The following is a 72,089-nucleotide window of genomic DNA, read 5'->3' as shown; positions in this document are numbered from 1 at the left end:
GCAATGCAGCGTCACTTCGAGGCGCTGCATCGTCTAGTTTTCCGGCTGGGGAGTGGCGTCCGAAGGGAGTCGGCGAATAGGGGCGACGGGGCTAGGGAGAGTGAGATTGTCGTCGTTGGGGCGAAAGCGAACGGGAATAGGGGCGGTTCGGCGCAGGAGAATCAGTGGCGCCATTATCGGAGCGCGTGGCATAGGGACGAGAAGGGCCATTTGGGGAGCGAGAGTAGGTAGTATAGGTAGACCGGGTCGGGGAACTCCAGCGACTGCGACAGTGCCGAGAAATGTGCCCGATTCGACGGCAGTGAAAACAAATGGGCTTGTCGTCAGCAGTGCGCCGTTCAGATGGGTTGCGGAAACGTTGTGGGTAAAACATGCGGGACAGGGCGAAATCGAAGAAGCCGGGTGGGTATCACGGCGATGGGCCGAGCTGATGGTGTGAAGACAACTGCCTGGATCAGGGAAACCGTCACTGCAGGTGCGTTGGAGGAGCTCGAGTTGAAGGCAGACGGATAGGCAGCCTCGATCTCACACCGGACGATCCTGGTAACATCGCCAGTGTTGTTCGGACGAGGAGCTTCGGCACAGGAAGATGTCACTGGGGTGCTTGGGCAGACGGGAAAACTGCTGGTCGATAAGTCGGCTTTTAGAGAGTTTCAGGCGGCGGCACTCTTTTATACCTGCATCCAGCGTTGCCACGTTGTTAAAAACGACCAAGTTGAAGGCGTCATCGGCAGTTCCTTTGAGGAGGTGGGATTTTGCGTCAACTTTGCGGCACAGAGCCAAGACGTCCTGAATGTACGTGACGTAGGGCTCTGTTGACGTCTGAACACAGCCGGATAACGCCTTCTGCGTAGCAAGTTGGTGACCGTTGGGGTTGCGGAACAAATCTCGGAGCTTTTGCTTAAACGAATCCCAACTGGTGAGCTCATCTTCGTGCGTCCGAAACCAAACTCGAGGTGTGCCACCGAGGTAAAAGACTACGTTCGCGTGCATTATAGTAAGGTCCCGCCGGTTCGGCGGCTGACGTGTTCGTACAGGCTGATCCAGTCCTCGACGTCTTCCCGATCTTTGCCCGAGAATACGGCAGGATCACGGGGATAGCGATGTAGGTCGTCGAAGTGGCAGCAGGTGTCGGAGCCGGTTTAGTCGAGTTGTCGTCGCTGGGAACCACGAAGGAAGGCTCGACGTACCGACCACTGCAAAGCTCAGTGACGAGGTACAGGGATGTCTACCTCCACCAGATATGTTACGTAGGAAGACGCAGACGAAAAGCTATATACAAGTATATTGACAAGGATATACGCCGCACTTGGCCAAGACGCAACAGCCCGCGCTAGCCTCCAATCGTCGTCCTCGTTTTCTCAATGCTCGCCTCTTCGTCATCGCAAACACTGTTCCGTAGCAATATTTTTTCCATGTCGTATCCTTGAGGTAAAGACAATCTTGAAAACCCTGCCGTCATTCATGGAAGCATGTTTACGGATGAAACCATTGGCGTTGTTGGATTTTAGTGGTGGCAGCGCCGCTCGGCTGCTGGTTATATATATAGGGGAAATGTATCTTTGCTTACTAAATTTCGTTCCGATGAGGCTTTGTTTTCCGCGTTGATTTCCTTGCCTCAAGTATAGGAAAAGTTGCAGGTCGCTTTGCTAGCAGGACAGTGGTCTTCAGGTACAGTTCTATGCTGCGCTTGCCGTCTGCATTGATTGTCTAAGGGCTGTTGCTGCCAGCTTAAGCAATACAATCAGCAGAGCTTTGCTAAATGTTTCATGCTCTGCAGGATTCCTGGCGAGATGCCTTGAGGTTCAAGGCAAAGTATGAGCGCAGAAGAATGAGGCAAGAGGCTTAGAAGCTACAGAAATGACTGCTGTGGTAGCCAAGAGGCCACGCAAGCCTAGTGTTCCTGAATATGTCTTGAGATATATAGTTGCAAGACCTTCTGTAGCATGAATATAGGCACCACATGAGCTTATGCTAGGTGCATTTGCTTGTGCAGTACCTAAAAATGTGTTTCTTTTCGTTTTCTCAGGCTGGTGATTTCTGTGAAGCAGTCGAAGAAGAGAGTTTTGCAGCACATATATCCGGCATGCAGAAATAGTTCAGGAAGGTGAGCTCAGAGAACTCTTACATCAATGATAGCATGTCCAGGCCGTTTTCAGCGTGAAGTGCTTGGGTTTCAAAGGAAATACCGCGCTTGGAGCAGATCACAGACAAGTACCCCGCAAAGATGCTGGTAACTTTGGTAAATATTACTATAAGGGCCGCTGTGGCTACAAATTCTTGTTTTAATTTTTTGACCTAGGAGTATGCAGGTTTGGCTCTCTGTAGAAATTATGATGCTCATTTGAGATATGTAACTACATTTAATGTGATGAGCAAAACGTGAACAAGGTGAATGCAGGAGCCAACGTTTCGACAAGTGGACTTGTCTTGAAGAAGACAAGTCCACTTGTCGAAACGTTGGCTCCTGCATTCACCTTGTTCACGTTTTGCTCATCGCCTTGAATTGCCATCTCCCGGATTCCCCGTCCTTTCTCTACATCTAATGTGAGTCTTATAGCTGCTGTGTTCTAGTATCTACAAGAATAAAATTCAGTGAAAGCTCTTTAATACATACGCGGTGACAACGTAACATCACGCGCTAAGCAGTACGCATTTAGTGGCATGTACAAATTACACTCTTGTGAGGGGTATCGCCGCTACCATCAAAGGCATAAATGCAATGCCACAGCTCAGATTACCTAGGATATGAATTTCTTCTTGCAAAGCACGGAAAGAATTGGCTTTCTCGAATGATCGCGCAATGACGAGGAGAGAGGATATGCCACGATGTTGATACCAAAACGCATTTCGACGCCTTCACAGAGAAAGCACCTGCAGACTGGGCTGGCACAAGGGATGAGTCGTCCTGCTTTGTCTGATGCGTGTGCACGTGTTCGTACGAAGATAGGATGTTTGGCTAATGCTGGTGATGCTTCACTGAAATATGATACCACGTGGTGCCCTTTCATCATCATCATCATCAGCCTGGTTACGCCCACTGCAGGGCAAAGGCTTCTGCCGTGATTCTCCAGCAACCCCGGCCATGTACTAATTGTGGCCATGTCGTCCCTGCAAACGTCTTAATGTCATCCGCCCACCTAACTTTCTGCCGCCCCCTGCTACGCTTCCCCTCCCTTGGAATCCAGTCCGTAACCCTTAATGACCATCGGTTATCTTCGCTCCTCATTACATGTCATGTCCATGCCCATTTCTTTTTCTTGATTTCAACTAAGATGTCATTAACTCTCGTTGGTTCCCTCACCCAATCTGCTCTTTTCTTGTCCCTTAACGTTACATCCATCATTCTTCTTTCCATAGCTCGCTGCGTCGTCCTCAATTTAAGTAGAACCCTTTTCGTAATCCTCCAGGTTCCTGCCCCGTAGGTGAGTACTGGTAAGACACAGCTATTATACAATTTTCTCTTGAGGGATAATGGCAACCGGCTGTTCATAATCTGAGAATGCCTACCAAACGCACCCCAGCCCATTCTTATTCTTCTGATTAATTGCGTCTCATGATCTGGATCCGCCGTCACTACCTGCCCTAAGTAGATGTATTCCCTTACCACTTCCTGTGCCTCGCTATCTATTGTAAATTGCTGTTCTCTTCCGAGACTGTTAAACATTACTTCTGGTTAGTCTCTCCAGGTCAGTGAGCATGTATTGCAATTGGTCCCCTGAGTTACTACTTGGTGCCATTTATTCAGAGCAATTTGTCTGCAAAGTGTCACCTGCTAGCTCACGCCATCTTATGCCGGCAGACCTGCACCAGTGTTTCCTGGCGGTAACCATTTATTGGGACTCTGGGACCAGCTATGTAGTGAGGTATTTCGGTGTGCGCGCCAGTTCTAGCTGATCTTGCTGACCTAGCTGACCTTGTTGTTTTGACAATGTGGCGATGGTAAGCTGTTTTCCTTGGTACAGGCAGTGTCACTTCAACCGGTCTCCCAGAAAGAGGTGGCAGAGAACGGCGGCAAGTTTAGTTGTAACCTTGAAAAAGTATGCAGTACGCGTTTAGCGGTGCTATACTCTATGTCACATGCACTTTCGATTCACCAACGCTCAATTCCATTCTCAGAGGATGCTGTTTCTAGTTCACTAATGTCATGAGGAAACATTTCCTGGCGGAGCTGTGCAGCATCACAAAGGGAGTGTTCTATTCATGGTAGAAACACTGGATTCATAGGATCAACTCGGAAGGAGACTACTATGAATACGACGCGGACAACTAGCTTGCTCGGGAGTACAAGTAGTTCCTTTGTACGAAGGTCGCAAGCTTTCTGGTCAGAGATCGCATATTGAAAATTTGAAACTCCATGAGTAGTGTAGTGGATGAATATTTGCTTTCTAATTTCCTGTAGCCAATTTTTTCCGTGGTATGACTACATATTTTTTAATGATTCTGGTATAGCGTAAGGGTGGCTTCCTAATATTCTGCTGGAACCACCCATTGTTCTAACTGGTCCTATGCAATTGAAAAAATGAAATCATTTCATTAAATTGTTTTAATAATTTAGCATAGAGACATGCATATGTATAGGTTACTTTTGGAAAACTAAAATTGTATTGCAACATCGAGAAATTTTGAAAACCAAAAGTTACTTGCTTTTAAAGCTATTTACTTCAGCAGTTCTGGGTAGTACATTTGAAGTAAGGTTTTGTTGATGTTTTTCTTTTTTACCCTGTAGTAAATGTTCATAGTGAATTTCATTCGAACACAGGAGTTTCTTTGCTGGGAAGAGTGCGCGATATGCTGTCCACAACTTCCACAAAAATTCATGAGGTTTCCAAGAAGAAGCGCTACCTGAAGCCTTCTCTGGCTCTCTTGATGAGGCGATGAGTGCCGCACAGCCTACCCGCGAATATATTTTCGTTGGATGGGCTGTGAGCATTTTTAGCGGCGAATTAGTGCATCACTGTTCTTCAATTTACATTATTAGAGTACCAGTGTAATGTGTAGTGTAGCACATGTACTGTGACACTTTTGAAGATTTCATATACATTCAGTGCATGTGTTGTCAGGAAAATGTACCCATGACTGACAGGGTGGTATAGCTGACTGGGAACTCCACTTCTGCGCGCTTACTGAATGAATTAATAAGCGTGGAACTTATTTCTAGTTTTGCAAGGAAGCGTTGCTGTAGGTCCTGGAAGTGCACTCTTATTGATGTCATGACAAAAATATAGCACAATAAGTGAAGCGGACATGGAGGCAGCTCATCGCAAAATCTCTAAACCAAAGGTTCAATGGAAATTTCTGCTGCTGCTCTTATGGACATGCGTTTCCAAATCCACTTTTTTTTCGCACATCCGATTCTACGTTGGAGAAGAAAGAATAAGAAACATCATTGCACACTTGTGTAAAGAAAACAATTAATAGCCTCAGACCAGCCAATGTGGTGCTTCAAAGCTTGTACCAGGCTTTTGTATTTAAGTTTGTGGCTTAGTGGTTAAAAAAACTGCAATGTTCAAAGTTCAGGTTTACCCTGCATGCAATTGCACACTGAGCAATCGACTTGTCATAATTAGCTTAGTTAGTTGCCCAGAGAAATTCTAAATATTATTACCATTGTACGATAGCTTGTGCCTCAGCTCCAATTAAGCTGCGAGTCTTTTCTAAGCCAATCACATTCCTTCGTATCACAAAGCACAGATAGTGCTCTTCGTTACTCATTTCTCGTGATGTTATGAAATGTCATCAAGTATGCATTCAAAGTTGCAAACGAAAGAATTGTGCATGGCTGAATTTAATACTCTGAATTCAAATTTTCCCAGTTTTTGTTGTATATTGGTCGCCAACCTGAATTACACTTCAAAGAGAGAAAAATTTGTCCTGGTCAGAGGTTCGAACCTTGGGCCACAGACTTATCACGACTGTCTCTCTACCAACGAAGCTATCCATAATGCTAGCTGTTTAGAGCTAAAGAGCAAATTAATCAACTCGAAGGCGACTCACTAATGAATAGTTGACTTATAAGTGTTTGTAAAATGTGTCTCAATGTTTCAGTTCTTTTATGGGCTTTCGCAGTGAGTGGTTAGGGTGTTCATGCTTAATGTGTGTAAACTTTTCGTTTCAGACCTGCAGCTCCCAGCTTCAGTTTGTGTGCTGTGAAGCGTCGTAAACGAGAATACGGACGCTTTTATTTCCGCCTACGTAAGATTATCTGCAACTTGCATGCTGATAATACACTTGCTGCATGGAACACTTATCTAGGGCGTGCCTAATAATCATATATTGCTTTGGAAGGTGCAACCCACTTTTTCTTTTTGCAACACCCGGATGCTTCACATGATGTGCCTACAGTGACATACGAGGGCACAGGCCTGCTGGAAGCAACAGCCTATGTATAGCTTGAATCGTTTAAACTCGATGAAGGTGGCCTCGTGTATGCCCTCACAAAGCAATTTACTTTATATTGGAAATGTGGCATTATTTTTTCACTGAATACACAAAGTAATATGCCGCATGGTTGGTGTTCACCGCGGTGGGCGGCCAACTGCGTTTGTGGGTGTGGCGGACACGTTATATATTAATTATATAAAATGTTGCGCTGTTTAAATTTAGTCCATATTTTATGTTACAACTACCCTAGCAACTCTGGTTCTAAATCGGGCGTCTCAAAAGCGTGTTTGAGACAGAAAATTTATTCCCAATCCAAAAAGCTTTGCTCAGGTGTTGAGTCTCTGAAAATGATGTTCGCGACAAAAATCTAACTGCGGAAGGAGTAACTGCAGACATGACAGGACAGAGCGGTTCATCCCCTGCGGAGCAACGGGAAGGATGAGCACTTGGTCCTCAGAGAGTAACTGCTAAGGCCAAGAGTTGGCCTTTCAGAGTAACTGCAAACACCAAAAGTTAGTCCTCATGAAGCAACTGGTGGGATTAACACTTAATTTTTGGGCAACAACTGGCGAGAGTAAAATTTAATCCTGAAGAGAGTAACTGCAAGAACTAAAGCCCATCTCCAACAGAGTAATTGCTAGAATACTAACAGTTCGTCTCATTGCCATTAGTGCCTAAAGGGAGTCATCGTTGTGGCAACGCAGTTTGTCCATCAAAGGACTGACTCTTACACCCCCCTTAGTCTCTTTTGGCTCGGAGTGTATCTATGTATGTACCTATATGTTATTATCGCGCCATCTTCCCGCCTACCTCGATCATTGGGTAGTTCGTGTTCGAATGGGCTGCACATTGGGATGCTGTGCAAAGATAATAGGCTTCCAAAGCAAACATCGCACGAAGTTTGGCCCCTGAGAACGTGGCTGCTTGCACATACGTGTCGATCTTCACTGAACGTCTTTCACGCGGACATGGGGCACTGTGCATCGGGACTGGGCAGATACCGTTCGTCGAAAAACCTGATGTCGACTAGAGGCACTGGGTATGCGCCAAGCTTCGCTAATCTCCAAATGAAACTATTTAACCCGCCTCGGTCATCGCGCCGACATGTGTCCCACTTCCGGTGGCGCTCTTTGCCGTGGCTGTGGTGCCCCTAGTCCCGATGAACAACATGAGTGTACTCCCAAGTGTAAACTCTGTAGTGGCCAGCATCTCACGGCTAATAAGGACTGTGCTCAAAGGTTCAAGATACCATGCATAGTGCGTCGTCGTCGTAGTGAGCGCGCCAAGATGGTGGGTGCCGTGTCACCATCCCCTCATTGGCGCTCCGACACGGCGGAACTCGTCCAGGCTCCATCCAGTCCGGGTGCTCAGCACAGAGGACGCTCCCGTTCCAGGGGTCGCTCGAGAGTCCTCCAGGGCACGTTCCTGCTCCCCCCGTTGGTCCAGAGGACGGGCCTGTTCCAGGGGACGCTCCGGTTTTCGGCATCGCTCCAGCTCCAGGCCGGGGCGCGACACGTAGAGGGGGACCAGGTCCCGTTTCCACGCGCCCACCGGCCTTAGAAGCAAGAAGTTCACGCTATCCTGGGCCGACAAGGTTCGAGGGGACGTCCAAGAGGTGACGACTGGCATGGCGATTCGCACCATGCCAACGAGCTCGAGGAGTTGCGAAGAGTTAACGAGCAGTTGAGGAAAGAAAACGCGCAGGTTAAGCAAGAAATGAGCAGGCTAGCTGCGGAGATGGCGTAGATTAGGATGTTCGCGCTTTCACCCAGCTCGCCGCAACCCGCCTTGGCCCCTGTCGCCATGAATACGTCCGAGACATCCCACTGGTCTCGTGCGCCCAAGCGTCGAGCGGTTGAGAACAGACAGGAAGAAGAGACTATGAAATGCTCAAGGAACTCTAGAATGCCTTCGCCAGCATGCAGGCTAGCTTAGCAAAGGTCCAGGTAGCTATAGCGCACCGAACAATGGGCTTAGGTGCACTCAGCGAACGCATAAGCAAATTAGAGGAGGCCGATGCCAGCAGAGAACCTAGCCCCACTCCTTCGCAGGTCGCAGCACGGCGTCATGTACTAGCACCACCGACGGAGGCCGCGATTCTCAGGGTCGTTGAACCCTCCTTTAAGCCTAGCCAGAATAGTGAGGACGAGAACATTAGTATCTGGCAATGGGAATGCGGAGGGTGTCCCAACACGAAGCCGCTTCTGCAGCAATATTTAATAAATCTCACAGCTGAGCCCCAAATCATCGCTATTCATGAAGTTGCAACTAGTACCCATATCAAACACGCGGGTTATCTGGTAGTATCATCAAATTCAGGAGGTAGGGGAGTTTCTACCTCTGTCAACAAAAGGTACAGTTGCCTCTCTTGCGACCTCGGCGCAGTTGGTGATGGCATCGAGTATGTCACGACTGAAATCCTCATGAACCGACCCAGAAAGGGACTCGGAAGAAACAGCCTCTTTATCCTCAACGTATACTGTAGGCCCAGCAATCGCAGGGCAAGGGCGAACTCTCTCCTCAAGAGGGCCGTCAGCCTGGCTGGTGGGCACCCCCTTGTCGTCGTCGGGGATTTCAACACCCCACAAAGGGTGTGGGGGTACACCCATGACACGCCCGAGGGACGCGAACTGTGGCAGACTGCGATGGAAGTCGACTTCACCTTTATCACCGATAATGATTTCTCCACTAGGAGAGGCAACTCCACATGCCGGGACACTACACCAGTTCTCTCTTTTGTGAAGAACGTAGTGGAGGTCAAGTGGGTCAACACGGCTCTAGACCTCGGCAGTCACCACTATATCATCAAAGTCTCCCTCGCTATTGCCCGCTATAGGACGAGGAAATTCAAGTTGATCGACTGGGACGTTTTCCGCAAGATCAGAGCAGAGCGCGCACCGACGGCCGAGGCAGATTTTGAAGGTTAGTGGAGTGGGATCAGGGATGACGCTGCGGCGGCAACCTCGACGTTGAAAAGATGGATACCAGGTTGGCGCACCTACTGGAAGCTAAGCAAGCGCTCCTCACGAGATGGAAGGGACAGAAGCCTAGCAGGAGACTCCGCAAGAAGGTTTCCGAGGTTAACAGGGAGGTCGAACAGCACTGCAAGAACCTGTGCAAACAACAATGGGAGGAGCTCTGGGAATCCGTCGAGGGTCAGCTCAGATCAGGCAAGATCTGGGGTCTGCTCAAACACCTTCTCGATGAGGACAGCACCAGATCCAGCCAGAGACGATCCCTCGCGCGAGCCATCTACATCGCTACGGACTCTACCCCGGACGAGTTGATTGTCGACAGGCTCATAGGCAAGTACCTGCCAGTCGCGGATAGCTCTGCCACTACCCAGTTCCCGGACTACGCAGGGTGTGTGGTGCCGGCGCTGGACCAGGGCTTTACTACGGCCGAGATCCGAGATGTCCTCTTTTGCCTCAACTTCAAATCTGCCGCTGGCCGGGATGCTAGGAATCTCGATGATGAGTCGATCGTTTTTCTAACCGAAAGGATTAATGAAGTCTGGCGCAGTGGACAGGTCCCTACACAATAGAAGACGCCCTGCACGGTACTCATCCCCAAATCAGGTAAACCGCCAGGAATCAACAATCTAAGACCAATTTCGCTGACGTGCTTTGTCGGTAAGGTCGTAGAGCATGCACTGCTCAAGGTGCACATCGAGGCCAATGACATGTACACACACAATATCATTGGTTCCAGAGCCGGCCTCTCTACACAGGACGCCATGAAGCTGATAAGGCATCAGATCATCGACCGGAGCACGGGATATACCAGAGCCATCCTTGCATTAGACCTGCAGAAGGGCTTCGACAATATCTCACACGAATTCATTGTCCAGTCTATTGCCGGCCTCGGGAAGAGGGCCTACGACTTCGTCCGATCCTTCCTTAGCCAGAGGACTGCCAAGCTCAACTTCGAAGGATACCTCTCGCAAGAGATAACCCTCGGTTCACGCGGCCGACCTCAGAGCTCAGTCTTCTCGCCAACATTATTCAACATCGCAATGATCGGGCTTTCCAAGGAGCTCGCGAAGTTTCAAGGAATCAACCATACCATCTACGCAGATGACATCACCACATGGTGCGTCGGCGGGAGCGACGTCCAAAAAAGACCCAAAGGCAGCGGCCATCCTGATTGGAAACCGGCGTCCGGAAGCGAAATACGGCTTTTCACTGGTGACGGGTCCCCGGTGCCCGGAGTGGACTCGCTCCAAATATTGGGGATGTATATCGAGTCTAACGGAGCCAATGGTACCGCACGCAGAAAGATCACCGCCAAGCCGGAGCGTGCTCTCGGCCTCATCTGGAGGATTGCCAACAGGCACCGGGGAATCAAGAAAGACAATCTGATCCGCATTATACATGTTTTTGTTCTCTGCCATCTTTCATACTCGGCGGCCATGCATAATTGGCATGTTGCAGAGAGGAACAAGCTCAATTCTCTCATCAGAAAGGTCTTTAAGCTTGCCCTCGGCTTACCTGTCAGCACCCACACCGAAAACCTGCTCAAGCTCGGAGTCCACAATACGCTCGAAGAAATAATCTAGGCACAAGAGCGCTCACAGCTGCCCAGACTATCCAGCACTGTTATGTACTGGGAATTACTTTATTCCGCACATAGTACACTCAAAGAACGTAGCCTTGTCGCAGAGATGGCGACCACACTACATCACTTGGCGCGAACACACTGTCCACGTGATTGTCCCACACCAGGGCTTGCCAGGGATGTGGCTCCACCCATCGGCACAGTGGGGAATGTTCACACACAGTTCCGGACACTCCCACTACGCGGCTGCACCCATCCGCATCCGAGGACCGAAACCCGAACTAATCACGGACACAACACTTTTCCCCCCTTAGAAGGATGCCTTGTACCAAGTAGGCTGCCGTCTGATCCGTGCTGGTCGTTTCGGTATGCTCGATTCGGATTCGAGTGGACGTGAAGATGGCATAGCTGGTGTGCTTCCCGCTGGATTACTGTCCATGCCCCACGTGAGCGTTGCTGAGGCTTGTCTGTCCAGCCTAACTTCGCCAGTGCGCTTCCTGAGCTGGTTTAGATGGCGTCTAACAATTCTTCCTGCGCATTTCACAAGCCAGGATCTGTGGCCCATCCTTTTAACCAGAGTTCCTTCTGCCCAGTCTGGCCCCTTGCCGAATTGTTTTACCCATACGGCTTCTCCTTGCATGAGTTGACAACTCTTGGTTAGGTCAGGTTGTGCAGCCTCCTGTCCTTCCGATGCAATGATGAGGTCCAACTGGTTTGGCAGCTCCCGCCCGAACATGGCTTTAGCCGGTGTTAGCCCGGTTGACTGATGCACAGTGGTATGCTGCCGAAACAGGAAACGTGACAAGCGAACACTGAGCGAACCGGATGGTTCTCTGGCCAGTGCCCTCTTCAGTTCTCCAACATAACGTTCTGCTTGCCCGTTTGTAGCAGGATGGTAAGGGGCTGACGTTACGCTTCGAATGCCATTTCTCTGATAGAAGTCTTGTATCTCGGAAGACACAAATGCAGACCCATTGTCCGACACAACCTTGCGTGGTATGCCAAATGTGGCAAAGAAAGAGCGCAGCACACTAATGACTGCTGTTGATGCTGGGCTGTTCACCAATCGCACCTCCACCCACTTGGTGAAAGCGTCGACAACAACCAAAAAGGTATGTCCTTCTACCGGACCTGCAAAGTCCACGTGCAATGTGTGCCATGGTGTCGTTGGCTGCGTCCAATTTGGAACTGGAGCCTTTTTTGGATCGCTCTGGGTGCGCTGGCACTTGTCGCATGACTTGACAGTTGTTTCGATCTCGGCGTCTAAGCCAGGCCACCAAAGATAACTACGCGCACAAGCTTTCATGGCTACAATTCCACGATGGCCTGCGTGAACTAATGAAATGGCCTGTTCTCGTGCTCCTGCCGGTATGACAATTCTTGAGCCCCAGCTGATGCATCCTCGATGGATAGCAAGTTCAGTGGCTCTTCTGCGGTATGGGGTGAAACTGTCTCCCTGCAGACGCTGCACGGTGCCATTCTGTACTGCTGAAAATACCTCTGCTAGGATTGGATCCTCTTGCGTTAGTGTGGCCACAACCTCAGCTGTCAACGGCGGTCGTGGTAACGCCTCGAACATGAGCACGTCTCCAGGTGGGTTAGGCTCTTCAATGCGGTCTGGCAGAGGCAGTCTACTCAGCGCATCTGCATTCTGATGACGACTACCGGCACGATACTGGAGGTTGTAGTTGTATGCTGACAGTTTAAGGCACCATCTTTTCATTCGGGGCGAAAGCATTTCTGGTACCGGCTTCCGTGGTCCGAGAATCCCCAGTAACGGCTGGTGGTCAGTCACGAACGTGACTTCTCGACCCACAATGTACTTGTGGAAGTGTGTGGCTGCAAAGACTACAGCAAGACCTTCACGGTCAAGTTGTGCATAGTTACGTTCAGCAGCACCCAATGTCCGGGATGCAATCGCAATCGGTGCCTCTCTGCCTTGGCTGTCCAGCTGAGCAAGCACGGCACCTACACCATAAGGTGAAGCATCACACGAAATCAAGAGGGGCTTGGTTTCGTCATAGTGTGACAAGACAGTCCTCGACAACAAGCAACGTTTGAGCTCATCAAACGCCCTTTGATGCCTTTGCTCCCATTTCCAAGTCTTGTCCTTAGCGAGAAGTTCATACAGGGTTGCTGCAACTGTAGCACGACGCTCTAGAAATCGATCATAGAAGGCCAACATGCCTAAAAATGACTGCAGTGTCTGCTTACTTGTGGGCGCTGGTGCCTTCACGATAGCTTCCACTTTTTCCTCAGATGTGTGAATCCCTGCTGCATCAATCCTGTGACCCAGGAATTTAACCTCTGCCACACCAAACTGACACTTGGATTTGCACAATCGTAGGTTTGCCTGAGCCAGCCGCTGGAAAACTGACGCTAGGCGGTCCTTGTGCTCTTGCGCGGTTGCTCCAGTCACGATGATATCGTCCAGGTAAACACAAACTCCCGGCAAGCCGCTCAAAGTGGTCTCCATAAACCGCTGGAAAATTGCTGGGGCTGCTGAAACACCAAAAGGAAGCCTGTTTACCTTGTACAGCCCTTTTGTAGTGTTTACTGTGAGAATCTGTGCTGTCGCTGGAGTCACATGAAGTTGAGTGTAAGCTTGAGCCAAGTCCAAGGTGCTAAACACCCGGCCACCTTTCAAAGTGCTAAACACTTCCTCTGTTGTGGGCAGGGGGTATGAAGCCTTTTTCGCAGCTTCATTCACTGTACAGCGGTAGTCAGCGCAGGCGCGCAAGCTTCCATCTTTTTTGCGCACCCATACTAGCGGTGTAGCCCAGTCTGCGTGTTGGACTGGCTCCCAAATACCGTCTTCTACGTACTTGTCAATCTGTGCCTCAGTTGATGCGCGCATGGCAAAGGGCACTAGCCGTGCCTTCAAAAACTTGGGGCTTGCCCCTTCCTTCAGTTCCAGATTCACTGGCGCACCCGTGTGTCCTGTGGTGTCTTCACGAAAAATGGCTTCATGCTTCTGTAGCAACTCGGTCAAACTGCCTTCCTCCGTTGTCTGGTGAATGCCGTGAAGCTCGATGCCCAGCTTGTCAAACCAATTGCGTCCCAACAAGCTGCATCCAGTGCCCTCGACAACGAGAAGTGGTAGCTTGCAAGCTGTGTTCTTGTGACGAACCGTTACTGTTGCCGTTCCGACAACCTGCAGTTGCTGACCTGACCAGGTGCGCAGATGTATGTCGTCCTGCCTCAGAGAGGGTGGGTGTGCATGCCATACGGTTTGAAATGTGTCTCTGCTAACCATGGTACACGCTGCACCGGAGTCGACCTCAAAAGTCACAGGTCTGCCGTGCACTGTAAGCGTCAGAGTAAACTTCGGGGTGCTGAATCCGTCTGCCACTGCACAGAGGTCATGCAACGTTGAAACCTCATGTTTGGTTTCGTTAGTCACTTCCGCAGTCCGTGAAGTTTCTAAGGAGATGCTACGCTGGTATGTCTTTTTCTCAGCCTTCTTCCTAGAAATACAAGCCTTGGCAATGTGCCCTTGTTTCCGGCAGTAATTGCAAATAGTTGTGCTGAACTTACACGTCTTGGGACTGTGCGAGCCGTCGCAACGCCAGCAGCGTTGCGCTTGGTGAGAATGCGTCTTGGACGTCGAAGTGCTGTCGCCGGCGCGCGTAGCCGCCTTGTTGACTTCCGCATGATCCGCTTTTATCTGTCGTTGCTGCTGGACGGCGCTTTCCGCTCGAATAGCGAAATCATAAGCCTTGCAAAAAGTCAGATCCTTCTCTGCAAACAGTCGCTGTTGAAGATTCTGGTCCCGGAGACCACACACGAAGCGATCGCTCAACATCACATCTAACGGCAGAAGCATTGGATTGCAGCCCGTAGCTCCCTGCTGTGTTGCTGATGCCGTTCCCTCAGCTGGCGTCGCCGTAGCTGTTGTTGCCGTCGGCAGCGTGCCGAAATTGCAGCTCGTAGCCAACTTGCGTAGAGCGGCCACGTAGTCGTTTACCGACTCGCCTGGAAGCTGGTCTCGCCTTTGGAACATCGCACGACTGTAGACTTCGGAAGGTCGAGGGTCGTAGTGTGCCTGAAGTGCGGCCACGATCTCTGCATAGCTCACTTGGTCGGGCGTCTTCGGTTGAAGCAGCGCACAAACCACGTCGTAAATTTGAGCACCGCACAGTGTAAGCAAGTGTGCTCGTTGCTTGACAGGGTGAGTCACATCGTTGAATGAATTGAATTATGGGGTTTTACGTGCCAAAACCACTTTCTGATTATGAGGCACGCCGTAGTGGGGGACTCCGGAAATTCCGACCACCTGGGGTTCTTTAACGTGCACCTAAATCTAAGCACACGGGTGTTTTCGCATTTCGCGCCCATCGAAATGCGGCCACCGTGGCCGGGATTCGATCCCGCGACCTCATGCTCAGCAGCCTAACACCATAGCCACTGAGCAACCACGGCGGGTAGTCACATCGTTGGCCTCGAAGAAAAATTGTAGTCGGCCGAACCACGATGCCCAGTTGGAGCCAGTAAACTCCTCCAAACGTGCAGAAAAATCATGATGGCGCTCAGCCATGACTTACTGGATGCTCCACGATGCCCTAGGGCTTCCCTGCCACGGGTTATCCGCCTCGTCGCCAATGTTATGTACTGGGAATTACTTTATTCCGCACATAGTACACTCAAAGAACGTAGCCTTGTCGCAGAGATGGCGACCACACTACATCACTTGGCCAGGCCCCGCACACTCTCAAGTTCAACAAATGGCCACAGAGGGCGAAAAATCAATCGAGGCGCGTTTCAGCGTAAGCGCGCAAGTGGAGCTACTGTAATTTGGTCGAATACATTAATTTGTACTTTCTCTGCCAGGGGCGCTGAACATTCTGAATTTTTTAATTTACACAAACCATTGACATGAACAATCGAGGTGTCTAAGGATGCTTTTTTACCTCAGGCAAATAGGCAGTTGATTTTTTTTTTATTTGATTGTTGAAGCTGCTTTTTAGTCATAGCGTCAAGGTTTTTGTGCTCGATTAACCACCGACAGCCGACGGCCTATTGGTATCGATGTGTTTCCTGGCCGTTGGCGTTCGAATACTACGGCGGTAAAACATTTTCGAAAGCATGCTGGTTTCGTCTGCGAGTCATTACATAGACTTGCTGTAAAAAGGTCGACGCTTGGCAAAGAATAGTGCCTTATTTTGTTTAGGCGTTGAATATCATAATGAATGCGGCGGAGGTTGAGGGAGTACGCTTGAAGGTACGTTTTTATGCCGTTGATCTCCATAACACCGTAAGTACGCAAACCGATGTCACAGAACACCCGATGCATCATTGTGTGTTCTCCGTCGTCGCTTGTTTGCTGTATGCCTACGAATTCTTCATTTCTTCAAGTGTTGTATCCTCCTTTTGTCCTTGTTCTCTTGTGCTTCACTTACAGTATGTCGTTCCGTCAGCTGTAATGCGCATTTGCAAAACCAATACGTTTGATAAGACGCAGTGGTTATCATAATTTCACTACACGTGTATTAAGCTGGCACATATGGTTCAGATACAGATACCTGTATGCGAACTTGCACGACGTTGATGCGGAGATTAGATAATTATGACACCCGTAAGGAAGAGGCAGCTGACGGCCGTATAAGCTGTTGCATTCTTTCCGCCAAACTACCCGGCCTGGTAGTGCTGTAAAGATGCTGTATAAAAGTGACGCGCGGTGACAGGGAAATTATTATACATAGCAGCCGACCGTACGTTTTGTAGCTTAGGTCTTCTTTCTTGTGCGTTTGTGCTACCCTTATTAATGAGCCATTTCTTGACTATGTTCTTGACTATGTAACCGCGTTTGTGTGGATGCGTAGACGTGTGCTTTTTGTTGTACTTGTAAAATGCAAATAAAATATTTTCAGGCTTACTCATTCTTTGGTGTCGTGTGCGTTTATTCCAGTCGAGGCCATCGTGCCACCTGGAAACCGCATTCTGTCAGTAGCCCTACACGAAATGCAACAGCTGGAGCGCGGCGGCACAATTTAACTCAGGGTAACGGCGGCGTAATAAACGAAAAACCACTCGGGATGCCCTTAAAAGTCAGTTCAGAGTGTGCCTTAACTCGATATGACTCAGCGCTAGATGTATTCTGCTGCGCCTCGATCATGCTCCCGCCAGTTTGGTTGCTGTGTGGCAAACGTAGCGCCTACATAAATATGTAGGCGCTACGTTTGCTACACAGCAACTAAACTGGCGGGAGCACGATCGAGGCGCAGCAGCCAGAAACCCAGTAAAGGCACAAAACACCTGGTAAAGCGTGTGCAAAACCCCGTTTCCGTTTCCTGTTGTACAGCGCCACCTGTGGTCACATACTTTAGTTCACGACGCCACCGCTACGCTTATTTCCGTAGCACTGTGGAAGGTACAGTTTCCCTTCTCTAAATTTGTATAGGTGTTCTGTGACTTGGCGCGAACACACTGTCCACGTGATTGTCCCACACCAGGGCTTGCCAGGGATGTGGCTCCACCCATCGGCACAAAGGGGAATGTTCACACACAGTTCCGGACACTCCCACTACGCGGCTGCACCCATCCGCATCCGAGGACCGAAACCCGAACTAATCACGGACACAACAAGCACCCACCCCGGTGGGCCACAAGATACTCGGGGAGATGGGCCTCAACCCTGTCGACGAGTGCCCCGACGCCATACGGATTCCAAGCGACATCAAATCTCAATTGCACATCGCGCCCATTCCCCGCAGTATCCACCCCACAAACAACGTCGGAAGACGTCAGGCCAGAGGTATAGCTCTACTGTCTGTCCATGACGTGTGTCCATCAAGAGGCATTTGCCGTCTCCATCGTCGACTCCAATTCCAGACTCATTTGCTGCGCCACTGCACGCACTTGGAGGCCCGTGGTAGCCGAACAGGTTGCAATGGCGCTGGCTGTGTTCGATGGTCGCAGAGAGGCAATATATAGTGATTCCAAGGCAGCCATTAAGGCCTACCAAACTGGGATGGTCCCCCTCAGGCCTTCCGCATTCTCCAAAGCGCCAAAAGTATCTCTCCGCATTCTATCATTTGGTTTCTCGCTCACTTCGGGTCGACTGAGGGCTCTCCTTCTAACCCTAATGAGGGCGCGTAGGAGGCCACGCGAGGACTCACTGACCGTGCCGCCTCGGAAGTCCCCCTGCCCCGCGGGGAGCCTTGCTGACGTTCCATGATTTTACCAAACACTACTATCTGTCAAGACGGGAATTCGCCCTCCCGCACCCCGCCTTATGCAGGGCGCGAGTGGTGACCCTTCGCATTTTACATGCCCGTGCGTATCCTAACCTTGCGGTTCTTCATGCAATATACCCTGAAAGGCATCTCAGTGCGCACTGCCCTGCCTGTGGACTAACGACGACAATGGACCATGTGTTCTGAGAATGCGAAACCATCGGCTCCTCCTTCAGCGAGGATAGGTGGGCTGCGCTCTTGGGCAGCCCCGAACTCAGCGACGAAACCCTGGCCGTTGAGAGTGCCCGCGATCGGGCCGTCAAGCTCGGCTTGGCGGTGCCTACGTGGGACTAGCCGGGTGGCGCAGGGTCTCCCCTGCGCCTTCTCTGGACCTATTAAAGTTATTTCACTCACTCCCTCACCCCAACTTGAGTCACTGGATATGTACCAGTACACGTGTGCCACTCTTTAATGGACGTCTTTAAAGCTAATTGGGAAATTAGGTATATGCCACTGGCAATGGCCGTTTTACAAAGAAGAAAGAGATGGCTTAAATTTCTACAATGAAGAGCGAAATCGAATAAGCGTCAGAAGAGTTCCTCAATGACAGCAACCTGACGCAACATAAGGCTGCGCCACAAATGCACGGGGTATGTTCCGCTTTTCAACGAACACCTTTCATGCCAGTACTTTAGCTAGTTTCGTCATCAATTCACTATGTATGGGCCATTCTTCAAGGACCTCTCGCTCACATTGGGCACTGGGAAGGTACCACGGAGTGTGCAACAAACTTGAGGGAACAGTTCTCATGGTTAGCAAGCACCAGAGCGCCAGACTTCTGCTCTCGGATGCCACGCGCGGACATACGCTGAGTGCCACTGTATGGCACATCGTTTCCAGAAAGTAGTATGAAAGGCGCCCGGTTACCGCATAACGCCTTTCCCGGGGTAAGGACGCACTGGCGGGCCATTTATTTTAGAGGCCACGCGCAGGCTTCGCTGTGGCGGCGCTATATGGCACCGAGTGTCCTCACGGACGCGCGGAAGAGTAGCCCCGCAGAAGTACACGCCTCATACATAACTCGTTTCCCCGGCGGCAACAAGATGCGTCGTAATATTGATTCAATGCTAACATATCACCGCCGACAGTCAGCGTGAGATGAGTTTCGCCGTATTTTTTTTTTTCGATATGTCGGGAGAAAGACTTAGATAAATTGTATGATTAAATTTGTAACTATCAAAATTGCTTATCTCTGCTTGTCGACCGATACTGAAATATGGTACAGTGTTCTTAAGCAAGAAGTGTTGGCTGAACATCGAAAATTTTCCTCAAGGCTAGAGTAAAAGGTTCGGGCTAATTATGGCACAAAAGCCACACACACATAAAATGAGCATGGCAGGTGTTGTCTTCGAAAAGAACTACACGTACCCTGTAAGATTTCATGGCTGCAGTGAAGTTGAAGTTGTACTTGTCAACCCATCCCTGTAAAAGACACAAATTTGCAACTACTTAGAGACTCGAATGGCACATTCTATAACGGAACTTCAAACAACACCCGAGTTATTCTTTCGTTATGCCGGAAATGCACGCTTAATAGATATTCATAAGGATGGTCAACTGGGTGCCTTGAATGTCCAGGATAGCAGCACGCACTAAGCAAACTCAGTAAGAGAAAAAATACAGTACATTAAATGTCATTCGAAAGTGCATTGAGAACAAGTGCGCATATTTTTCCATAAAAATATAATTCCTGGACAACGCTTAGCGGTGGTCCCGTCTTTCAGTGTCATTCACTGCGTGATGCTGAAACGGGCTTAATCGAGTCTAACCGAGTGAATGCGGATAAAGTCAGAGCAAGCAGACTACTACACGAAATTCGCAATTATTCTTCATTACGTGCTACGTTATATAGGTTAAATGCCAAGCATCGATGGCGATAGCAAATTGCCGGACAGCTGTACGAAATACGGATAGCAGTTTTGTTGGCCGTATAAACTTGTAAACGCAGTCACACTGACTAAATTACCGAGCATGGTATGACGCGCTCACAAGCAGAGATGAACACAGCTCACTGGTTGTCCGCGGAAGATGGCTGTCAAAATGTTGGAGTGAGGAAGCGTGGCAGGAGCAGCGAGGAAACAAACATTGCTGCTGCGTCTCGTAGCAACGCGAACTAAGGCGGGAAACAGCGTTCGCCGGACTGTATCCCCGTCGCGGATGGCTTTCAAGATAACAAGGGCCCGGACGCATCTTTACAACTGCTAGTAAGTAAAACGGGGCGTGGCATTTCCGGACCCCGACATTGTGTGCAGGTGCGACTAAGAACAGGTACGAGAGTGAAAATGGGGGGGGGGGGGGGTTCTGCTCCTTGAACATCTTACTTTTACTAGGTACTATGGATAAAGTTTTCTTGCTCGTTTTGTATGCGCTTGTCTCTAGCTGTGCCGCAAATGCCGCGTGATGTCGCGCGCTGGCCATGCCCATGCGCGAGTTTCTTTATGTCCTGGCCCTGGTTGCCGGTGCGGTAAACCAGGTGAAGCAGTACGCACCGACGCCCCGTTTGGTGATCTCTGTGCGTAAAGTACATCAAACAGAGTTGTTCGCGCCTGCGCCGCTCATGCTGAGTCATTCATGGCGGATTATACATTTCTCGCGGCTTCTGGCGCTCTGCCTTCGAAATAACATCACTGATTTTCCCGCGGAAGCAGTAGGGAACGTAGTAGAGGCCGCGCCTGCTCTGCCGGAGCAGTATCGTCGCTAGCACCAGGCTAAAGATACGTTGGACGTATCTGCTTTGCTTCCGTTTCGGTAGCTCTGCGGCCCTTCCGCCTACCGATTTTCCCACATATTTCTGCGCGAATACGTTTATATTACTCAAAGGGTGCCATTGAAAGATGCTCAGTAAAAGTCACGAACCCCAGCATATACAAAAAACCTGGCATGAGCGAAGATACTGCTCCAAAAGTGCATGGCCCGGCCTCTACTTCGGCTTGTACTGCTTCCCCAGAAAAATCAGTGATGTTTTTATGAAGGCAGAGCTCCGTAACGCTCGAGAAAGTTATAATGCGGCCTTACTGACTCAGTACGAGCGGCGCAGGCGCGGGAGAGTCTGTCATACCTACTTTTAGCGTTTGGCATTCGCCTGCATCTAACATACCTTTAGACACAGCGATCACCAAATGGGGCGTCATTGCCCACTGCTTCACCTGATTCACCGCGCCGGCAGCCTGTGTCGGAGCGCGAACTCGACCGCACTTCGCGATGCCGGCACATTTAGGTAGAAACGCACAGAACACGAGCAAGGAAACTCTTCCTCCTCAGTACCTACGCAAAGTCAGATGTTCGAGGAGAAAAATCCCCCAGATTTTCTCTCTGGTACCAGCTCTAACTCGCGTATGCGCACAAACTTGGGGCACCTACGGAAATGCCACGCACCGCTGCACTTACTAGCAATGTAAAGTCGCGGCTCGTGCTGGTGACGAGGCGTTCATTTGAGGGATCGCCAGCCGTTTGTTTGCACGCGCCAGTAAGATCGGGCGTTAGAAAGAAAATCTGGGGGCTTTCGCTCCTTGAAGATGCGACTCTGCCTAGGCACTACGTAGGAGGTTTCTTTGCCCGTGTTGTATGCGTTTGTCCCCTAAACATGCCGGCATTGCGGAGTGCGGTCGAGCTTGTTTATGCTCCGCCACTGGCTGCCCTCGCGATGAAGCAATGGGCACGGAGGCCCCATTTGGTGATCGCTCTGTCTGAAGGGGCATGGTTGTGACTGGTGCTGTGCAATTCGTGGGTAGCTTGTTTTGTCGGGACGATAGATTGGATTTTTTACAAGCACTGCTCCAGCAGGACACATATAATAGGCAAACGGAGGTCTCAGGAAAGCACCCCAAGTTATAATAAAGCAGGCGGCGCAGGATCTCCAGGACACCCAAGGGGTAGCGGGGGGATCAAAGCTGGATGCAGGGCCGCCCGTGGGTTGGGGCGGCGGAGGCCGAAACGTGCCAGGGGGTCTTCGCATAAAAAAAATGGCTGTCCGCTATCGCGGACAGTCGATATTCTACACCGCTCGCATGCGCAGGTATCGGCGAGCACCAACCCACGGACCAGTCCGCGTTCTAGCCTTGGTGTCCCTGTTGCCGCTTTCGTGTCGTGGAGGCGCGGCCTATAATTCGAAATGATGACACGTTGTTACGATTAGTAACAAAAGCGATTGAGTATATATTTATAAATATAATTACTTCCAGTCGCCTACTTCTGTCGCTATGTTCATCACTACCGGGTCCCGCGGCTTCCGCAACACCAGTCAGAACTTTGCCTCTAAAGGTACCTCGGATAGACTTTCTCGCGGCTGCGGCGCTGGTGCTGAGAGAGTCATCGTCGCCGCCAGCCTGTCAGGCACTTGGATTCAACCGCGGTTGCTAAGGCGCTTTGCCTTACAGATATTCAATATATGCGGCCCGGGCTCTAGTACGGTTGCTACTGCTCCCGCAGAAACATGTATATTTACAAGTAGAAGGATCGACATTTGGGCGAGTTGGTACTGGTTGAACATCTTGAAGGGGCAGCGCAAAAAGAGGATGACAGAAGGCAGGAACACACAGGACAGCGCTGATTTACACGGTACATCGCTGTAAGGCGCCAGATAGCTATGATCCACCACGACTGACTTCGCACGAGCGCCGCCGGTTCAAGACAGTCTGTCCGACAAAGCCTTCACTAACTCGGGCGTCAGTGCTCGCTGCTTCACCTATTTTACTGCGCCGGCAGCAAGCGTCCGAGCGTAAACAAACTCGACCCCAATCCGTAATGCCGGCACGCCTAGGGACAAACGCCTACAACACGCGCTAAGAAACCTCCTCCCTAGTGCCAAGGCTGAGTCATATATTCAAGGAGCCAAAGGCCCGAGATTTTCCCATTCTCGCCCGCTTTTACTCGCGCCGGCGCACAAACACCTGGCGATCCCTCAAATGAACGTCTCGTGGGCTCGTGCGGCTGCGCACGCCGCCCCTAGCGGAACGCGCCTCCCTTCCTACTCTTCACACGGAGTCTTGCGTGCGATGGAAGACGGCGTGCTTCCTCCCCGCTTTCCTTCCTTTCGTCTGCGAGATTCACCTGTGATCGCCGATCACCCTCGCACACTTTAACACGCCCATACAACATACTGCACGCGACGACGGTTTAATGGTCCTCCTACTTTATACGCAAACTCACGGCGACGCCGATGGCAGAAAGACGCTTGTACGGTCCGCATGATAATGTATATATAATGTATGGTATATATAATATTACTATCGCAATAAAACGTAATGCAAAGTGGATAGGCATCAGCGAGGGGGAATACATTTTTTTTAATTCTTCGCTGTTTTAGTTATACAGCAAAGACGTTGAGAGCACGTTCACACTAATGAAGGCTATAAAACAGCTTTTCTTTATGCATGCAGCTTTTGTCATCGTTTAGCAAATAGTGTAACATCAAAGGGAATGCTATTGAATTAGAAGACGCTGTAATATGGTGTTGTTAAACCGCTTATTATATGCCGGTGTTGTGGAATGCTTCTGTAATTGTACTTACCTCTTCAAATCACTCTTGTGACTCTCTACTAGACAGGGTATTTAGGTAGCGCTTGAAGAGCCCAAAGCAAGTAGACGTCAATAAGTATTAGTGTGCTCATTTAAACAAGGATAAAATGACACTATAGCCACGCAACGGAGTGGTCACCTATATAGTAGTTATTTACTTATTTTACCCTCAAAGCTCATTTGTACATTACAGATAGGAGGGGCAAGATTATGACATAGAGCTAGATTGATAGGCGTGTTATAAATCCACAAGAAATGTGACACGGAAACATAAAAATCTTTATCAAGCTAAGTACTGGCCGGTGCACAGAAAATACAGGAGAATTCACAAGTTTTAACATATAGTCATATAAAAAAAACACTATACATTGCCTCATGTTAAGAACAACTCAGTAATATTGAGTCAGTAGCGCATCTTTAAAATAAATGGGCTCGCTAATGGTGGTTACAGATACTGCTAGCTGTCACCAGTCTTTAGCAGTAATGGGGAAATACGCAAGTTAGTATGCATACATATTAGTTCTCGGTATTCCGGCCTTCTGAGAATGATCAAGATGGTTAGAAATAAAGAGCAGGACGAATCTACAGTGAAGACCGATATGTGTTGTTATAGCCAATTTTGTCGCAAAGGCATATACGAGAATGTTCCTGCGACTGGTGAGTGAGAGAAGCTGAAGTAATGGTTTGATGGTAGTTACGCTCCATTTACGATGATAGGTAAATAAAACTAAGCGGAGTGCACGCGTTTGCACGGCGTCGCAGTTTTGGGTTAATATAGCTTGATGCGGGTCTCATATCGACTTGGCACACTCAAGTTGCGGACAGATAAATGCAGTGTATAGGAGCAGTTTTAAAGATGATGGCAGCATATAAATGTTTCGGCTCAGGTACCCGAAGGTGAGATTATCTTTCAAAGTAACGTGATCGCTTCGTGTTTTGCAAGACAAGTTGTTGGTTAAATAGACTCCCAGGTAACGGTGTTGTTCCTAATTCTAGCGGCTCACTAGTTATGCGATACGTAGACTGGAGCACATTAGTCTGCAAAATTCGCATGGCCTCGCAACTACCGGTGTTCAATTCCATGTGCCCTGTACGGCACCACTTATGCACTGTGTACAGGTCTCTGTGAAGAAGTGTCCAGTCAGAAGTATTCGTTTTCTGACGAGGTGTCGCGCAGTCGCCCGCAGATGAAAACATTTGCGACAAAATGTTATTAGGCAAGTGATCTGTACAAGCAACAGTAAACGGTCCGAGGACCGGTCAGTACGACAAGGCAGATGGATCATCTGTCGGGGGTGACGTTGTGTTATTACTAACGACAAACTGAGCACAGGTCCATGGGATGGATGCGATGGATCGCTGAAGCAATCTGAAACCTAAGCAATGCGGCAAAGCGTGGGCAACTAGCGCATTGGTACATTTACTGCTTACTTTTGCATAAATGATTATAATTAGGTTACGGAGAGGATCTAGCTTGTTATATATACGTTGTGAAGCCTTTACTCTTCTTGTTTTTCCAAACTCTTCCTCGCAAACACTCTTGCGCACAAGCTATCAAAGAAAGTGGTTGCTACCACAGATCATCCTATCGATACACAGTGGAAGTCGTCCTCCACAGGGATTTTGAAATGTCAATATGACGTAGTCTCTGCAGTAAGCGCATGCATATAAGCGAACTGTTTTCTGAATAAAGTGTTATTTCGGCTTCATAACAACATATTTGTTGTTTTTAGATGTACAGATAACTTCATTGGTTATCGCTTTATATGTAGGACGATGTGATCTTGAAAGGAACCCTTATCGCGATAGAGCATGCAAGGAAAGAATTATGTTTCTCCTGGGGCCAGTAAGTTATATCCTATAAAGACTATAGCATTTACTATGCCTTTCCTTACGGCTAATCTTAAATTTAATGAAGCTTTAGTATTAAGAATGTCTCGCGCAAGTAATGCTTGCTTCCTTGAACAGTCCAGCTCAAGAAATAGACTAAGGTTATTTGCGACATGCTATATTAAGCTTTCATAAAACTTCAAAATTATCACACCGTAGATCACATAAAAAGAATGACATTAACCATTAATACAATAACAGCACAGGCGGCAATTTAAGTCGGAGGTATGGCGCCAAGACAAGAAACACTTAAGCTATTCCAAGTAACTAAGGACCTAATAAATAAAAGAAGACGCATAAAAGTGTCTTCCTTATGGCATCAGATCGAATTCGCTGAACTGCCAAAGCTGAACGTAGGCGATATTCTAAATGATGACTTTACAAACTGGGAATATTGGAAATTTTGGGATAATGTAATTGTGGAGAAAGAAACTGGGCATATGAAATAGAGGCAAAGCCATCAGCAATTTTGATGACATAGTAAAGACTGTAGGTGTATTCCGTACTGAACTGTAGAGTGCCCTAAGCAGCCGCATAACCTTGACTGGAAATAGTGACGAACAGGGTCCAGAAGTTCCATGCACAACTAGATATGACATGCGAAGGGCTTTGCAAGACATGTCAATGTTATCGCGGCCTACGGGCCGATGAATAAAGCAGCCAACTAGCCATAACCCAACGAATGATCTCCCTTTATTTTATGAAACCCAATTAGATGCATGGGGACAAAAGCGCCGCACTTTTTCACAGAGTTTAAGACGCAATATCGAAACGAAAACTACTGGCACAACATATCCCCCCCTTAAATCTTTCATTGTTTAGTAAGCTGTTAGAGGGCTGGTACTGCAAGGCGCTTTGTACATTAACAACTGGCGCTCACAAGGGAAACATAAGGCAATGAAAAACGGTGACTGGTCAACAACAAAGGAACATCACTTAACGCAAATACACTCAGCAGCAACCGCAAATTCTATAAACAAAACTCATGAAAACTCCATTCGCTAACTACAAAGAAATAATCTCTACAAAATGTTCAAAAGAACATAGACTATACGAGTAGAACGAAAAATCTAATAGAGTGGCCACATATAGTCGCCGTAACGTTTCGGAGGCTGTCATGCCGGTGGTGGTTGGACGCGAACAGGAGCCGGACCCGGTTGCGGCACAGAGTGGTCCGGGTCGGGAGTGGCCCGGTCGTCCACAACAGTAGGAAGAGGCGCACTTGCCTATGGCTCAGGCGTGTCTGGGCCGTGATCAGCACGGGAGGCCACAGGAGCAGGCAGAGACGCCGCCACCGCTTGAGATGTCTCACGAGCAGCTGGTAGCCCAGGGATCCCCAGTGATAGGAACCTCGTTGTGTTAACCTGTTGCGCGTTACAGGTCTCCTCTAGATACAAAGTACGGGGACCCAAAGGGACCCTGGCAAGTTTGGATGCATTCCAGAGCCTGGCATCATCGAGGCGTAAAGAGGACTGTCCGCGCTGCTTCAGCACTTTGTGGGAAGTGCCAAACGAGGAGTATCCCGTGAAGGCGAAGAAAGGTTTGCTCACCCGGACAAAGTCACCAATTGAGATGTTAGTTTTCTTTGTGGCTAGACAAAAATATCCGTGCTTCTTGCTGCTCTCTCGCTTATGCTTAACCCGACGATGCAGCTGACAGAGCTCGGTAGCTTGGGCCTTGAAGAAGGAAGACGGTGAGAGCCCGGACGACGTCCAGGCGTATTCTCGGCAGCCTTCTATGCAGCAAGGTGCTGGAAAACTCTATGAGCACATGATGCACAACCGCATGATCGAACATCTCGAAGACAACGGACACGTCCCAAACACCATGTTCGGATTTAGAGCTCACCTGTCCACGCAAGACGTGTTACTGCAGATCAAAGAAAAAGTCATCGACAAACTGGACACGCAGAGCAAAAGAGCCATCCCTGCACATGACGTGAAACGGGCTTTCGACAACGTGTCACATGAAGCCATACTGCAACACCTCAACGTATATAACTGCGGTAAAAATATATATAATTACATCAAAGCTTTTCTGAAAGAACGGACAGCCACAGTGGGAATAGGCAACTTACGCTCTGAGAAATTCAACATACCGCGAAAGGGAACGCCACAAGACTCCGTCATTTCGCCGATGCTATTCAATCTAGCGATGACCTCGCTACGCAAACAACTGAAGCAAATAGAAGGTCACGCAATATATGTTGACGACCTCACCATCTGGACTACGGGAGGGTCGACAGGTAAACAGCAAGACGCTCTGCAAGAAGTTGTTAACACAATGGAGAGGTACCTGGAAGAATGTGGACTGACGTGCGCAAGAAAAGTGAGAGCTCTTGGTACTAAGAAAGCGCACAAGAGCCCGACAACCGCACCATAAACCAGACCCGGAAGTAAAGGTGGGATGCATCATGATTCCGCAGGTAACGAGGCTCCGCATCCTCGGACTCCTGATTCAAAAGGACGGGGCCGGGGCAGCAGAGTTGGAAAACATTCAGAGAACAATGCAACAAATCACTCACCTTATCAAAAGAGTGACGAGCAAAAGGCACGGACTCAAGGAGGAAGACTGCACGAGAATAATACAAGCGCTGCTCACGAGCATCGTCACCTACGGGGCCCCATACGTTGACATGAAAAACAGTCAACGAGACAAACAAAACGCCCTCATCAGAAAATCCTACAAAATTGCGTTGAGCCTGTTCTCTTCCACATCCACAGTGAAACTACTCAAAATGGGAGTTCACAACATGTCAGAAGAGCTCGTGGAAGCGCACAACGTCAACCAACTCGAGAGACTAAAGCTAACAAAAACGGGAAGAGCCCTGCTCCAAGATCTGGGCGACCAAGTCCAGAATGAGAAGCAGCTACCTCGGCGCATCCCACACGAGATCAGGGACAAGCTACACATAAGTACTATTCCCAGAAGCATGCATCCCGAGTACGAAAAGGAAAGGAGAAAGGCGAGAACACAGGCGCTCAAGCACATACTGGAACGCGCAAACAGCAAAGAAGAAAATGTGAGATACACGGACGCAGCTGCGTACAGAACAAACGACCGATTTGCAATCAGCGTGGTCGACGAGAAGGGCGAACAACTTACAGCCACATCCATACGTGCGAAGGACGCGAGCACAGCGGAGGAGCTGGCCATCCCTGGCCATCGCAACGTGCAAGAAGACCCTGGTTACCGTGGTGACGGACTCGCAAGAAGCATGCAGGAGGTATGTGAACGGAAGGATCGGAAAGGCAGCACTTCAGTTCTTGACCAACACTGAGATAGAAACAGCACAAATCCTCTGAACGCCGGGACACGAGTCTCTCGCGGGGAACCAGGTAGCGCACTCCGCGGCTCGATATGATGCACGCCGAGCCATCTCTGACACGCAGAGAACACGGACCAACGACTGCGACGAGGATGATGAACGGATATCCAAGAAGTACTCGGATATCCTAGCGCACTACAGGAAGCAGAGGCGTCGCTACCCGCCCGCGCATAAGGCGATGAGTAGGGAGCAAGCGGTAACCTGGAGAAGACTCCAGGCTGGAACCTACCCGTATGGAACACTGCTGCACGCCATGTATCCGGGCGCCTATCGGCGAGACTGCAAGTTCTGCCCGCTGGACACGCCCAACACCTTGCGCCATATGGTGCTGGAGTGCAGAAATAACCGCGAAGTAACACCGTCATCATCACCACCAGGCGATAACATGCAGGAAGAAGCGGATATGGAGGAAGAATCGGAAGACCAGTGGGAGGCTGTGCTGGTGACGCAAGACCCTGACGCTACGGTTGGTGAACAGGGCTCGGGCGGCGGCAGCGAGCCATGGCTACCTGGACTGAGGAGGCCACCGACCTCTGGGCTCAAGAAGCCTGGTCTGACAATAAATTTTATTTCTCTCTCCCTCTCTCTTCTATGCAGTAAGAGAGCCGGGGGGACTCCCTTGGACGTGTGTGGTGTGCACCGCTGGATGCCAAAGTAATCGATGAGCGGAGTGGTTGATGGTCCAGCCGAAGTCCTTCAAAACACGACTGAATTGTTCTACAAGTCCGATCATGTGGGGTAGTACACCGAAGAGTGTGTCTGGCGAATGGCACGATGCTTCAGGAACTGGTCGAATTCCCGGGAACCAAACTGAAGCCAGTTTTTGCACAGAATCTCTTCGGGTTAGCCTTCTCTAGAAAATACTGAGAGCAGAAAGATTGTCACTGTGTACGTCGACACCTCGCTACAAAACTGTACTTAAGGCCACTTGTAAAAGGGTTCGCTATCACCTACTTGTACGTGGGTGATAGCGAACCTGAAATCGTGCGGCGCTCTTTCCATGGGACGAACGATGTCGATGGCGACCTTCTGCCATGGATGATCTGGCAGGGGCTCATGTTGCAGCGGAGTTACTGTAGTGTTGGCACTCTTGTCTGCAGCCCGGCAGACTAAGCAGTTGTGGATGGCAATTTCCACTTGGTTGTTCATGCCAGGTCACCAAACTACTCTCGTAGTCGCGCCTTGGTTCAAACTTCCCCAGGGTGGGCTTCGTGCGCGGTGGAAATGACCTGCGGTGAAAGGGAAGGAGGAACTACGAGCCTTATTCGCCCATGTCCCATACCCCTGTATTGCCTGAAGCATTATCCTTCGCATAAAAAGGACTACGAGCCTTTCCCTGCGGTAAAGCAGGTCATCGACCACAGACAGCTCTTCGTGCATGGCGAAGAATGGCTGAAGTTCACCTGAAATGGACTTGCTGGGAGGCCGAGATGATTTGACGTAATCGTTGACTAACTCCAAGGTAGCACCTTCACTCAGGGAGTGCTGAAATTGTTTTTTGGTGAGGCAGAGTGGAGCAATGAGAGACACAACCTTTTCGTTGAACGAAACACCTTCCTGCGAAACAGACACTGCAAGGCGGGACAGCACATCTGCAACTTGATTCTCTGACTCCTCCCGGTATTCCACCTTACAGTTATAGGGCAGAAGACGCTCTGACCAGAGTGCGATGTGGAGGGGGCGTCTTCCTGATCCTTGAGACGACAAAAGGGAGACAAAGGCTTCGCTGTCCGTACAACGTGTGAAGCGCCATCCACAGAGGAATGTGTGTGCCAACGCTCGGAAGCCCAGGCACACGCGAGTGCTTCTCGTTCACCAACTGCATACTTCCTCTCTGCTGGGGAGAGTGCGCGAGTGCGCTGCTGACGCCCATTCATTTGTTTAAGAACGGCGCCACGGCCCCATTCAGAAACATCTATGGAGACAACCACCGGAAGAGTGCGATCAAACTTCAGAATGACATGCTAGATGACAACAGAAACTTGACATTGCGAAAACTAGTGTCGACAGTACCACTCCAGATGTAGGTTTGATTCTCGCGTAGCAGTGCGCGCATTGGATTCCTGACTCCAGCAAGGCAAGGAACAAGGTTGCCATAGCACTCGACTAGACCGAGAAACGAACGCAAACCAGCGGTGTCAGTGGTAGCGGGAGTAGTGTTCAGGATGGAATGCGCTTTTTCTGGCAGCGGCGAGATGCCTTGGGCAAAGATCCTGTTGCCCTACAACAAAAATTCTGCGACACAAAAGGTACATTTGTGGATGAGCTTGAGTCCGACTGCCTTGAAGCGGCGGAGAACAAGGCCAAGTTCATTAGGTGCTCTTGTTCGGTCTTGCCGTACACAATAATATTGTCAATGTAAAACAAAACTCTGGTGCAATCTTTGAGAATCTGCGACAACGACTGCTGGAAGGCTGCGGGGGCAGACACCAGCCCAAGGCATACTAGCTTGAAACGGAACAGTCCGTAGTGAATCACGAATACAGTCGTCTCGGCTCTCAGGATGGAGTAGAACCTGGTCGGAGGCGGATGCAAGATGCAGCTTGGAGAAAGTAGTGCCACCGACGAGGCTGTTCAGGAGCTTTTCAGAATAAGGAAGCACAAAGCTGTCGGCGATGACTGCTCTGTTGGGTTCACGGGGGTTTATACAGAGTCGAATGCCGTGATCCTTCTTCTTTTCCACGACTATGAGGGACACCCTTCGCGAGGCATTAATGCGCTCCACGCCTTCCAGTTCTTCCAATCGGCGAAGCTTTTCCGAAACTTGAGGTCGCAGTGTCAGCGGGAGGCCTCAAGGTTTCAATGCGCAGGAGCCACCGCGAGTCGGATCTTGATCCGATAGACTAAACCCTTGACGAGACTAAGGCCTGGGGAAAAGAGGGAGCTGAACTCACTAGATAGGGTATTAGGAAGAGGGTTAGGTGGTGAAACTTGGCCTGGACCTGAGAGCTGGGCCACGACGAGTGTCGCTGGCGTGGTCGGTCTTGAAGCATTGCAGAGAAGACCCTTCAATGTTCACTTCGAAACCTTCGATCACACCAATTCCGAGGATTTATGTGGCTTTGGCACAATGCAAAACAGGAGGCACACCATGCGTTCCTTGAACGTTACTTCCATCAAGAAGGAACCATATATAGGAATGGAACGCTTAGAGTAATCGAGAAGCTTCACTTGCAGAATTGAAAGAAGTGACTCTTTAATCAAATATTTCTGGAAGAGGTAGTCTTCCAGGATGGAAAGAGACGACCGAGAGTCGACAAAAAACTTCAAGGACTTGCCGGCGACGAAAACCTCAGCGAAAATTCAACGAGGAGGACCGACCTCGGTAAGAAAGCTTAAACTTTCTGCATCATTGAATGAGTCCTTGCAGTTCACTTCATCGACGGCAGCGGTGCAATGACGCTGTCGCCTGCTGAAGATGTAGCGGAAGTGTCCAAGGTGACTGTAGTAAAAACAGCGCTGACCTTGTGCTGAAAAGGAGGATGACGAGGCGCGGTGCTGGCGGGAACCAAACGAAAACAGTGCGGTGACGCCTTGTTCGAGTCGCAAGAGCGCTCAGGGGAAACTGACTGACGGGAAGACGAGCGCAGCCGTGTTGTATACCCTGAAAGCAGAACGCATCGTGAAATTGCCTGCTGAACGTGCCCGGGAGCAAGCTCGCGAAATTGTTGAGCAGGCTGCTCTAGTTGCTTTGCCAGAAGCACGGCGCGCGGAAAGGAGAGCGATGAGCTTTCTTGAAGCAACCGTTCACGGAGGTGCTGTGATGTGATGCCTTCTAAGGACCTGTAGAGGAGGGAGTCGTCAAGGGCGACGAAAGAACACATAACAGCAAGCTGTCGTAAAGCGGCGGCGTACTCTTGTATGTACTAGCCTGGTTGCTGGTTACGGCGGCAAAAGCGATTGCTTTCTGCGATGACAATGCTTGCAGAAGCAAAATGCTGCGTTAATGCAGCGATGGCCTGGTCGTAGGATGACGAGTCAGTAGGCGAGTTTTTGGCCCCATAGGACGCTGTCGCGCTGCAAGCCCGCGGGGCGGGTTCGGAGATGTGGCATGGCAGAGCGAAGAAAATACATCATCATCATCAGCAGCAGCAGCAGCACAGCAGCAGCAGCTTGGTTAAGCCCACTGCAGGGCAAAGGCCTCTCCCATACTTCTCTAACTAACCGGTCATGTACTAATTGTGGCCATGTTGTCCCTGCTAACTTCTTAATCTCATCCGCCCACCTGACTTTCTGCCACCCACTACTACGCTTCCCTTCCCTTCGAATCCAGTCCGTAACCCTCAATGAACATCGGTTATCTTCCCTCCTCATTACTTGTCCTGCCCATGCCCATTTCTCTTTCTTGATTTCAACTAAGCTGTCAATAACTCGCGTTTGTTCCCTCACACAATCTGCTTTTTTCTTATTCCTTAACGCTACACCTATCATCCTTCTTTCCATAGCTCGTTGCGTCGTCCTCAATTTAAGTAGAACCCTTTTCGTAAGCCTCCAGGTTTCTCCCCCTACGGGAGTACAGGTAAGACACAGCTGTTATACACTTTTCTCTTGAGGGATAGTGGCAACCTGCAGCTCATGATTTGAGAATGCCTGCCAAACGCACCCCAGCCAATTTTTATTCTTCTGATTATTTCAGTCTCATGATCCGTATCCATGGTCACTACCTGCCCTAAGTAGATGTATTCCCTTACCACTTCCACTGCCTCGATACCTATCGTAAACTGCTGTTCTCTTCCGAGACTGTTAAACATTACTTTAGTTTTTCTGCAGATTAATTTTTAGACCCACCCTTCTGCTTTGCCTCTCCAGGTCAGTGAGCATGCCTTGCAATTGGTCCCCTGAGTTACTAAGCAAGGCAATATCATCAGCGAATCTCAAGTTACTAAGGTATTCTCCATTAACTCTTATCCCCAATTCTTCCCAATCCAGGTCTCTGAATACCTCCTGTAAACACGCTGTGAATATCATTGGAGAGATCGTATCTCCCTGTCTGACGCCTTTGTTTATTGGGATTTTGTTGCCTTCTTTATGGAGGATTACGGTGCCTGTGGAGCCGCTACAGATATCGTTCAGTATTTTACATACGGCTCGTCTACACCCTGATTCCGTAATGCCTTCATGAATGCTGAGGTTTCGACTGAATCAAACGCTCTCTCGTAATCAATGGAAGCTATATATAAGGGTTGGTTATATTCCGCACATTTCTGTATGACCTGATTGATAGTGTAAACATGGTATATTTCTCAGTAGCCTTTACGGTATCCTGTCTGGTACTTTGGTTGACAGAAGTCTAAGGTGTTCCTGATTCTATTTGCGATTACCTTAGTAAATACTTTGTAGGCAACGGACAATAAGCTGATCGGTGTATAATTCTTCAAGTCTTTGGCGTCCCCTTTCTTATGGATTAGGATTATGTTAGCGTTCTTCCAAGATTTCGGCACGCTCGAAGTCATGAGGCATTGCGCATACAGGGTAGCCAGTTTTTCTAGAACAATCTGCTAACCATCCTTCAACAAATCTGCCCTTACCTGATCCTCCCGAGTTGTCTTCCCCCTTTGCATGCCTCCCAAGGCTTTCTTTACTTCTTCCGGCGTTACTTGTGGGATTTCAAATTCCTCTAGAGTATTCTCTCTTCCATCATCGTCGTGGGTGACCTGCTTTGTCTCTTAACGCATACATCTAATTCTTGCCTATTCCTAGTTTCTTCTTCACTGCTTTTTGGCTTCCTTCGTTCCTGAGAGCATGTTCAATTTTGTCCATGTTATACTTGCTTATGTCAGCTGTCTTACGCTTGTTGATTAAATTGGAAAGTTCTGCCAGTGCTATTCTAGCTGTAGGGTTAGAGGCATTCATACATTGGCGCTTCTTGATCACATCTTTCGTCTCCTGTGATAGCTTACTGGCATCCTGTGTAACGGAATTGCCGCCGACTTCTTTGTCACACTCCTTAATGATGCCAATAAGATTGTCGTTTATTTCTTCAACACTAAGGTCCTCTTCCTGAGTTAAAGCCGAATACCTGTTCTGTAGCTTGATCCGGAATTCCTCTATGTTACCTCTTACTGATAACTGATTTATCGGCTTCTTATGTACCAGTTTCTTCCGTTCCCTCCTCAAGTCTAGGCAAATTCGAGTTCTTACCATCCTATGGTTACTGCAGCGCGCCTTGCCGAGCACGTCCACGTCCTGTATGATACCAGGGTTATCGCAGAGTATAAAGTCTATTTCATATCTACTCTCGCCATTCGGGCTCCTCCACGTCGACTTTCTGCTATCCCGCTTGCGGAAAAAGGTATTCATTCTCCGTATATTATTTTGTTCTGCAAATTCTACTAATTACTCTCCCCAGCTATTCCTAGAGTCTATGCCATATTACCCCACTGACTTGTCTCCAACATGCTTCTTTCCTACCGTGGCATTGAAGTCGCCCATCAGTACAGTGTATTTTGTTTTGACTTTACCCATCGCCGATTGCACGTCTTCATAGAAGCTTTCGACTTCCTGGTCATCATGACTGGATGTAGGAGCGTAGACCTGTACGACCTTCAATTTGTATCTCCTAATAAGTTTCACAACAAGACCTGCCACCCTCTCGTTAATGCTGCAGAATTCCTGTATGTTACCAGCCATATCCTTATTAATCAGCAATCCGACTCCTAGTTCTCGTCTCTCCGCTAAGCCCCGAGAGCATAGGACATGCCCGCTTTCGTCCTCCAAACTTCACTGAGCCCTATTATATCCCATTTACTGCCCTCTAATTCCTCCAATAGCACTGCTAGACTCGCCTCACTAGATAACGTTCTAGCGTTAAAGGTTGCCAGGTTCAGATTCCAATGGCGGCCTGTCCGGAACCAGGGATTCTTAGCACCCTCTGCTGCGTCGCAGGCCTGACAGCCGCCGGGGTTAGTTGCTTCGCAGCTGCTGGAGTCTGAGGGCCGAGGTTTCATTGTTGTATTCATTTAGGAGGTTGTGACCAAGTACTGCACCAGGGTGGCGAATCCTGCTCTTGGGAGGGAGTGCATTACCGGTTCTGGTCACCGGGATCAGGCCGCATTCCCGGCCTGTTTATGCAATTTTATCAACACGCGAACTTTTTCTTTAATCCGGTGGAAAATTGCGCTGCACCGGGATTCGAACCACAGTCCTCTTGCACGCGAGGCGAATGATCTACTTCTACGCCACGGCTCACCGCTGAAATGACGATGACCTTCAATTCCCAGGCTGTGTAACAGGAGCGCTTTGCATCGTTCGGGCGGGAAGTGAGATGCTCCGGATGCCAAAAGAAAGGCGACAAACATGCGAAACCATTGCGGCCGTTGAACCTGTGAGTGGCCCTGCACATGCAGAAACGGTGGCGGTGGAGCGAGACTGGAGAAATTCATGACGTGGTCGGCGTGGCTGCAGGGGAGGTACGGCTTGAGAAAAAGAAAAGAACAGTCTAGAGTCCTCGTCGCCAATGTGGTATGGCGGCCTACGGGCCGACGAAGGGAGCCAACCAGTTATAACCAAACGAATGATGGTCCTTTATTTCATGACACCGAATTTTATGCTTGGAGACAACAGCTTCACAGTCGTTCGCAGGGTTCCAGCCGGGATATTGAGGCCAAAATTAACAACACAGCAATGTCCATGGTAGAAGCAGTAAGAGAAAATGGAAGAATTCATATGATCAAATACGCAGGGGATATTATAATCATGAAGCTTGCGACTTTTTATTCGCAGTGCCTCAAGACTTCAAGGAAGAAGTAACACGAGTGTTCTAATTCACAAGAAAGGGAACCTTATAGGAAATGAAAAATTTTAAGCGCTTTAGTTTTCTTGCATTATATTACAAAATATTCACCAATGTGATTTCCAGTACAACCAAGGCAACTTGTAATTATTCAACCTAGAGAACAAACTCGATATAAGAAGGGATATTCTACAATTTAGAATGTGCCTGCCATTAGTTTTGCCTTAATTGACATTAAATCTTTAAAGACCTTCTCGATACGGCCTTCATAGATAACGAAAAGGCACCTGGTTCAGTTGAAATATCAGCTGCCACAGAGGCATTGCGTAGCCAAGGAGTACAATCAGCGCAAATTTATTTCTTAGAAAACATCTACAAAGATGCCACAACCACCTTAATGTACTGGAAGTTCAGTGATAAGATGTTCATGAAAAAGGAGCCTGGCGAACAGACACAATCTCTCCAATATCTTCACAATCCCTTCGCTGCATGTTAGACGTATACAAGCTGCTCTACTGGGAAGCATTAGTAACAGGGAGGCACAACGCCAAGTACCTGAGCATCCTGCGCTTTGCAGATGACATTTCTTGCTTCAACAATGTTGGATCTTAGTAGATAGGAAAGACGGGTTTGAAGTTTAATAAGAAGAAGAGAAACGCAGCGGTTACGAAACTGGGAAAAAATACCTTTCATGTTTGTCAGTCCGCCTCTAGAATATGTTGAAGAGTACGTTTATCTAGGCCAGTTACTAAGACGCAACCTAAATAGTGAGGAGAAAAGAAAAGACTAGGCGTAACCTCAAGAGACATGAAAACAGCGGTGTGCATTAGAGTGCGAACACGAGTGACCGATATTCTTGACGAGGTTAAGAAGACGAACTAGAGATGCGACGCCATGTAATTGGTAAGGTAACCTGTTAATCCGATGGCCTGTTAGATCAGCTGAATTGGTGCCAAGGAAATGAAATCGCAGTCGAGGAAAACGAATACGCGGTGTGATGAAATTAAGAAATTTGTAAACACAAAATTTGCCGTTACCGGGCGCACGAAAGGGTTAGGTGAAGGTCGATGGCAAAGGTGTTCGTCTGGCGGTGGAAATAAATATGCTGATATTTTATACCTTATATATAGTTTATAGGTATCCTTACTTTGTATTACGACAACTTTTCATATTTATTATCATTTTGTAAAATCTGCCAGAAAACCTTGTGGTTCCCATAGAAAAGTCTGTGAAGCCAGGTTGCGATGTAATAAGCTTTTCAGAGGACTCACAATAGGAGTCTATTAGTAAATAACCATCTAATGCTTTCTTACAGCCCCACAGTTGTGGATGTCCAGTAAACACTGTCGTACTCAAGATTCACTTGGTAGTTTTCACAGCATGCGAAAAGCATTAGCTGCAGGTTTGGGTTGTCAAAAAGCCACATCATGCTCTCACCGCTTTTGCTGAGATTTCAGCCAGAGCCAGCTTGTCAAGACAATCCAAAATTGTTGCCATCCTGGCGCGGACGTCCTGGAACGAATTGCAGAAGCACATTAGTTATCATGAAGTAGGAACTGGAATGTTATCGCTCCTAATGGTTTCAGTATGATTGTCTGACTGGGGCTTGAAAGCGAAGTGAAGATTGAACTTCTGCAGTAGAGCAGTTTAAACATATCATTTCTAGAATTACATATTGGCCGGCAGTTAGCGCTCATGTTACGACAAAAGATTGCGGTCATTAAGCACAGGCTGCCGTCAGCTGCAGTTTACACCTGACCACTGGTTTCTGAATTCTGCACATGCAAAGCCGTTAAGCATTTACCGTGAGCAGTGACTTTACCTCTGCTCCGTCGTGAGCTGTAAGATGTACAGCGGGCTCATTGCCCACATTATTACCTGCCCTCGGTGACGATGAAAATAATATGGGTGCTGATTACAATACTAATAAGCTCCGTAATTGTGGCTCATACCCGCTCTGTGGGAACCACCAACAATTGGTTAGCTTGAGAAGGCAAAATTTAAAAGGTCTTAAAATAAAGCATTTTCGTACTGTTGAAACAAATCCTTACCCGTCCGCATGATAAAAAAGAATAACACAGCAAGCAGAAATAGCAAGCAATAGGTAAGAGCGAGAGAGAAAATAAGAATGAGGCAGGTGGACGTTAAGTCCAATGTGAAGTTTTGACTTCTAATTTTCAAATTATTGATTAGGCCGCAATTATCAGACTCGTGTTTCATTTCCAATACGATCTTTAACCTTCAATTAATATGTGATTGAGCAAAGATTAACGTTAGGGTGTCGCCAGTGACATTGTTGAGACCCTAACACATTTATTGGGTGAGGACGAGGCTTGCACCCACTCTTTCGTACTTCAGCGCTTCAAAATGATCTATATACTCTTAGCACGCTATTTAAAACTTTCTTCGTTCTTTTAGGTGCTTACGACTACAAGTAATTCAAATTTCAGGGTAAGAAATTATGTAATATGTTTTTGCAAGCGTTTATAACCATGTGCTAATACATATGCCATCTACTATGACGGCATCTGTAAAACTAGTAGCATCAAGCGGCGTTACTTCGTATGCATTACCCGATGTTGCACCTCGTGGTCTACTACTAAACATCCTGTGCCTCTATCCGCCAAACCTCCTAAGAATTCAGTAATTTTTTTTCCTAGAAAGCCGTCATTGCTCGTTCTTAAATAAGGGCAACAAATGAAGCAGTTGCGACATGAAAACGATACCCACACTGTGCACTAATGGTAGCAAACTTACCCCAGTTTGGTCCTCTGCGTAGCTGTAGCACATTCGTAAGGCGATGCAGAACACGTTAAACTCCTGGAAAGATAAGTGACTAATGTGATTAAGGAATCGTAGTAAAAGTATGAGTGCATACTAATTTAGTGCGACAGCTTTGGAAAATGTACAGAAGTTCTATATTTAGCACTTTGTTTGTCACTTGGACGCTCTATAAAGGGACATTAGTACAAAATATTTTTAATGGGTCATTTGCTAACGTCTTGCCTGGTAAGTCATGAGAAACGTCAGTAAAGGACACATGTTGTACATACATATATATAAACGAAATGTGTCACTTACTAATGTGTCGCGCCAGCCGAGACGTCAGTAGATTACATGTTGCGCACATTTATACGTTTCTAGAACATCCTTGTTCTTTCGGGGAAATTCGTATTGGGATTCCTTTGCACCTTTCTGTTACAGTCGGATGGACGACAGTTATCCTTAGACTCCGAAGCTGTCTTTCTGAGAAACCCATACTAGCTTTCTTTTGGGTCTTCGGGCCACAGTCTAGTGGATGCCAATTTTTGTTTTCACGAACTATTCTCGTCCTTTCGAGATTCCGGAAAACTGATTCGCCATATTTGGTGTTCCAGAGCTTCGATTCTTCCAATTATTAGCCTTCGCTCTAGGAACGGTTAACCTCCTGGTTAGATCAGACGGTAGAGCGAGCACTCCGGAAAGGCTTCGTTGCTGGACTCGATTCCTGGACCAGTGTCTTGAGCCAATAAGAGAAGAAAGAAAGAAGAAGAAAAAGCAGAAGATAAGAAAACAAGAAGACACGAGGGGTCGGTGGCAGAAATAAAGAAAAAAGAAGATAGAAAATAAGAGCGTACGAATAAAAAGAATACAATATGATAACAGAAGAAGAAGCGCAAAAGTGCAGGCGCAGCTACGTGGCAAATGGGAGAAGGGACATGTAGCCGAAGAGAGCAGCCCAGCTACACTGGGGGACGAAGGCGAGTAGAAGGGGCTGGAGGCCGAACAGGACGGGTGGATCGGGGAGACGGCGGCAACCCAGTGCAAGCAGTTCTTCAACTGCCGCGGCTACTACCAGCGAGCTCAGTGGACCTCCCACCGGAAGCCGCAGCTACAGGCTGACTGCGCCACTTCCCAGATTCCCTGCTGCTACGATCCGCAGCTTGCGGAGTCGCCAGCGCGATCCAGGGCCTAGGTCACACCACCCTCCTCACCCCTTGACCAGGCCAACCGTGGACCGAACGTCGGACACAGCGACGTCGAGTCTACGACGCATTGGCGGGCCCAACGACGTGTCGTCGGAAGCACCGACGACGAAGTGACGTGGCCACGTCGATATACTTTATGTAAATGTTTTCTGCTTCATAATACGTCGTGTGCGAGGACTTAAGACAACATTTTCAATTACCTAGTTTTGTATATAGTTTGTCGTATGTTAGGGCTTTACCATTGCGTGGGCAATGCGTGCTTTCTCGATATATGTATTTTTCTTGCGCTCATGGCCCATAAAGGCTTTTCCTAACTCAAACGTTCCTTGCGTCATTTTTGCCACCCTGACACTGTGACAAAATATTGGCGAGCCTGCCAGGATTTATTTCCTGAATTCTCGGTCTCACACTTCGTAGGAACATGGATTATGAGAAGCTGTTGGGGATAGCCAATTCTCTGGGACTGAGCCGCGAAGAATCGCTTAGCCTTTTTAATCGAGCGTAAAAAGAAGCTCGAGAAGCACGCGCAGCGGAAAAATAAATTTCGTTGTTAAATATGCGTTTGGCCGATGCGTCTATCGCAAGAGATGACGCTGACAGATCGTCTGCTTCTTCGGAAATGGAGACACAACAACCAAGGACAATTTGTCCACGAAAGTTAATGGCTCCATTTGACGATAAGAGAGATGACCTTGATGCTTATCTGCATAGTTTCCAAAGACTTGCTTTGGAACAAGGCTGGGAGCGATCTATGTGGGCGACAGCGCTTAGTTTATGTTTAGTTGTAGAAGCGTAGAACGTGTTCGTAAGAATGCCAGAATCTGAGTCCATGGACTACGACAAAGTCAAGAAAGCATTACTGCAGAGATTCAGGCTAACTACAGAAGGATTCCGTGAGAGATTCCGGCATAATAAACCAGAACACTCATAGACTGATAAACAGTTTTCTTGCCGTTTGACAAATTATTTTGATAGATGGATGGAAATGGCAAGCACAGAGAAGACGTGTGAAGGAGTCAGGAAGTGCATTTTGATTGAGCAGTTCTTCGCTTGTTTTAGCCCAAAGCTCAATGTTTTTCTTAAAGAACGTTCACTAAAACGTCTAGACGACATTGCTGAATCTGCTGACCGATTTCTGGAAGCGCAAGGCTTGAGGAATGTAAGGAAAAACGAAGAAGAAACTCATAATAGAGACAATTGTGTAAGCCCTGTTAGGCAAGGTGTGGTACCTAAGGTACTTAGATGTTTCTTGTGCAGCCGCGTCGGTCATCGTTCAGTAGATTGTCGTGTAGGAGGGAACCGACCACAGGCGCATATCATTTGTCAGCACTGCAAGAGACGAGGACACCGCACAGAAGACTGCAGACTACAGAACCAAGCGTGATTTCCCTAAATGGTCGAAAGGTAGCATCATCGCAAGAATCAACCAAAGATACCCAGGATACACATGATGCGTCGAAAACCGTGGTCTTGGACAACAAGGGCGCTTTCGAGAAGGTATCTGTAACTGGGTCTAGTTGACGGGGAGATCAACGGAATACGAGTCTCAGTTCTTCGAGATAGTGGAACCAACACGGCCTTGGTGAGACGGAGTTCGCTTCAGGAGCAAGTACTAACAGGAGAAACGGCGGCGGTTATCATGGTCGACAGCATGGTTAGGCATTTATCTAAGGCCAGAATTCAAGTTTCTACTCCCTACTACTCCGGATGACTGGCAGTGAAGTGCGTAGATATGCCGCTATATGATTTAATGTTGGACAATCTACCAGCTGTAAGAAGCGTGGATCACCCTGATATCAAGTGGAAGAGCAGCTGCACCCGACACGTGAAAATGAAAGAAAGCAGCAAGAGCACGATTCTAACATGGCGACACAAAAAATTAAGACTACGGAGGATAGTCCAGCAGTTTTGTCGGTGGAAGCTAGAAGAACAAGTACGCTGCAAACATTGAGGGCACTTAAGGTACCTGCAACCGAAGCACTTGCTGTGACGCCGACAGAATTTGCGGAAATGCAAAGAAAGGATGATTCCCTTCAAGCCTGCTTTGACAAGCAAGGAGAGTCAACGACAAATAAAAGAGGAAGAACCATTTTTGAATTACAGAAGAAAAATTGATTGTTGTACAGGAGATGTAAGGTTACCTCGGGCTGAGAAGTGATGCAGTTGATGGTTCCTAAATCACTACGACGGACGGTCTTGAATCTGGGACACGACAGCATCATGGCCGGATACCAAGGCATAAAAACGACGGTGGCTAGGATCACAAAATAATCTTTCTGGCGAGGACTACAAAGCGAAGGAAAATATATATGAAATCCTATGACATTTGTCAGCAGACGATGCTAAAAAGAAGAGTCAATCGAGTTCCACTTGGGAATATGCCAACCATTGATATGCCATTTTATAAAGTAGCAATAGATATCCTAGGACCAATAAAACCAGCATCAGCAAAAGGAAACTGCTATGTTGTCACGCTGGTCGATATGGCGACAAGATATCCAGAAGCCATTGCTTTAAAAGGCATAGATGCAATTCAGGTTGCCGAGGCTCTAATAGAGATGTTCTCTCGGTATGGCGTTCCCCGAGAAATTCTTAGCGACCGGGAATCCAACTTGACATCTTACCTAATGAAGGAGTTCAACAGGTTGCTCTCGATAAAGCAGTTGCTCACAACGCCGTATCATGCTATGGCGAACGGCCTGGTAGAAAGATTTAATGGCACATTGAAGAATATGATAAAGATGTGTCAAGAAAGGCCTACGGATTGGGACCGCTACCTACCAGCATTATTGTTTGCATACAGGGAATTGCCACAATTAAGCCTCAATTTTCGCCGTTCCAGATGCTGTATGGACGCATGGTTAGAGGTCCGTTAACTATCCTCAAGCAGGTATAGGCAAATCAAAGACTCGACACTGAAGTCAAAACGACATATACCTACGTGTTGGAACTTCGAGAGAAGCTGGAAGAAACGTGCAAGTTAGCATATCGGACTTTGGAGGAAGCCTAAGAACGATATAAAACCTGCTATAACAAGAAGGCAGTGACAAGACGCCTCAATCCAGGAGACAAAGCACTTGTCCTTCTACCCAGTGATGGAAACAAACTGTTGATGCAGTGGAAGGGACAATTACAGGTAACCCAGAAAATGAACGTGATGGATTGCGAGCTCCTGATGAACAATTATAAAAGAGTTTTTCACATCAACATGTTAAAGAAGTATGAAGAGAGGCATAATTCGCAACAATTTCAAGTTGTCAACATGGTAGTCACAGAAGAAAAAGACGTCATGGAATTACACACCTACCACTACAAGAAAACCATGGGGTTAGAAAAGCAGTCATTAATCCATGTCTGGATGGAGAAGAAGCAGCAGAGGTAAATTATTATTACACAAGTATGACGAATCATTCTCGGACCTCCCAGGAAGAACAAATGTTATTGAGTGCAAGTTAGAATGCACCACGGACACACCAGTGTACGTCAAACAATACCCATTGCCACAAGTAGTTAAAGAGTCTATCGAGAAGAAGGTTGACGAGATGTTACGTCAAGGCATCGCCGAGAGGTCTACATCAGCTTAAAACGCACCTCTGGTCGTTGTAATAAAACCAGATGGCTCTAATAGGCTTTGTGTAGACTTCAGGAGGTTAAACAGCGCATTAGTGTCTGATTCTGAGCCAATACGAAGAGTGGACGTTGTTTTTGCAAAGGTGGCAAGAAAAAAGCTATTTTCAAAGCTTGACTTAGCGAAGGGGTACTGGCAAATACCCATCGAGAAGACATCCAAAACAAAGGTGGCATCTTCAAGTACAAATGGGCTATTTCAATTCAAGTACATGCCATTTGGACTAAAGACAGCCGCTGCAGTATTTACGAAATTCATGAGAAGACTACTTCACGGTGTGCAAAATGTGGAACATTATATTGACGATATTTTGGTGGCTACAGACACTTGGAAAGAGCACCTGGAAGCATTAGAAGGATTATTTTATAGGCTACAGGAAGCCAAGCTGACCATCAAGCCAACGAAGTGTGAATTTGGTTTTCGCGCGGTGACATTTTTGGGACACAAGTTAAGCGTGGTACGCATTTCGTAGAAAGACGAAATACTACAGAAGATTCAAGAAGCGGATCCACCGAAGAACAAGAAATAAGTACAGACTTTTCTGGGATTGACGGGGTTCTACTGGAACTTCATTCCACATTATGCGGAGATAGCTCATCCTTTGGTGGAGTTAACAAAGAAAGGCCCAAGCGATACAGTGAAATGGACAAAAGCGCAAGAGGACACATTTGAAACACTCAAGCAGCACATGGCCAATCCTCCCATTCTGGTGGCGCGCAACTTAGAGAGTTTGTTTTGCGCACAGATGCATCAGAGAAAGCGCTTGGGGCGGTGTTGCTACACGAAAATGACAATGTATTACACCCTGTATTCTATGCAAGCAGACGATTTCTCGAAAGGGAAAGGCACTACTCAACTGTGGAAAAAGAATGTTTAGCTCTTGTATGGGCAGTGAAACGGTCTCACATATCCCTGTATGGAAAACATTTTTGGCTGCAGACAGATCACCAACCCCTTGAGTTCTTAAATAAAGCAAAGTTTACTAATTTAACTAATTCCAGAGTGATGAGATGGAGCCTTGAGCTTCACGAATGTAGCTTCCATGTAGAATACATTAAGGGAAGAGAAAATGTTGGAGCAGATCTTATGGGTAGAACTTCATACTACATGACGTGACAAGAGAGAGAGAGTAAAACTTTATTCAATGTAAATAAAATAAGGCACGATGGTTGGAGTCCCCTATTCCAGGGCCCCACTGGTACGAGCGGCTCGCTGGGCTTGGTCCAGAAGAGCCAACTGGCTCTCCCGACCCTCGTCCGCAAGCCATGCCTCCCACTGCATATTCCTCATTAGTGGATGTTGGTGTAATATGGGACTGTCTATGTGCGGAGGCCTCCTGGGGCACTCCCATGTGATGTGTTTTAGTGGGGGTGTGTCTGTGCACCACGGGCACTCGTCAGTGAAACTCGTGGGGTGTATTCTGTGTAGGTGGTGCAGGTTGGGGTATGTATTCGTCTGAATACGACGCCAGTCCCTCTCCTGTTCGCTGTTTAAATCGGAGTGAGGATGTCCAAAACGTCTCCGCTCCTGCCTTTGCTGTAGGAGGATGTCACGAGAATTCGGTGGAAGGACGTCGCTAGGCCATGCCGTTGCGCGGACGTTCAAACCTCGAGCAATACAGTCTGCCCTAGCGTTTCCTGCCAGTCGCTCGTGTGCCGGACACCAGACGATAGTGTGGTGCCCCTCTAGTTGAGTGCCTAAAATTTTGATTATTGATTTGGGTGCCGTTCCTTGTAAAAACAGGCGGCAAGCCGCTTGTGAGTCGGATAATATGACAGCCGAATTGGTTTTGCGCTCGGCGTCCTGAATGGCCAAGGCGATGGCTGCAGCCTCTGCCACGCATGCCGAGGAGGTTTTGAAGGATGCCGTTGTTATGTTGTTGTTGCAAGTAGAGACTATGCTGAAAGTGTCTGAGCTGGCTCGACTGACATCCGTATAATACACCCCCGGTCCCATGCCGAAACGTTTGTGAACGGTCTTTGCCCTTGCTCTGCGTCGTCCGGGATGGTACTTGGGGTGCATGTTTTTGGGAATTGGGGCCACCGCGATGTGCGATCGAACATTGCGGTCTATCTGTGCCGTTTCCTCTCCGCAATACTGGGGTCTCAGGGGAAAGCCTAACCTCGCCAATACTTCCCTGCCCTGAGTTGAACAAAGTCTTTCTTTCTGGGCATACAACGTCGCGACTGCGCACTCGTCAAAAGTATTGTGCAGGCCCAGTCCCTCGAATCTCTCTGTGCTAGTGCATTCGGGAAGACCAAGGGCGGTTTCGAAGGCTTTTCTTATTGCGTTTGCCTGTTTAATCTCTTGGTTTCTCAAGGCCTGATACGGAAGGGCGTATGTGAGTCGGCTAATTACGAATGCGTGAACCAGGCTGGTGGTCTCTCCCTCAGTTAGGCCGTCTCTGCTTCTTGCCACTCTCCTTATCATTCTGGCCACGTTTCCTGTGACCGCCTTTAGTTTTTGTAGGGTGTGAGATGTTCCAGCAGTCTGCTGTATCCACATCCCCAATACTCTGAGTGTCTCCACTTCACGAATTGGCACCCCGTCGAGAGTCAGAGTGAGCGGCACGCAGTCCTTCTTTCTTGCGTACTTCGCACGCACCCGAATGAATTCCGATTTTTCGGGTGCGCATGCCATGTCCGCCGCCCTCGCGTATTCCACGACTGCGTCTATGGCCTTTTGAAGGGTTTCTTACTTGTCCCCGTAGGACCCCTGGTGAGCCCAGAACGTGATATCATCGGCATATATCGCACAACCAAGATTCGGGTGTTTATCTAGCTCCACGGCTAGCTTTCTCATCCCTACATTGAATAGCAGTGGAGAGAGTATAGCTCCCTGAGGGGTACCTCTGTCGGGACAGTTGAAGGTGTCGGACCTCGTGGAGCCTAATCTGATTGTGGCCGTGCGGTGGCTGAGGAACGAGCGCACGTAGTTATAAATTCGCGATCCGCAGTTCACCGCTTCCAGTCCCTCCAGAATTGCGTGGTGGCAGATGCTGTCGAAGGCCTTTTTGATGTCCAATGCCAGTACAAATTTATCTTCCGACCCTCTGTTGGGGTGCAGGACCTCGTGCTTTAGTAGTAGAAAAATGTCCTGCGCTGACACGTGGGGTCGGAAACCGAACATGTTGGAGGGGAACATGTTGTTTAGCTCTATGTGGTTCAAGAGCAGGACCTGCACAACCTCTTCAAAGAGTTTCCCCGCGCACGACGTTAGGCAGATGGGTCGAAGGTTGTTGATGTTACGAGGCTTACCTGGTTTTGGAATAAGAATAATTTTTGCTTCCTTCCATTCTTTTGGAAGGACGCCGTCCTCTGTCCAGACCGTGTCGTTAAAGAATTTGGTCAAGCTCTTTAGCGTGTCGTCACTTAGATTGCGAATCATTGCGTTCGTGACCTGATCTACCCCTGGGGTCGTGTTTTTCTTGAAGGAGTGTGCCGCTGCGTAAACCTCTTCAAAGGTTATGGGGGCGTCCAGTTCCGGTTGGTCCTGACCTTCGTAAACGGGTTTGGTGGATTGCCCGGTCGGTACAGTTCCTACGTATATCTCTTTATTTTGTCTATCATGTCAGCTTCCCGACCTTCAAACTCGTTTTCAAGCAGCTTAAGTGTGCGATTCGCGACTGTTTTTGTTCCTCCCGGGTCAATCATACTTCGAAGAATGCGCCATGTTTTCTTTGTAGTCAACGTGCCCCGAAGCGAGTCGCTGAACTGACGCCAATTGCTGTCGCTTAACTTTTGTGCGTATTCGTTAGCTTCCTGCGCTAGCTGAGCTATCCGTATCCTGAGTTTACGATTAAGCTTCTGCCTTTTCCACCTTTTTGTGAGGCCTCTCCGGGCTTCCCAGAGATGCAACAGGTGACGATCCACGGCTGGAGCCTCCGTTGTCGTTTCAATTGTTTTGGTGACCCTAGAGTGAATAACTCGGATCTGCTCGGCCCATTCTCCTACGTCTGTTATGCTGCCGATTGTTTTCTGTTTTTCACGAAATTTGGTCCAGTCGGATAGCCTTGCCTTGCCAATAGCTCTTCGAATCCTGGCTGCATTAGCCGATAAGCTTAAGATATAGTGATGACTTCCTAGGTTTTCACTTAGGTTCGTCCATCGCGTCTCACTTTCGTTGTTGGTGAACGTGAGGTCGGGGGAAGTGTCCTGGGACACGCTGTTCCCGATTCGCGTTGGGAGATACGGTTGAGTTAGCTGGAAAAGTCCGTAGCGCTCTACAACGTCTGCTAACAATATGCCCTTGGGATTGACTCTACTGTAGCCCCAGTTTGAGTGTTGAGCGTTAAAGTCGCCTAACAACATTAATTTGTCCCTACCTTGAGCGAGTCGCACCGCGGTGGCCACCACGTTTTCAAAATCCGCCTGTTTTTCTCTGGGAGAACTATAAACGTTGACAATAATTGTTTTAGGTTTGCCCCTTTTCTGCGGCCAAATCGTGATTATCTGGTGCTGAATAGGTTCCCGGAAAAAACAATTTACGCTAATCGCGACATCCTTCTTGGCAAAGGTGGCTACTTGAGGGTAGTCAGGGTGAGCATAAAGCTCGTAGCCTTTGAGTTTTTGATTTTGTTTCCCTATTTCCTGAATACAGATAACGTCGGGAGGGATTGGTGCCGATTCTATGTAGTGCGTGAAATTAGCCAATTTAGTGCATAGCGTGCAGCAATTCCATTGCCAGATTTCAATGTGTCCGGTCTTTGTGTTGTTTGCCATATTATCCGTGGATATTACTGTCGCTATCAGTGTGCTCTATAGCTTTCGGTGTCCTGGTAGGAGCTCCCGGACTTTGACTGACCCTCTTTCAGGGAACGGCTGCGGCTTTTGTTTGCACATCCTCTACCATTCGTTTGAGTTTGTGTAGCTCTGCGAACATTAGTTGCATGTTTTGTGCTAACCGTTGCAGCGTTAACGAATGAGTGCTGGAGGCGGTACTTTGTTGCAGTGATGTTTGTGGTGGTGATTTGGAAGTGTGGTCCGCAATTTGTATGGCTTGCTGTGATGTGCTGTTGTTTGCCGTGCGCTTAAAAGCTTCAAACTCGGCTCGTAGCTCGGCTAAACTGTTTCGGAGTATTTTGTTTGCTTCTACTATTTTCTTGTACTCTGGGTTTTGTGTGATTGGTGTAGGTGTATTCTTAGCATTGGCAGTGGGAGATGCGACTTGCGCCCAGCTCACCTGATTATTTTGTGGGGTGCTGCATGCCAGTAGGATCCCTGGTGACTTGCTTCTTGGGGCCTCCTTCTTTTTTGTCTGATCTTGCGGCTGAGGCACCTTGGGCCGGATGCCGACCGTCTCCTCTGGCCCGGCTGCCCGGAACAAGATCGGCTCCGCGACGGCGAGCGGGTTCTGGAGCGGCTGCGACGATCCATGGCCGGAAGAAACTCCAGCTCGGAGTCCTCGTCTTCAGTGGCGAACCACCGTAGCTGGGTCTTCGTTGGTTTTTTTGGCCGTGGTCTTGATACCTGCCTGACTGGCTTTAGTCTTTTGGGACATCGGCGGTCACCCGTTGGATGATCACTCCCACAAATGGCGCATTTGGGTGTGCACGTGTGTCCATCGGCAGGCTCCAGCACCCCGCACGAGCGGCACACCTGTACGTCGGGCTGTGGACATACGTCGGTGCGGTGTCCCACGGTGCCACAGGTACGGCAGAATTGAACCGCATTTCAGTAGGGTGTGGAGAGTTTCTCTCCCCCGAAGTAATAAACACACCTTGGCACTCGGCTGCGGTAGAAGGTGAGCAAGGCACTTTGTGAGTCGCCCATCATTCTTGCGTCGATCAACTCCAGTCCCTGCGATCGGATACGTAGGTTCGTTCGCAGCACGTCAGAAGGGGTGTGTGCTTCTATCCCGTGGATTACTCCCCGCGTCGTGTCTTCTCCTGCCGTAACGTACGCATTGACCGGGTGTTGTCGTCCGTTGATGTTCAAGGATTACATGGCTTGCATGACCTTGGCCGTATTGCGATTTGGGGTGGATATCACTGCAATGTTCGAACCTGACTTGATTCTTAGAATAAAATTGTTGTCAGTGGTTCTGTCCTCGCACGCCTCCATGACGGCTCTTGCCAGTGCCCGACTGGTAACATTCTTGAGTGGTAGCCCTTGGTGTGGTCTGATAACCACCTTCAGGTCACTCTTCGGTAGCGGCAGAAGACGCTTGAGTCGTGGGTGCCCGCGATGCGCCATGGGTTTGGACGAGTTGGTAGTCGGACCTGATGGGAGTGCGCTTTCTTGCGCGGAGCGGCGCTGCTGAGCGAGATTTTTCTTTTCCTTCAGGGAAAGAACGCGCTCCCATCCTGCTTCTGCGGTCGTTTCGTTGACCACGGTAGCGCTTTGCACGTTGTTGTTGATCGTGGCGGCCTTATTGCATTCGTGGTGCGGTGTTGCATCACCCACCTGAGATGCAGTGAAATCCATTTGTTCTTCAAGTCGCGACGTTGTAATAAGTCGCGGGTTCGATGTCGCAGTAGGAGTTCTTAAGGCCGCCATGTTCAAATGCGCGCTCACCCGCCGGCGCCGCTCTCCTAACTGAAGTTAGGGTTAGCTGCTCGGCACGTTCTGAAGGTGGAAAATCGGCCGTAAAACGCAGAAATATGGTCCGACGGACCTGCAGTTGGACTCCACAGGTGCCGGACCACTTCTTGGAGATGGTGGTGATCGTTTCGGGCCGGTCCCAGAAGGTGGTCCGCCCGAAAAACCAAACATGCGTAGCCCGATGTGAGCGCAGCCGTTTCGAACGGCGTCTTCTTCCATGACGTGACAAGTATTATAACAGTTTACTCTAGAAGTGTAGTGGTTTAGGAGTATTGTAGAATGACTTTTTCTGTGCAATAGTGAACTCGATGGTGTGTACAGTGCAGTGAATAAGCGCAGTGAAGTGAGGTGAAGTCAAGTGAAGTGATCTGTGGAGAAGGTACCCAGTCGTGCAAATGACTAAAGTAAGGAAGACATCAAGTGTTAATGTTGGAGCGACATATTGCCACATCCGATATGGTCGCCGCGGGTATGTGCCAGGCGATGAGAACTACGCTGAAGTAGCGCGCGAGTAGGAAAACAGAGACGACAATGACGTCGCGTTGACTGCTCTGATAAAGTTCTTTCATATTTCCTCTACACCGGCTTTCCCGTCTCCTACTAGGCTGCGACACTGGTGGAGGTGCTGGGTAGGGTTGCCTCAGGCTCGTCACCCCTTCGCGGAGCCATACTTCGAAACCTGAATCACCTTCGTTCGTCGAAACTCCTGTTCACCGGTACTGTCGCCGCCTGCTAGGCGACGCTCGAGTTCAACCCTTTGCAGGACCCTGCAGGAACGCGCCTACCTACTTCCGCCATGGCTACTGCGACTCCATCGCAGGTAACGCTGTAGAATTCTCAGAATCTAGAAAGTTTCCATGGCGACGCTTTTGAAGATGTCCAAGATTAGCTGGACCAATTTGAGCGTGTCGCCAGTTATAATTACTGGGACTCCCAGCAAAAGCTGTCTAACGGCTATTTTGCGCTTCAAGACAGTGGGCGGACGTGGTTTGTGAACGGGGAGAGAAGTTTGACTACATGGGATGCATTCCGCACCCAGCTGCTAGACACGTTCACTAGTAGCGACAGAAGAGACAACGCGCAGCGCCTACTCGAATCCCGTATTCAAAAACCAAAATAGAACGCTGCCAGGTTTGCAGAAGATATGGCCCGCCTTTTCCGCAGATCAGACCCTGAGATGCCCGAAGAAAATAAGTTACGCTATCTCTTGCGCGAAGTGAAGGCGGAACAGTTTGCCGGACTCGTGAGGAACCCACCGACGACAGTTGCCGAATTGACCAAGGAGGCTACCGCTATAGAAAGAGCACTACAGCAACGGCGCCACCAATATTATCGCATGAGCTCGCCGGTGCATGTTTCAATTCTACCTGAGAGCTGCTGCACGTCTCTGCGTGAAGTCATCCGAGATTGTGCGAGAGGAGATCCGGCAGCTAGAAATTTCTCCTATGGCACCAGTGGTAGCTTCTGTCACTGATATCGTTCGGGAGGAAGTCTAACATGCCTTTTCGTCGCCCGACTGGCAGGCGGCGCCGCGACGATTGACCTACGCGGAAGCTGTCTGTCGTCCACCTGCCGCCACTTCGATGCTGCTGACACCGTTAACCAGCCCGACGCAGCCATCACCGCCACCGCCGACGCCCCATTTTTGACAGTCACAGCCGCCGCCAGCTATGCTGTATCGCCGCCAGTCGATCGCTGCGCCTCGTTCTTATGGCGAATCCCCTGCCGGCTACCCGCTTCGAAAGACAGATTTGTGGCGCACCGCTGACCGCCGACTGCTATGCTTTCATTGCTGCGAAGCAGGACATGTTTACCGCGCGTGCCACTACCGTGCAGCTGGGTATCCAAGGTTTCTCAACTGCAATTACCCTGTGATTGATGCTGCACGTACCTGCGACGAAAATACTGCAAACTTTCGGCCGGGAGATTCAGCGACGCCTTGATCGCGTTGTTCTTCTCCGGCTCGTTACAGCCCACCGAGCCGTCACGATTTTTCTGGCGCCTCTAGGGGTAGGTCCCCTAGCCCACGCCGGAGAAACTAGAGGCAGCGACCTCCGGGGGTGATGTTGCAAACCCTCTAGCTTTCCAAGAGCCCCTATCACCGACGACTCTAAAACTCCGACGACTCCAGCCACACCCCTTGCAACCGACGCCAACAGCGCCGATCTTGTCGTTTGCATTGACGGCCACCAAGTGGCCGCTCTCGTCGATACTGGTTCCCATTTTTCGATAATCAGTCAAAAGCTGGCAGACAGGCTGCGAAACGGGAAGACGCCGTGGACCGGGCCGAACATCCGAACTGCCGGCGGCCAGTTAATGACGCCGATTGGAAAATGCACAGCCAGAATAGTAATCGCCGGTGCAAACTTCGTCGCCACCCTCGTAATTCTCTTTGAATGTTGTAAGGAACTTATATTGTGGATGGATTCCTTGAGAGATTATGGTGCAGTGATCAATTTCCGTGACCTCGTCGTCGCATTTTCTACGAGCTCAGACGACGTCGACCCAGCGGAACACCAGCGACCCCGCTTATCTATTGCCGACGACGACGTCACGCTTCCGCCGCGAAGCTGTTCCCTCGTACCTGTTATTTGCGACAACTTGAGCACCGGGACTGGAGTCGCTGAACACATCGACACACTGGTACTGAGTCAAGGGGTTTCCCTCGCCAGGGCCGTAATTAACGTACACGACATATGTGCTGCTCTCCTGGTTACGAATTTTACCAGGGAACGTCGACACATTGTTAAAGGCACAGCTGTTGCTTACTTCGACGAATTTACCTCCATACAGGACTGCCTCTCAGTGGAACACGCGACGTCCACCGTGGCTATGCCTGCCCCTGTGGTTGATATGAGTCCCACTTTATCGCCCGTCGAACGCAACAGCCTTCTTGAGCTCATCGATGAGTTTAAGAGCTGCTTCTCATCCATGTCACAAGTTAGCCAGACGCCGCTCACTAAGCACCGTATTTTCACCGAAGCCGATGCCAGACCAATTCGGCAGAATCTTTATCGTGTAGCACCGATAGAGCCCGAGGCAGTACAAACACAAGTGAAGACGATGCTTGAGGACGGGGTTATTCGGCCACGCAAAAGTCCTTGGGCATCGCCTCTCGTATTGGTAAAAAAAAAAAAGGATGGTAGCCTGCACTTCTGCGTCGACTACCGAAATCTCAACCTGATCACAAGGACGTTTATCCGCTACCGCGTATCGACGATTCACTGGACAGGCTACGAAACGCACGTTACTTTTCGTCGATGGACTTGAAAAGCGGCTACTGGCAAATAGAAGTTGATGAGACAGACCGTGAGAAGACGGCTTTTTTGACGCTTGACGGACTTTATGAATTTCAGGTGCTCCCCTTCCGTTTGTGTTTTGCGCCAGCAACTTTTCAAGGACTAATGGACACGATACTCTCAGGCCTCAAATGGCAAACCTGTCTTGTCTACCGCGACAACGTGATTGTTTTCTCCGTCACGTTCGAGGAACACTTACGGTGACTAAAGATGGTCTTTGAAGCAATACGCTCAGCTGGTGTAACTTGAAAATCTGAAAAGTGCCATTTTGACTTTGAAGAACTTCAATTTCTCGGGCACGTTGTCAGTCGTGAAGGTGTCCGACCTGACCCTGGTAAAATCTTTCCTGTTGCTAATTTCCCAACGCCATCAGATAAAAAAGGCCGTGCGACGTTTTCTGGGCCTTTGCGCCTACTAGCGACGGTTTATTGCGGAATTTTCGCGCATCGCACGGCCGTTAACACATGTCACAAGAGAAGATGTCCCCTTCGTGTGGGGTGAAGACCAGCAAAGGGCATATCACGACCTACGGCAACGGCTGCAGGCGCCTCCCGTGCATGCACACTTTGATGAAGACGCTCCTACGATTCTTCATACCGACGCTAGTAATGTCGTCGTTGGCACAGTGCTTGTACAGCGGCAGGACGGCAGTGATTACTTACACCAGCAGGATGCTATCAAGGACGGAGGCTAACTACTCCACTACAGAAAAAGAATGTCTCGCACTGGTGTGGGCCGTCCTGAAATTTCGGCCATATTTTTATGGTTGGTGTTTCACCGGTGTCAGTGATCATCATGCACTTTGCTGGCTGAAGGGCTTGTGAATTGTGCGACCGCCTTTGACTGTTGTTGCGCGTAACGTCGCGTTAATGCGTGAATCTTTCTCGTTTATTTTCTCTCTTCTCTCTTCGTTTATTCTCTTTACCCCTTTCTCCAGCATAGGGTAGCCAGCCAGTATTTACACTGGCTAGCCTCTCTGCCTTTCCTTCCATTTTGTCTCTCTCTCTATCACATTTATTTGTCGGAGCAGGGTTTGATGTATGTCTAAAAATGAACAGCAGCTTTACGCGCTAACTCTTCTGATTAACTGCAAATTTCGGCCCCAGGCCTTGGGTACGGTGAACAAAGTCCGCAAAGGGGGGGGGCTGTCATTCGAAGGTTGGATGACACCACCGCACGCACACTCGCAGGTCAAGCGGTCCGGAGCTCCATTCTACCACATTTACGAACTGCTCATCAACACGACTGTCACTTATTTCTGGCTATGGAAACCTATACTGGAATGCACAAGAGGCTCGCAAATGCGCTATTGGCTACTGGGATTGGTGGAATGTACTTGTCTAGGGCATTTCCTTAATTCGCGATAATTGGGAAGCGCCCAAGACAAAATAACGAAGTGAGCGAGAAATTCGCGATGAGGGTGTAAGCCGGTTTTGTCGTTAAAGAAGTGACGTATTTGGTTTTTCACACATTACCTTTATAATGCCCGGCCGTATGTTAAAGTCAAGCCACTCTTTCTTGCAGGCGAAGAACATATTAGTCGTCATTCTTGTCGCCCTCGCTCTATCGAGAGGATCTAGAAAAAAAAGCAGCAGACAGACAACAATGGAAAGGGAGAATTTTTTTTTAATGAAACGCAGCTAATTCTACCAGCGTATAGGTAATCTCGTGCACGTTAGTCTGCCTAAGTAGGGGGTCGAGAACAGAAATGCTCTTGGATGTGGTGGGCAATAAAGTAAACCAAAATCAACATATGCGGATTCCACGCATTGTGGGAATCGATGTAAGTGAAGCTTTCTGTGCTGTTTGCTTCGATTGGCCATATTTGTGGCGACCTTGACGGCGAATGTTTATTTTTATTCAAAGTTTAGTGTAACCCCAAGGGGTGGAGTTGATGCCAAACATTACCTTACGTGCACCTCTGCTGTTTCCGTACCACACAAAACACACAGGGAGAGGTGTTTGCTTGAGGCGTTGTCGCACGCCATGCGTAATAACCTCGGAGAGGGTTGAGCGTAGTTATTTTCTCACATGACACATCGCAACGCGGCAGAAGTATTGAAGTTTAATTGTATTATGGGGGCTTTAGTGCCAAAACAACAATCGAGTTATGAGGCACGCCGTAGTGAAGGCCTCCAGATTAATTGTCACACCGTGGTGTTATTGAACGTGTCCCTAAATCACGAATGTTTTTTTTATTTCACTCCCGCTTAATAACGGCTGCGTGCTCGGGATCAAACCCGCCACCTCGAGCAATGGCGCAGCCATAAAAACCTACCGTGGTGGACACAAAAGTGTTATGTTAAGTGCGACCGCTTTCACAGTGTCGCCTAAACATAATCGCCTAGACCCTACGGTGTGCTTTAAGGCGGTCATGCTTCTGTGCGGCCTGCGTAAGATGTCCGCATAACAAGTTTGCATCGCGTTTATTTTTCATAGATATCACAAACGCAATGTACCGTACCTTGAACTTAAATGTATGGAGTTCGCCCGCAACCGCTGTCGTGTCTATAGTAGTAGCGTTCTTTTTGCCTTCTCAAGTCACCTTATGCCTGTCTCACCCCAGCCCCCCCTCTTGTATAAGACTATGATGTTCCGTTTATTCATCCTTATATCTCCGACCTAGAAAAGGCGCTTCAAACAGCGCTGAACACAGCCTAAAGCTGGTGAGCTCAGTTACGGATTCATAGCTGCAAACTTTAACTGTCACATATGCAAGCTATTACGAGTGCCGTCTACATGCTAACAGGCCTCTTCAATTACGCTTGGAAAAAAACTTATATCACATGCTTTGAACATTCGCGTAATTGGGCTAGCAATTTCCAAGTCGAGCTCCGAGTCACATTGCATCAATAGTGCAATACAAGCTGTAGCAGAGACACTAGTTTCGAAGTGCCGGATCACCAGTAATTTATGTGGTGCGAGGGACAGCGTGGCGGGCCTTCATATTCGATCTATATTCAAGTGAGGAACTAATTACCATGCCTAATCTCCTCCCTTCCCGACGATCGCGGAATATATAATCTCGCTTTGAGCAGATTAAGGGGGACGATATGCTTCCCCCTTAATGCAAGGCTGCTATTGACTTGTTTATTCGCGACTGCGTCGGTTTTCTGCTTTCTCTCCCTCCCCCAATCCTGTCTGCCATTCTATCTAGCCTCCATCTGGTCTCACACGTTACCAGAAAGCTAAGCTCTGCCGTTTCTGCAAAGCTTTTGCGGGCGATCATGGATAATTGTAACTGTCAAAAGCAACGTGGCGACGCCGAGGGAGTTGCAGAGGGTATTGTGGACATCCGACCCAATAAAAAGGTCCAAACGAGCTTCTTCCTCGCGTCGTTTTTCCTCTCTGCCGTGCTTCTATCATGTACGTACACACGCTGAACCATCCACCGACGCGGTGTGCAACACCGCAGCAGAAACAGCAGCAATGGGAAAGTCCAAGAAAGAGACAAAGAAACATTCGCTTTAATAAAATATGTAATCATCATAGGTATAGGTTGGACAACGGTGAAGATAGTGATGTAAAAACAACAGAGCTTCTTAGTTCCGCCAAAATCCTGACTGAATGAAAGAAGAAACATAAAGCATGACGTTGCTTTAAAAAGCGCATAAGAATTAGCATCATGCCTGGATCTAGTGATTCTTGAGCAACAGGCTCTATTCTTGGTAGCGGCGGGGCTGCTGACAAGCACTATAGCTAAAAGCTCATCTCTCTGTTCGCGCAGCCACGCAGCTCGTCGGCTATTGCATCTCCGGCAACCCCAACAGAGCAGCAGCTATCGACCAGCCATTGTAATTTTAGGTGCCTATGTCAGTGCAAGAATCGTCGCAAGGCTACTGATGCGGGGTGCATTACTGTGACAAGCCACTGGGCAGCGGCGGGGCAGCTGTGAAACATGATCGCTAAAAACCCCTCTTCCTGTTTGCTCAGGTTATATATTTTCAACTATTTCAGCACAATTCTTTCGTGTGTTTTCATCCCTGCTGACTGTGCTGCTGCCAGTATTGTGCTCGACCTGTTCCTGAAAGTGTTGGTTGAGGTAGAATGGCTTCTGCTTTGGATGAACTCCGTCAGGAATTTCAAAAATAATTGAACACATCTAAAAGTAAGACTGCAAGGGACCTAAGAAAGAAAGTCGATGACATGAAATGATGCATTTCTTTCTATGTCCAAAAATTTGAGCACCTGAAGGAAACAAATGAAGAACACCTCAAGGAAATCGGTGCACTAATACAGGTCAATGAAGCTCTAGAAAATGAATGTCAATGACGAAAAAGATGTTGGAAGGCCAGTAGCACAGAATAAGAAGCGAACAGTATTCCAGAATGTGCAGTTAGGAGATAAAGGCATTGTGCAAGCAGAGCGTGGAGAGTTAGTAAGAACTGGTTGTCAAGTTCGTAGCCTGGCCAATGAACCGCTAATTCCTGATAAAATTTAGGTATACCATAGAGTTAACGGTCGCAAGAATTTTGAGCATGCCAATCTATTGCTAAACGAAGAGTTCAAACGCGAATTAATTGTTTAAACGTTACACCTTTCTCAAGAAAGCCTTGCAAATTTGCCTGTCAATCTCAGATCTCGGTCACTCATCTAGACCTTCCTTGTTCGATAGTGAGCACCTTCACCCAGAGCAAAAGAGGCGGCTAAGGCATGACCACCAAAAGCTAGAACGCACGAAACTCGAAGTTTGTGTGCACGAGTGATGGTCAAATATTGATAAGGAAATGAGCCGTCCAATGTAATCAAAGTGTGAAGCGACCGCTACATTTATAATATTACGTAACTTGGCACGTATGTTTCCCTGCACATCCTGATTGTAATGGGGATGCTGCCCCGACAATGTAAACGGCATTTTCAGTTCCAACGACGTAAAAGGCTTGTCATATTTCGTACACTTTCACTTTGGTTTTGGACTATTAATTCTAACAGAGATGTGGTACTCGTCGCACAGTGACGTCATCAAACGTGCAAATTGCGATGTATTTTATGTTGACAGAACAAACAAACGTGGCGCTGGTCTTTTAATGTGCGTAAAAGAAAATATTTGGTGTCAATGGCTTGATGACACGACCTTTTTGGCAAATGACAGAATGTATTATTTTAATGCGTCGGACACCTCTTTCAGCATTAGTGTATCGTCCAGCACATTAAAATTTGGATAATTTTCATCTATGAATGGATTCCTTATTCAGTTATGTCAAACAAGAACAGTGTACGCTTGTACGACGTGGCGTTTTAGTATTAAAACATCACAGCCTTACACTACAATGCACAACTTTCGAAAACCGCTGCACTAACGTGGGTTTGCTAACGTTATTAGTGACGCCACTCTCACCACGGAATCTGCAAATGCCTTGGTAGACCTTTATAGTGGGGCAAACCACGTACACAGTAATATCAGGCATTATTGCCTCCAATGTTACTGATCATTTTCGTCATTTTTATTAAGACTCGCAAATCTGGCATCAATTGTAGTTCGCACAACGTTATAACAACCCCGACATCAATCAATATACTTATGACGATTTTCACGGAAGATTATTGCTGACAAATTGGTACTTTGAAATTCAAGCGAAGACATAAGATGAGGCATATAATAAGTTTACTCGTCTGTTCATGGAAGCTTGCACTCAATCATTTGTTCTGAGAAAAATGAAGAAGGCGAGTGACTGGAATAAGCCATGGATGACTAAAGAGGGCACTAAAAATGATAGAAAGAAAAGATAAGCTCTTCCAACGGGTTTTAATTTCTCACAGACGAGATGACTGCGCTATATCTAAATAACACCGGAATAAAACCAAGGCTTCTTCGTGGAAGAAGAACCGCGCATATTTAAAAAGAAATTTTACGGTCTGATCAGACCAAGCCAAATGGCATGTGGCAGTAGATAAACGAATTGTTGAGTCGCTCACATTCTGCGAAATCTGTTAAGGAACTCATCCTAAATTATTCGCCCGTAAAGGGCTTTACACTCGCCGAGGCATTATTGGTTCTTTAACAATATAGTGGTCAGTAAGCATTACCCAGAGGCAAAAATGGTTACTAGTTTGTATTTAATTCCTACAGATAATAACGAAATCTTGGGTATATTTAATTAGTTTAAAACGGGCGACATGTAACATGATGAAACAGAGATAAAGCCAGTGAACGACGCAATCGACATCATTGAACGACATCTTGGGCACATTTATAACCGCGCGCTCAGTACAGGCTTCTTCGAAAAAAATGCAGGCATCGAAAGTGGGCGCGATATGTAAACGCAGAGACAAGGAAATTTGTAATTATATCACAAGCCTCACGATAATGTGTAATATGATAAGCATATATATATATATATACTGATAATATTAGCCTCATTATCTAGAATTTTAGGAATAATAATAATAATGACTGCTCTATGTTCCCGGCTAAATTTTATTTGATCAAAGTCGCTTAATTTGGCTTCAGAAGTCACCGTGCCACAGAACTTGCCCTTTCACCTAAGATAGATATATAATTAGAACGTGCGATGAAAAGCATTTAGTAATAGACATTTACATAGACGTTTCCAAGGCGCTTGGTCGTCTGAATCATGCAACTTTACTAAATATAATACAGTTGTAGGGTGTTCGTGGTTTACCATTGGATTTATTAGCATCAAATCTCCGGGATCGCGTACAAAGTGAAGAAATAAACGACCATTTATCATTATGCAAACCAGCGAATTTCGCAGCTCCCCAAGAAAGCCTCTATGTCCCTTATTGTATAATTTTTAGATTACTGATGTAACAAACATTAGTGATACACCAAAGTATTTCTTATTCACAAAGAGCACAGCTGTGATATTCCGTTCACAGAATTCGCAGAGTATAACTAACAAGATAAATACCGCTTTCTAAAGTCTAAGGACGTGGTGCAATTTGAAATTGTCACAAGTAAATGTCAACAAAATAAAATATGTCATTTTCATTCTGCTATAGAGATTGTTGGTATCGTGGGAATTCTTGGGCTCTAGCTTCATAGAAATTTGTCGTCGGAAATATATATCAACCATCTTAATTCTCACACTTCCAGATCAATAGTTTCTTCCAGATATATTGCAAAAAAGTACAAATGCACGCGAAGAAGACAGGACAACGAAAGACGCGTGTGTAGGTGTACTTTTTTGCGCTATATCTGGAAGAAACTATGTAACACTAAGTAGCCCAGCATACGGTGCTTCTAAAGCACTAGGTATAGTTGGAAAATCACTTTCTTTACTGCCTGCTAGTGTAAAACACCAACTGAATCATGCATTAGTATTCTCTCAACTTAGTTATCCTTTTCTCGTCTGGAGCACCACAACAATAACAAATAGAATGGATTGCACGTACTACATAAGGAAGCCATCCATCATATAGCTGGGGAACCCTACAATGCACACACCGCTCCATTTTTTTAGGCATTCGTGCAAAATTTGTCCCCACAGCTTCTACGCATACCCTTAGATACACAGCCCTAATATTTCTCATGGAACACTGAGTTCATTAGCTGAGCCTAAAATAAAAATACACCCATATCCACCCCGAAATACCGAAAATTAGATTATACCACATGTTTTGGAAGCTTTTAAACTACTTGCTGACAGATGAACTAGATATTTCATATGCCAGTAAGAAGCGATGAGGAAACTGTTTTGTCTCAGAAGTATTGTCCCGGGTGCGGCAGGTATTTGAGAACTAAGTTACGCCCACACGCGAACAGACACAGATACTGGATACAGATAATTTAAGACTCTTTAACGTTGCGTGCAGGTGGCCATGCACGCAATGAATGTCATCATTGAATGAAAGCGCCGAGAGCAGCAATCACAGACTCCACACGCTGCCAAAACCAACCGCAGGCTGTGATGAGGTGTGTGTTCGGAACATTCGGCGTTGCATCAACAATAGCTCCCCTGAGAGCTTCAAGTGTGTTGTGTGGGTGCCTATTGGACTCTCTCTCAACGACGCCGCATACGTAGTAGTCCATTGGGTTGAGGTCTGGGGAGCTGGGAAGCAACATGTTTGGAGTAACGTGGTCGTGGCGCTTTCGGCTGTCCATTCTTGCATGGTTTGGGCTCTGTGGGAAGGTGCAGAGTCTTGCTGAAAAACATACGGCCTCTGACGTGCTACAGCAGCAATCCGGGGCTGCACAACCGATTTAAATACCTCAGTGTAAGCCAGAGCCTCAACTGTGGAGAAAAAAAAAATGGGGAGGCGTGACGTCTCCTTCACTGCTCACGACACCCAGGACCATCACTGATGCTGGAAATTTTGTGCGCATGACAGTTGGAACATCGTCGGTGCCTTTGCACAGCCACCGATCATTTTTCTGGTTCACCTTCTTGTCCGGGACGAAGTTTTTTTTCAACGGAGAAAAACCACATTCTAGGTCTCTCTGGATGGGAGGCGGATGCTCTACCGCCACTGCAGGAGTTGTACGCTTTATTTAACCTACAGTGGTGCCTGCCTTCTTTGATCAGTCAAGGTGGACCAATCTGAGCTCGGTTAAACCGCACCCATGGCACTCAACTAGAGAAACTTGATTTTTGTGACCTGCACATGTGTGGCCATACATAATAGAGGAATTTTTTTTTGAGGGGTCCCGTAGAGTGATAAACTACAAGAAAAGAAATATTAAAAAGGGGGGAGGAAAAAAAATGAAGGAAAACAAAAAAAAGGACCAGAACAGGGGATTTGAACGCGTGACCCTTGGACGTTGCCTGGAGAGATAGCTCAGCCGGTTGGTCCGTCAGGCCCCAGGTTACATTGAAGTGCCAGAGCTGATGTTGTCCGAGATTTTCGATTTTTGCGACCATTGACCATCAACCGCGGTGGTCGATGGTCGATTCCGAGTGGTTGCAAGGCATATGCACGCGAAAAACTTCCTTAGTAAATTTATAGACTTGAGAAAAAGTTTCGTTAACAACCGATAACATGGCAATCAGGGGTGCGATCGCAGATGGTTGTTCGGCGCGTTCGTTCGGTTACCGGCGCGCGCGATTGGCCTACTCCACGCCCACGTCGCCAGCCGCGGGCCGCGGCCACGTTTTTGGTGACGTCAAAATAACGACACGCTCCTGTCAATCATTCTCCCAGCGAGCATATCGTCTTCTAGGTGCCGAACCCGACGGGAGCTGGAAAGTTGGGAACGATCATACGGCTAGGCACCCTAATACGGTTTCGCATGGCGCGTCTGGTGGAACGGATTGGATCCAACAGGCGGCTGCGGGATGGCACGTTTGAATCCGATCCATAGTTTAATTCGAGAACATGGCGCTTCCGTTGGGAACTTAGGTTGTTGCGCTGGCGTTTCTAGAGAAAGGAGGAGAGCGGGTGGCGGTGCGAAGCGCGTTTGAAGAAATTGCAGAAAGTGAATTCCGGCGTCGTTTTTGATTCTCGAAATAAATAATTCGTTGGTTGTACTGAGAAATCGACCCCATCATCGGTGCCAGCGAGCCACTGGAATGTTGTCACTGCCTCTCGAAAAGTGCGCCACTCTTTCCGTCGTTTTTTTTTTTTCTTTTTTCTTCTCGCTGTGCACGACACCACCTAGGGACGACGCAAAGAAACTAATAGTTATAAATTGCAGTAGTGACACGTACTACTATTTGAAAGGTGCTTGGGCTTGAGAAGAAAAAATAAATTTTTTAGATAAAGATTTCATTCATTTGGAAGACGAGAAACATTTCGTTTTTTAGTATACTGTCTGCAAGCAGACGACAAACGAATGAAGTAAACTTCCGGGGAGGTCACCGCTTCCTGATTGGCTGCTTTCTCCGCCCCGCTGTCACAAATTTTGCATACTGCAACTATGTGACGTTGCAGCAACTGAACAGAACGCGTATCGAACAAAATATGTCCGATCGCGCCCCAGCACTCGAATACGACAAGAGGAATTATTGAGACATGGAAAATTTCCTGTTGCATTGTTTCTGCGTGTAGTAGTTAAGAGAACGAGTTTAAGGGAGGAGAAAAAAAAGGAAAGGGACATTTCTGAAGCATAATTGTAGCGCCGTCGTTTTAAAGCGCACCCGCGGTAGACAAACGGAAGGAGATATAAACGTGCGTGGTCATGGGACGCACGCGAAAAACTTCCTTAATAAATTTAGAGAGTTGAGAAAAAGTTTCGTTAACAACCGATAACATGGCAATCAGCACTCGAATACGACAAGAGCAATTATTAAGACATGGAAAATTCCTTGAACTAAGTCTGGTTTGCGAGAGAAATGCTTCTAAGTATCGAACATTTTAAAAGATGAGGGAACATAAGATATTCTCCGCTCTCACCGAGAGGATGGCGTCCGCACGAGACTACACCAGGCACCTTACTGACGCATGGAGCTCTGTGGCCGGAACAAAGCCCCTTTTTCAGCCAGCCAGGCGCAGATCACGTACGTTCCGATAGCCCAAGGACGCACGGACATTGTGTAATTTGAATCGAGCGGAATCGAGTGCCTCTGGAGACAAGGAAAAGTTTAAGCAGGTGCGTGGCGAGTGCGGCACGCTTAGCGTGGGAAGCTACCCCGAGTAACTATCTCAAGGATTGCTGCTCACGAGAGCGAAGTACCTTTACCTAATTATAATAACTCTAATATGACTACTTTCGAAAGAGAACGGCGCAGGGGGCTCTACTACGATTGCTATGACTGATAATTTCTGTATCTATATGTATATATATATATATATATATATATATATATATATATATATATATATATATATATATATATATATATATATATTATTGTTGTAACGAAGAAGAGTAGCCTGCCTGCGGCACAGCACCATCGCTACCGGCACGAGCTCGTGGTTGCTGTCTTTCGCCGAACGCTTGTGACGGCTAACCGTTCGCGCCCGTTGCTAATAAATCTCTTAGCAAGCGGTGGACGTGCTGGGTTCCGACCACCCTGGAACTTCGGAGTCGCACTCTACCCCCCATCATGCCCGACGACGCACGCACTCCTCCAGCTCCTCCAACTGCGCCGGCCACCTTGGTTTGTGCCGGTGCCTTGCGTCAGCGAGATCCCCCTACCTTCTCCGGCACAGATAACAGACGTTGAAGATTGGATCTCGTCTTATGAGCGAGTGAGTGCCCATAACCAGTGGGACGATGTTACCAAGTTAAGAAACGTCGCATTCTATCTTACGGACGTTGCGAAACTATGGTTTCTAAACCATGAAGCCGACCTAACATCGTGGTTGGTCTTCAAGACCAACTTTACCCAAGTTTTTGGTCGGCCTGCAGTAAGAAAGCTTCGTGCAGAACAGCGTTCGCGCACACGATCCCAAGGGGCCGGAGAGAACTTCACGAGCTACATTGAGGAGATTGTCGACCTTTGCAAACGGGTGAATGCGTCTGTGTCAGAGGAGGAGAAGATCAAACATATAATGAAGGGTATTCAGGACGACGCGTTTCGAATGCTATTATCGAAGAGTCCTCACACTGTCGCTCAAGTGATAGAATTGTGCCAATCACGACTAGTTGCGCAGGGAACGGCTTCACACCCGACGTCCCACCCCGCCCGCCGACTCTCTGTCAAGCCTTGGAGTCGACGACAACCATGCTGCTCTCTTCGTAAACATTCAGGAATTCGTTCGCGCAGAGGTCGCCTGCCAGCTATCTTTGATATCTTCTGTCCAGGAACCACCACCTGCTTTGCATCCTACGATCCGCGACTTCATTCAAGAGCAAGTATCTCAAGCAGTTCCTCCAGCCGCTGAGCAGACACCAGTCACGGCTCCTCTCACTTACGCTGAAGCTGTTTCCCGATCTCGTCCACAAACGCCCCTGCCGCCCTCTATGCATCGACCACCAACATTTTTGCCGCCATCTATGCCGCTTCACGACCGACGGCATTTTCCTCCTACGCCGCTACCCGACCGACAGCATTTGCCGAATCCTCAACTGCGACCCGGACCTTACCCCCCCCTCCCTCCCAGTGGCGCACTTTCGATGACCGCCCAACATGTTTTGCTTGCGGTGGTGCTGGTCACGTGGCGCGCCATTGTCGTCGTGGCATGCTTCCCCTTCAGAACATCCGGCGAGCGCCACCTTTCCCCGCTCCGTTTTCCTCTTCGCCTTCCAGCCTTCCTACCTCTTCCTTTTCCCCTGACCGCCCAACCGCCTCTACTCGCCGCTCACCATCTGCCCGTCGTCACTCGCTTTCTCCGATGCGGCGCCGTCCCGTGTCCACCGAGCAGGAAAACTGATGGCTGCAGTTCCCGAGTCACGAACTGCGTCCACGTCGCAATGCCCAAGTCCTCGTCCCTCTCCAGCCAACGTAATTGAAGTCTCTGTCGAACGAATCGCCGTCCTGGCACTTGTAGATACAGGAGCTGCCGTATCCGTAATTTCGGCCGAACTCTGCCGCACACTACGAAAGGTTTTGACGCCTCTCTCCGACTTCTCCCTCCGAACCGCGAACGCTCAAAATATAACGCCTCTCGCTGCCTGTACTGCTCGCATCTTCATTCAAGGTCTACTGTATACCGTCGAATTCGTCGTGCTGCCCTCGTGTTCCCATGACATTATATTAGGCTGGGACTTCCTTGCAAATAATAACGCCGTGATTGACTGTTGTCACGCCGAAGTCGAACTTTCTGCACTTCCCAACGTCGAGACTATCGAAAACGACCCTTGTAGTGTTAAACTCTTTGTTTCCGAAGACAATTCCGCCCCTCCACGCACGTCCCTGCTTGTGCCTGTGTCGTGCGCGGCTCTTTCTGATGCCACTGTTCTTTTTATGCCTTCTGAGGTGTTCATTCGCCGCCAATGTTCTCCGCTGCCCTTTTCTCTCCTTACTCTTCGCAATGGTGTCATGAAAATAGTCGTCGACAATCCCACGGCCTGCCCTTTAGCTTTATTTCATGGCGAATGCCTAGGCCTTGTTCAACCGGTCGACACCTTTTGCATCTTTGACGTTCCTGTCGTTTCTACTTCTGCGGACCTTGGCGCACTTACTTGTGACCCTGCGGTTGATCAGTCACTCCTCGACGCTTTCCACTGCTCCATCGACGATGGCACCTCATCTTCAGAACGAAGCCAGCTTATTGCTCTCCTGCAAAGGTTCAGCGCTTCTTGCGACAGCCATGCTTCCGGTTTGGCCCGCACATCGACCGTTCTTCACCAGATACATACCGGCAGTCATGCACCTTTACGGCAGCGCCCTTACCGAGTATCCGCCTCTGAGCGCCGTGTCATTGACCTCCAGGTTGCGGACATGCTCAAGCGGGGCGTTGTGCAGCCTTCTAACAGTCCCTGGGCATCACCGGTCGTCCTCGTTAAGAAAAAGGATGGCTCTATTCGATTCTGCGTTGACTACCGACGTCTGAACAAGATAACGCGCAAGGACGTTTACCCGTTACCGCGCATCGACGACGCCCTCGACTGCTTGCAGGGAGCTGAGCTCTTTTCTTCGCTGGATTTACGTTCCGGATACTGGCAAGTCCCTTTGGCACCATCTGATCGACCTAAAACAGCATTTGTAACACCTGACGGATTGTACGAATTCATCGTAATGCCCTTCGGCCTGTGTAGCGCTCCAGCCACTTTTGAGAAAATGATGTACAATATTTTACGCGGCCTCAAATGGAACACATGTTTATGCTACCTGGATGACGTAGTTGTCTTTTCCGCGGATTTCCGAACCCTTCTCAGCCGTCTCGAGCACGTTCTGAAATGCCTTACGGACGCGGGACTCCAACTTAACTTAAAAAAAATGTCGTTTCGGCGCCCGAAAGCTCACTATTCTTGGCCATGTTGTATCGCGAGACGGCATCCTTCCGGATCCAGCCAAGCTCCGCGCTGTCACCGACTTTCCGCAACCAAAGAAGTTAAAGGAGCTACAAAGTTTCCTTGATTTATGCTCATACTTCCGACATTTCATTCGAAATTTCGCTTCCATCAGTGCACCCCTGAGAGCCCATCTAAGTGGCGACAAAGAACTTTCCGCTTGGTCGCCCGCCTGTATTGACGTCTTCACGAAATTACGCCGCCTGCTAACCTCGCCACCTATCCTCCGCCCCTTCGATCCTGTAGCGCCCATAGAGGTCCACACCGATGCCAGCGGCGTCGGACTTGGCGCCGTACTCGCGCAACGAAAAGCGGGGTTTGATGAATATGTCGTTGCCTACGCGAGCCGAACTCTGACAAAGGCCGAGGCTAATTACTCTATTACAGAGAAAGAGTGTTTAGCCATTATTTGGGCCCTTGGAAAATTCCGTCCTTATTTGTATGGTCACCCTTTCGATGTCGTCACTGACCATCACGCCCTTTGTTGGCTGTCTACCCTTAAGGACCCATCTGGCCGACTTGCTCGCTGGGCCCTTAAGCTACAGGAGTACGACATCCGCGGTCTTTACCGTTCCGGCCGCCAACACACGGACGCTGACGCCCTTTCTCGCTCACCGGTCTCCGCTGACTGCGCTTGCCTATCTGTCCTTGAGCCCACACTTCCATCTCATGCACTGCGCAACATGCCGTGGGAGCAGCGCAAGGATCCCTGGATCAGTGCTCTCATCAGCATCCTTTCTGATGCATCCACCTCTTCACCATCTCGCGCTCTTCGCCGCCAGGCCACCCACTTCTGCATTCGCGACGGCCTTCTTTATCGTCGTAATTACCTCTCTGACGGTCGCAAGTGGCTTCTCGTGATACCCCACCATCTCCGTGGCCTTATCTGCGACGCTTTCCACGCAGACCCTCAGTGCGCACATGCCGGCCTCTTCAAGACCTATGCTCGACTACGCGTCCGAGTTTATTGGCGCGGCATGTATAACTACGTCAGAAAGTTCATTCGCTCCTGTGCTCAATGCCAACGCCGAAAATTACCTCCCGGACAAGTCTACCCGTCACAACGCCTTCCCTACCCTAGTCGGCCCCTTGATCGTGTTGGTATAGGCATATTGTCACGTGGTAGTGACGGTGCAGAAAGCAGCAATACGGTGAAATACAAAACTAACTTTTATTGGGCGAACCTGTGCCCACAAAAACAGGCTACACTTATAGCAGAACGATAGCGGCGAACACGGTCGGCGATCGTCGGAAATCTGATCAGCGGGCCAAGCGCGTCGGCTTTTATACAGCAGTCGTCGAATGTTCCAGACTAATCGTTGGGACCCGCGTGCCTTCCACAAAGTTCTACACCATTCGCGTCACGCGATGAAATCTGATAACACAAGGTTCGGCGACAACAGACAGCCGGATAGAAGCATCGATAACTTTCCAGAATCTTCGGATGCATGCAGGCGCGTCCTGCGCTGTGCGATAAAATTTGTTAGGCGGCGAAACGTGGTCGCCCGATAAAGATAAGTACACGTGTCAATACCCCCCTCTTAAAAAGCATCGACCCGATGCTGCATACAAACGAAAGTAATAAAGAAAACACCCGTAGCAAAGAAAACAACAAAATAAGGAAAGTTCGTCAGCGTGCGTAAAAGGGTTTCAGACGCACCACGTGGACCACTTCAGATCGTGCGCGCCGCCGAGGTGAATGCGAAATTCCGTCTAGCACGACCTCATAGTCCTGTGCGGCAATACGTCGAATGACCTTGTAGGGTCCGAAATAGCGGCGCAATAGTTTCTCACTCAGTCCTCGTCGGCGTATCGGGGTCCAAACCCAAACACGGTCGCCGGGCTGGTACTCGACGATGCGTCGTCGGAGGTTGTAGTGTCGGCTGTCGGTCCTATGTTGGTTCTTTATCCGTAGGCGGGCGAGCTGTCGGGCTTCTTCGGCGCGCTGGAAATAGCTAGCGACGTCAACATTCTCTTTGTCAGTGACGTGGGACAGCATGGCGTCAAGCGTCGTCGTCGGGTTCCTGCCGTAAACAAGCTTAAACGGCGTGATCTGTGTTGTTTCTTGCACTGCCGTGTTGTAAGCGAAGGTTACATACGGGAGGACCGCGTCCCACGCCTTGTGCTCGACGTCGACGTACATTGCTAGCATGTCGGCGAGGGTCTTGTTCAGGCGCTCCGTGAGACCATTCGTCTGCGGATGGTAGGCAGTTGTCCTCCTGTGGCTTGTCTGGCTGTACTGCAGAATGGCTTGGACGAGCTCTGCTGTAAAAGCCGTTCCTCTGTCGGTGATGAGGACGTCTGGGGCACCATGTCGCAGCAGGATGGTCTCGACGAAAAATTTCGCCACTTCGGCTGCGCTGCCTTTTGGTAGAGCTTTAGTTTCAGCAAATCGGGTGAGATAGTCCGTCGCCACGATGATCCACTTATTCCCGGATGTTGACATAGGAAACGGCCCCAATAAATCCATCCCAATCTGCTGGAATGGTCGGCGAAAAGGTTCGATCGGCTGTAGTAATCCTGCTGGCCTTGTCGGTGGTGTCTTGCGTCGCTGACACTCTCGGCATGTCTTGACGTAATGGGCGACGTCGGTGGTCAGACGCGGCCAGTAATACCTTTCCTGTATTCTCGACAGCGTCCGGGAGAATCCGAGGTGCCCAGCGGTTGGATCGTCGTGCAGGGCGTGGAGTATTTCTGGACGCATCACTGACGGTACAACAAGAAGGTAGCTGGCGCGGACTGGTGAGAAGTTCTTCACGAGCAGGTTGTTTTGTAGCGTGAACGAAGACAATCCACGCTTCAATGCCCTAGAGACAACGTCGGTGTGCCCTTCCAAATACTCGACGAGGCCTTTTAGCTCCGGGTCCCCTCGTTGCTGTTCGGCGAAGTCTTCCGCGCTTATTATTCCAAGGAAGGCGTCGTCATCCTCGTCATCTTGCGGCGGCGGGTCAATGGGGGCGCGTGATAGGCAATCAGAATCTGAGTGTTTTCGTCCAGCTTGAACTGGCACGTCACATTTAGTTAGCTGTGTCAGCGGCTCAGCGATGCGTGAAAAGTCCCTGACGAATCGCCTGTAGTAGGCACACATGCCAAGAAATCTACGCACTGCCTTCTTGTCGGTGGGCTGCGGGAACTTTGCGATGGCAGCTGTCTTCTACGGGTCAGGGCGGACTCCAGACTTGCTGATGACGTGGCCTAAGAACAGAAGCTCATCGTAAGCGAAGCGGCACTTTTCTGGGTTCAGAGTGAGCCCTGATGACTTGATGGCCTCCAGCACTGTGGCAAGCCGCCTAAGGTGATCGTCGAAATTTCCGGCGAATACAACGACGTCATCCAAGTAAACGAGACAGGTCTGCCACTTCAATCCATTTGGCAAGCCCACGACCACCGCCCGCTCTGTTATCACTGCGGCGAAGCCGGCCATGTGTACCGCCGATGCCCATACCGCGACTTGGGACTGAGAGGTTTCGCCGTCAACGCGCCGCGTCCACAGCTTGGCGAGCGCCCACGTGACATCGCCGATTACCTCGCCGCTACTCAGTGGAGCCCTCGACGGCCGTCCTGTTCGCTGTCACCAGGCCGCTACCTGTCGCCGCAGCGCCGACCATACACCGGCCCAGCCCGGGGCCGCTCTACGAGCCCATATCCGGAAAACTAAAAGCAGCAACCGATGCAGGTGCGGTTGCTGTTCGTCGAACTGACGGAGATCCTCCACCGCCGACGAAGACGACGAAGAGACCATCTCGACGACATAATAACGACCCGCCGCCGTCCCGCCGAAGTCAGGAAGCCAAGACTACACCGACGAAAGACGACTTGACGACGCAGCGTTCCAGCTTCAGTTCAACACGACGCAGCCGTGATCCGACGCCAAGACCGAACTGCAACGCCAGACAAAGAACCACCGACCTCGACGTGCTTCTCGACGGCCACGCAGTTACCGCCTTATTGGACACACTCCGTCATGAGTGGACACATCGCCGCCCAGTTGAAGAAGGTTAAGACTGCATGGGAAGGCCCTCAAATTCGCACCGCTGGAGGACAGCTGATTACGCTGTCTGGAATGTGCACGGCAAGAATAACCATTCATGACCGGACTTACCCTGCACCTCCACCAGGTGTCACGTGGTAGTGACGGTGCAGAAAGCAGCAATACGGTGAAATACAAAACTAACTTTTATTGGGCGAACCTGTGCCCACAAAAACAGGCT

The 72,089-nt window shown here is 48.7% G+C and overlaps 1 protein-coding gene across 1 annotated transcript; it reads right to left on the bottom strand.

Moving 5' to 3' along the window:
- Window positions 1-11,448: 11,448 nt before the first annotated feature.
- Window positions 11,449-50,736, bottom strand: LOC129387352 (uncharacterized). Its single transcript, XM_072286210.1, has 7 exons — window positions 50,644-50,736; window positions 49,421-49,600; window positions 19,545-19,598; window positions 13,156-15,103; window positions 12,440-12,909; window positions 11,561-11,722; window positions 11,449-11,472 (listed from the first exon to the last, which is right to left on the bottom strand). Exons 1-7 carry the CDS (start codon window positions 50,734-50,736, stop codon window positions 11,449-11,451), a joined length of 2,931 nt encoding a protein of 976 aa, XP_072142311.1.
- Between the last annotated feature and the right edge of the window lie 21,353 nt (window positions 50,737-72,089).

The sequence above is a fragment of the Dermacentor andersoni genome, chromosome 2 (genome assembly GCF_023375885.2).
Source record: "Dermacentor andersoni chromosome 2, qqDerAnde1_hic_scaffold, whole genome shotgun sequence".
Lineage (NCBI taxonomy): Eukaryota > Metazoa > Arthropoda > Arachnida > Ixodida > Ixodidae > Dermacentor > Dermacentor andersoni.
Note: the sequence above shows the minus strand (reverse complement) of the source record. Positions and strands in the feature narration are given on the sequence as shown.

Coding starts and splice junctions, on each gene's coding strand:
- LOC129387352 (XM_072286210.1), bottom strand. CDS start 50,736: ATGGCGGCCTTAAGAACTCCTACTGCGACATCGAACCCGCGACTTATT. Junction 49,601..50,643: donor TGGATTTCACTGCATCTCAG/GTGGGTGATGCA, acceptor GGATCGTCGCAG/CCGCTCCAGAACCCGCTCGC. Junction 15,104..19,544: donor CAGCCATGAAATCTTACAGG/GTACGTGTAGTT, acceptor CACCCTGTCAAG/CAACGAGCACACTTGCTTAC.